Here is a 71,899-nt window from a genome sequence, read left to right on the forward strand (position 1 = left end):
TGACGACTGACTGATGGAAAGTCAAGTCAGATCCGCAAAAAACCAGGGACATGCGAGGCTGGCAAACATCCATATTATTATTTTTTTAAAATGTTTTATTTATAAAAACGTATTTTTTATTAATTAATTAAATATTTAAAAAATAATTTTAATTAATAAAATGTATTTAAATTAATTAAAAAAATCAATTTTTTTTAAAAGTTGTTTTTCAAATGCAATTAAATGGCTCAAAAATCATTTTAATTAATAAAATATATTTTAAAAAAATTAAAATTATTTTTTAAAACACAATTAAGTGCATATAAACAAAGTTTAGTCACACAAACACTACTAAGTCTAATTAAGATAATAATCAGTTGGCAGATTATCTTTAAACGGAGTCACGACCTTCAACATCTTCGTAATATCATCCATACCATCACCAGGATTAAGATAATTCGACTTATGAGCTAAAATCCACACACACATAGATAGCTTAGTGTACGAAGACCCTTCATACAAAGGTGTATTACTTTCACTCAACAATCGGTAAAATCTCTGCGCCTTCTCATTCGGGGTTGTTCCTCTTCATCATCTTCAACATCATCACCGTAAGACAATTCCACCCCTAAAACGCCCGCAACCATATCATCCATCATGTTGAATTGTTCTGTGTTGACATCTTCATTGTATTCCACATTTGTTTCCACATTTGTTCCACCATGGCTAGTAGAAGCTTGTGCATTGTCTCGTACCCCAAAATTCTGAAAAATTTCACCATTATATGTCCAAACCCAATAATTAGGCATAAAACCAACTCTTTTTAAGTGTTTCTTCACATCTCCAGGATCAGTAATTATATGTCTGCACCTACATTTTAGACACGAACATCTAACTCCTCCCTCATATCTACAAATTTCTTGCGCCCATGCCCATGAAATAAATCCGTCAACTCCTTCCACAAATTGCGGTTTTAGTCCTGTTCTTTCCGGAAACGTCCTATCATACATCCAACTACGATAATATTGATAATACTTCATCTTCTGCACGTTCACCAACTTCATTGACATATCATATTCCACGTCAAAAAATGATTACCCAATCGAGGAAACTAGCTTTATGCGCAAATAAATAATTTTACACTCAAACAATAAAATAAATTTTTACGCGCATACCAATTAATTTAATTTACGCCCAATCTATAACTAACAATTTTACGCGCAAACATTTAATATTATGCACAAACATCAAATAACTATTAATTATACGTGCAAACATATAATAATTATTTCCAATAAAAGGGCTTATTAGTAATAACTATTAATTATACGTGCAAACATATAATAATTATTTCCAATAAAAGGGCTTATTATTTCCAATCAGCTTTATTTATGTTTTGAAAAAATAACTTTATTTTTATCATATTCTTAAAACAGATTTTAATTTTTATTATCTAAAAAGATTTAAAATTTAAACTTTGTATTTATTTATTTTTATATAAACCGATTTTAATTTGTTAAAAAAACAGCTTTATATTACATTGTTTTCTACTATTTTTAAACAATAGGCATTACTGTATATATTACATTATTTTTTTTTAAATATTGTATAAATATATACACAGATTTTAACTTGTTAAAAAAACAGCTTTATTTATTTTTTGAAAAAATAGCTTTATTTTTATAATATTCTTAAAACAGATTTTAATTTTTATTATATAAAAATATTTAAAATTTAAACGTTGTATTTTTTTTATATAAACCGATTTTAATTTATTAAAAAACAGCTTTATATTACATTGTTTTCTACTATTTTTAAACAATAGGCACTACTATATATATTACATTATTTTTTAAAAAATATTGTATAAATATATACACAGATTTTAACTTGTTAAAAAAACTGCTTTATTTATTTTTTGAAAAAACAGCTTTATTTTTATTATATTCTTATAACAGATTTTAATTTTTATTATATAACATTGTTACATTGTTACATTGTTGTTTTGCTGGGTTAGGTTTATGTCCCCCCAGTTCTTTTGTAATTTTTCCTTTTTTTTAATAATATTTATGAGCACTTGACAAAAGATTAGAGTACCAACTTAGTTGGAAACTACTCTTTTTTTATGTCATTTTGCTCTTGCCTTATCAAAAAAAAAAAAACAACAATAAACCTTTTTATTACATTCTTTTTTTTATATATATTTTTATTTATAAACCAGTTTTTAAAATTGAATAAATAAAATAAATTTTAATAACAGATTATGATTGAAATATTCGAATATATCACAAAACATGCATATATGAAAAAACATGCATATATCACAAAACAAACATGCATATATTCAGCATCAATTTCTGGACAATTAAGATTGAAATATTCGAATAAAATAAACCAAAATTCAAGCATAATATGAAAAAACGAAAAAAATCATAATTAAATTATTTTTCTTCAGAATTTCAGAATAAAAAAAAAACATCATTTCATTGGACAGTTAGCATATTTTAGAACATATCATCAACATGTATCTCATTTATGGAGTTATGTGGAAAAAAATCACTAACTTGTTGAAGCTTGACAATAGCAGATCTGCAATGCAATCCAAAAACAACAGGAGTTGAGCACTAGCTAACCACAGGAGGAGGCAGATAAGTAACACAGCTGCAAATAACATACAAAATAAATAACATTAATAATTAGTAAAAATTAATATCATGATAAAAAATATAACAAGTGAAGTATTTTTTACCAAATAAAAGAAGTTTGATGAATTTGTTGTGTGAAAGTGTTGTGTTTTATGTGAAGAAATTTTCTAAGTGTTGGGCAAACTATCCAAACCGGTGCATACATTCTTATATAGGAAAGAAAATAAGCCAGGGCTTTTCCCACGGCCATGCCACTCGCAGAGTTGGTCAAATCCTAGCTTAGGTAGGTGCAGAATAGCCTCAGAACGTTCCAAAAAAGCCAGGGCTTCCTGCAATGACCGACGGGTTATGCCCCTTGCATGCTGGCACGTGTTTCCTTTGGCAGTGTCTCATCAATAGTCAACACAACAGAGATTCTCGTCTTTTTTGTAGATCGACGGGCTCTCCCTGGCTTTATCCGTCGGTTTTGAGCTGACATGCAACAACTTTTGACCTGCCAAGCCTGCAGCAAGCTACTTTTGAATTTTCAAAATGGTGCCTTGCAATATGCAACGGAATAAGTGAGGGCCTACCCTTGTGTTATATGCCACGGGTTTTCCTTGGCATTTTCCTTGGGAAATTTCCCAGGGGTTACAAACCCCTGTCAAAATCCCTGGCAAAGAGTAATGTTTCTTGTAGTGCTATTCATTGTTGTTAGGATACGATCTTGCTATCTCAGAACCCTAATTTGTTTGCGTTTTGATTTTTGTTGCTTTGAATGAATAGTTTATGTGATTGTTGTTAGCTCTATTGAGAACTAGTAACAAACCCGTGCTGACGCACGTTTGTTATTTGTAAAAGATCATTAAATTTTAATAAGCGTTTTGATATAATTGAGTTCTATGTCAATGTAAAGTAAATGTCGAATTATTTGTGTATTACATATTTAATGATATAATGAAGCAAAATTGCATTGATTAAGTAATTTAAACTTTTTTGAATTAGTAGAAGACACTTGATATTAATTAAAATGTAGAAAAGATAATTGAGATGCAATGCTAATGCATTGGTACAATTTTAGGAATAAATAGTTGTAAATATACTAATAGAAAATAACCCATATAGTCCTATTTTATAAAAAATACATGACAAACATAACAATTATTGACAGAAAATTAAATCTGACAGTGCATCTTGGTAGGAATTCATTGATTCGGGAGAAGTTATTTCACTTTGGCCCAATTTGTGTAGTTAATTTGCTATCACTATTGACAATGATGTTAGAAATTTTGGTTTTCTCCATTGTCTCCACATAATATGAGGCTGTCACATATGGTGCTTTAGAAATTTTGCAAAGTCACACTTGTAATAACCATTATTCGTAATTAATTTTACAAAAAACAAATAAATTAAATTTTGTAAAATGACCATTATGCACATGAAATTAAGGAGATCATGAGTTTTAATAAGGAGGATTATGAAATTTTGATAGATTTTGATTTTTATATATTGTTAGTAGAAGTAGATGTTAGTATATTTGTATCAGTGACGACTTCACCCGTGTATAATAATAATTTTTAAAGTTGACAAATACTAATTTTTTTAAAGTTAACACGTGAAATTAATAAGATAATGAGTTTTAATAAGGACAGTTATGAAATTTTGTTGGACTTTGATTTTTATATATTATTATTATTGTCAGTAGAAGTAGATGTTAGTTGATTTGTATCAGTGACGACTTCGCCTGTGTATAAAAGTAATTATTAGTAGAAGTAGATGTTAGTAGATTTGTATCATACACATTCTGTAATATCCCGCGTATTAGGAACTAATGTAATATCTGAGAACGATACAAATGTACACGTTTAAGGAAATGGTATATTGGTCAATTGAGTCTACGGACTATATAAAGGAAATTGGTCCAAAATCTTCATTCTTCATTCAAGTTTCTCTCTCTAGGTTACAAACTTTTTTCTTGCTCTCCCTTCTCTCTCTAGGAACCGATCCATTCCCTCAATCTTTTTCTTAAGTTGTTCAAAATATTAAGAGCAAGTGATCAAGTGAATCATGGGTGTATAGGAGCAAGCATCTTCAACCTTTTTACCTTCTCAATCAAGAGTAGTGGTCTAGGGTTTTGAAGTAGGAGGACTTGTAACCAACTTCAACACTTCAAGTGAGTTCTTAGATAGATTTCTATCCTATTGGGGTGTATGTTTATGATAGCCATGCTTGATTTGAGTTAGATATTTTATGTAAGTTTTCTTTTATGATTAGAACAAGAAAACATGTTTGTTTAAAGTGTTTTGTATGTGATGCCTTGCAATTCCCTTATCTGTTTTGAGCACTGGATGGTTAGGGCTGATGACAGGTTCAAGCAAGAGGATTACAGTTTCAAATTCTGCAGAAAGCACTAATGAACCACGCTAATAACTTAATCCACGCGATTAGTGAAAATCTGCAGAAATTGGCAGAGAAGTACGCTAATAGCGTGGCTGAGGCGTAGCAAATTCCCAGTTTCGCTATTAGCGTGGCTTGCTGGAAGCATGCCCTTTCCTGCATTTTCTAAACAACCTTTTCTCTTCTACTTTTGCCACTTGATTTGTTCTTAATGGAGCAACATCAAACATTTGTTTTTTACACTTAAACTTCTTTAAACAATCAAAGAATTTCCCCCTTGCTTGAACAAGAAACATGGAACCCTAAACATCAATAACTTTTGTATGTAGAGAAATGGGAAGATACAAGGAGCTTAGAAACTTTAAACAATGGGGTGAAACCCTAGGATAGAGATTATCTTCTATATGAAACCCTTAATCTCAATAGTTATCAAGAACTCTAGGAGAAGCATTACTAGAGATATGAATAGGAATGTATCAAGTATTTTATGAACACTTATGTATGATATGTTGCGAAGAATAATTTCTACGCTTATGAACAAGCATGAATATGTATGCATATGAACATGATAATACAAGATGTAGGTGTTCGTGTCCCTTGATATCCACGTTAGGGGGATACAAGGGGTTCTCGACCTAAGGGGAACGATTCAAGCCGTAAGGGACCCGCACGACACCGAGGGAGTCCGATGTACGTACATCGGTCATGTATGGGATAGTTCTCGGGGTTACTCCACCCGGGGCTCTCCGTAAAACGAACCAAGATAATGTTGTTTGATTCACGCTAACATAATGACTTAAAGAATATGACCATGCATGATTATGATTATATTAGACACGAACAAGTATTGGAATAGAACATGAATGAATGTTATGCCGAAGACGAACTTAGGTTCCCTATTCGTCTGGTATAGGTTGTGTCATGAATTAAGTGTAGGCTTCGGTTCACTTAACGTATCTTAGCAAAGCGGTATTAGGATCCCTTCACCGCCATGACACGTATGATATTAGTAAGCCTATAACATGATATGAAGATTCTAAGACGGATTCTAGTGTGCACATCCGTCTAGACAAGAATGCCCACACACGTATAATCAACCGGCATGTTGTATTCTAGACACGTGGTAACCGTAGGTTTTCCCCAAGTTATCACCAGCCTAGGGCTAGGAAGAACTCATTGAGGCATTATGTCTCATCCAACTCCTTATTTGTTCAGGTTCACAGGTATCACAAGGTAAAGGTAAAGAAAAGGTCGTGGAATGATCGTGTTCGCTTGGAGCTATCATGGTGTAGATTAAGGATGCATATGTTACATTATGAGTCGTGATATTTTATATATATGTTGTCTTGTACTACGTTGTGACAATACTTGGTCCAATAATGTAACATAAGAACTTTGGAACGTTGATGTATTTAGACTCAAGACTTGACGTTGTAATATTATTGTATAATTAATGTATCCAATATCAATATTAGCACTCCTTTGAATATTCTAGATATTTTCAAATATGGGTGTTACAATTGGTATCAGAGCAGGTCTATCCATATTGTGCCTTGGGTCATTAATAATACAATTCAAGTAGTCGTTCTTTTTGGTGTTTAGGATATTTGTTCTCATTGTTATATTGGTTAAAATTGATCACTTTGACTTAAATATGACAGTTAGAGCGAAAATGTCTGGAGCCCGAAGGGGACGAGGCCGGCCAAGAGGTAATCCGTATGTGGAGGAGAATGTTAATCCTGATGCTCAGATGTGCGCACAGTTGATGCAACAAAACCAACAGATGATGCATATGATGCAGCAGCAGATACAGCAGAACGCTCAGACTCAGCAGCAGTGGGCTGCGAATATGCAGCAAGGTCCAGGTGTTTGTCATCAGCCCCCTCCACCACCTCCAGTTATGGGAAATCCAATCTTTCGAGAATTCAATCGGAACCATCCCTCAGAGTTCGATGGTAGCAGTGAGCCACCTGAAGCTAAGAGGTGGATCAAGCAGATGGAAAAGATTTTTCTGATGGTTCACTGTACCGAGGAAGATAAGGTGGTTTTTGCAACAAATCAATTCCGAGGTGCAGCGCTTGATTGGTGGGAAACTGCTCGGCGTAGAATGGAGAATAATGGGTTGGAGTTGAACTGGGAGAATTTCAAGCATGTGATGAAGGAGAAGTACCTTCCTTTGTCATACAAGGTCAGGAAGGAGCAAGAATTTCTCCATCTGAGGCAAGGTCATATGTCGGTGACAGATTTTACAAAAAAGTTTGAGGAATTATCTTATTACTCTACTCACAATGAGTATGCGGGTAATGAGATGTGGAAGGTCAATCAATATAAGCATGCTTTGAGGGGAGAACTTTATGTTGTAGTAAGTCAGCAAAGGGTAACAGATTATCATGAGTTGGTGCATAACAGCTTGGAGGCTGAAAGAGGTTTTGATAAGGCAGCTAGAGAAGGTTATGGGGCAAGTGGAAGAAACAGAGGTAACTTTGTTGACAAGTATCATGAGAAGCTGAAACCTACGGGTTCTCCAACTAGAGGAAAGTACACAGGTCCACCTAAAACTTATCCAACTTGCAGGAAGTGTGGCAAGGCACATCAAAGAGAATGTAGATCAGGTTCTGGTAATTGTTTTGCATGCGGTCAGTCAGGACACTATGTGGCTGATTGTCCAACAAGAGGAAATAAAGGCAAGGGAGTGAGTACTACTATGAGTAAAGGTAGAGTGTATTCTCTTGATGGTAAGAAGGCGCAGGCAAATGAAGACTTGATTTATGGTACGTGTTTTCTTGGTCAGAATCCTGTTAATGTTTTATTTGATTGTGGTGCATCATGTTCTTTCATTTCATTTCAATGTGTTGAAGCTCTTCAGTTGTCTGTTTCATTATTAAATCCCCCTATGAAAGTAACCACGACCACCGATGGAAGTATTGTAGCGAATTATGTTTGTGAAAATTGTCCCATCATCGTATCTAGTAAGACGTACTATATAGATTTAGTATGTCTTCCGATGAAGCAACTTGATGTTATATTAGGTATGGACTGGTTGTCGGCCAATCATGTGTATATAGGGTGTGCAGAAAAGAGTATTTACATGCCAACTAGTAATACGGTGGAAGGAGTAGCCTTGTCAGAATTGATTAAGCACACGTATCAGATGGCTCAGTTTATTTGTGCTCAGGATAGGGGATTTTATGTTATGCTTACTGTGACTTCGGAGTCTGATTTGAGTCCAAGTGATATTCCTATTGTAAATGAGTATCTAGATATTTTTCCTGCGGATATCACTAACTTGCCACCGGAAAGAGAAATTGAGTTTTCAATTGATTTGATTCCGGGAGCCGAACCAGTGTCAGTAGCACCTTATAGAATGTCTCCCCTAGAACTCAAGGAATTGAAGACTCAGTTGGAGGAGCTTATTCAGAAGCATTTCATCAGGCCTAGTGTGTCTTCATGGGGTGCACTGGTTTTGTTGGTCAAGAAGAAAGATGGCAGCATGCGGCTGTGTATTGATTATCGTCAGCTGAACAAGGTGACTATCAAGAATAAGTATCCTTTGCCAAGGATTGATGATTTACTTGATCAACTTAAGGGGGCATCTGTGTTCTCAAAAATTGATCTCAGGCCAGGATACCATCAGATTCGTATCAAATCCTCAGATGTGTCCAAAACGGCTTTCAGAACGCGTTACGAACACTATGAATTTTTGGTAATGCCTTTTGGTGTATCCAATGCTCCAGCAGTTTTTATGGATTACATGAATCGGACTTTTCAGCCTTATTTAGATCAATTTGTCATTATTTTCATTGATGACATATTGATTTATTCTAAGAATCCGCAAGAGCATGCACAACATTTAAGAATAGTGTTGGAAATTCTTCGAGAAAAACAATTATATGCAAAGTTTAGCAAGTGTGAGTTTTGGTTGTCAGAGGTCAAGTTTCTTGGTCATGTAATTTCTCAAGGAGGAGTGGCAGTTGATCAGTCAAAAGTCGAAGCTGTTCAAAATTGGACAAGACCAAAGAATGTTTCGGAAGTTTGTAGGTTTTTGGGATTAGCCGGATATTACCGACGTTTTATCATGAAGTTTCTCAGATTGCTCTACCCTTAACCCGACTCATGAGGAAAGATATGCCATTCGTGTGGGATGAAGAATGTGCGAAGAGTTTTAGAACTCTGAAGAAGAAGTTGACTCAAGCCCCAGTCTTAACCATACCCGACCCGGAGAAAACGTATGTTGTGTTTTGTGATGCATCGTCTAAAGTACTTGGTGGTGTACTTATTCAAGAAAATAATGTGATAGCTTATGCATCTAGGCAACTCAAAACGCATGAAGAAAATTATCTTACTCATGATTTAGAGTTGGCAGCCATAATTTTTGTTTTGAAGATATGGAGGCATCATTTGTACAGAGCACATTTTGAGTTGTTTAGTGACCACAAGAGTCTAAAGTACTTGTTTGATCAAAGGGATTTGAACATGAGGCAACGACGTTGGATGGAGTATCTGAAAGACTTCGACTTTGATTTGAAATATCATCCGGGAAAGGCCAATGTTGTAGCGGATGCTTTGAGTCGTAAAGCCATAGCTCAAGCCGAAGTGTTGATGCACACTTGTAACATGTATGAGAAGGTTCGAGACCTTAATCTTGGAGTCACAGAAGATGATGATGGTATTTGGTTGCACAGGTTGGAAGTTTCATGTGATTTGCGGTCAAGAATCATTCAGGCTCAGATTGTTGACTCAGAACTTCAGAAAAGAAGTGTTCACCCAGAATTCTCTATGGCTTCAAATGGAGCAGTGTTGTTTGAAGGAAGGTTATGTGTTCCAAATGATCAAGAGCTTAAAAGATTGATTTTGGAGGAAGCACACAAGAGTAGTTTTTCAATTCACCCTGGTGCTACCAAGATGTATCAAGATTTGAGGAAGGAGTACTGGTGGCCTGGCATGAAAACAGATATTGCAGAATTTGTAGCGAGGTGTATTGTTTGTCAACAAGTCAAAATAGAACATCAGAGACCAGCTGGTATGCTACAATCATTAGAGATTCCTCAGTGGAAATGGGAACACATTACTATGGACTTTCCCGGAGGATTACCTCGTACTCAGAAATGTCATGATTCGATATGGGTGATTGTAGATAGATTAACCAAGTCAGCTCATTTCTTTCCAGTTAAATCTACCTACAAAGCATCGCAGTATGCCGAGTTATTTATTTCAGAAATTGTCAAGTTACATGGAGTGCCGGTGAGCATTGTGTCAGACAGAGATCCTATCTTCACTTCACATTTTTGGAAGGCTTTTCAAAGGGCCTTAGGGACTCATTTGAAGTTGAGCACGTCGCATCACCCGTAGACAGATGGACAGTCAGAGAGGACTATCCAAACTTTAGAAGATATGTTACGTGCTTGTGTTTTGGAAGATGGAGGGAGTTGGAACCATCACTTACCTTTGATAGAATTTTCCTACAACAATAGCTATCACTCAAGTATTGGGATGGCACCATATGAAGCGTTGTATGGTAGGAAATGTAGAACCCCGTTGTGTTGGGCCGTGGTTGGAGATAAGAGCATCATTGGACCCGAGATCATTCAAGAAACGACTTTGAAGATTAAGTCAATACAATAGAAGATGCGTATAGCTCAGAGTCGTCAGAAAAGTTATGCGGACAATAGACGGAGACCTTTAGAATTTGAAGAAGGTGATCATGTGTTTTTGAAGGTTACACCTAAGCTGGGCTTGAGAGGTGTTTTTAGAACCAATAAGTTGTGTCCTAGGTATATAGGACCGTTTATGATACTCAAACGTATTGGACCAGTAGCTTACCATTTAGCTTTACCTCCAACGGGATTGCATGATGTGTTTCATGTATGTCAATTGAAGAAGTTTATTCCGGATCCTTTACAACCAATTGAATTAGACTCTATTGAGTTAAGATTAGATTTGACGTTCCAGCCGGAACCAGAAAGAATAGTTGATCGTGATGTCAAGTCTCTTAGGAACAAGGAGATTCCTATAGTGAAAGTGGTTTGGAAGGGGTCGCCAGACGGAGAAGCTACCTGGGAACTTGAATCAGAGATGCTTAACCAGTATCCGCATCTGTTTTCAGGTATATTCTAAATTTCGAGGACGAATTTTTTTTAAGGGGGGTAGAATGTAATATCCCGCGTATTAGGAACTAACGTAATATCTGAGAACGATACAAATGTACACGTTTAAGGAAAGGGTATATTGGTCAATTGAGTCTAAGGACTATATAAAGGAAATTGGTCCAAAATCTTCATTATTCATTCAAGTTTCTCTCTCTAGGTTACAAACTTTTTTCTTGCTCTCTCTTCTCTCTCTAGGAACCGATCCATTCCCTCAATCTTTTGCTTAAGTTGTTCAAAATATTAAGAGCAAGTGATCAAGTGAATCATGGGTGTATAGGAGAAAGCATCTTCAACCTTTTTACCTTCTCAATCAAGAGTAGTGGTCTAGGGTTTTGAAGTAGGAGGACTTGTAACCAACTTCAACACTTCAAGTGAGTTCTTAGATATATTTCTATCCTATTAGGGTGTATGTTTATGATAGCCATGCTTGATTTGAGTCAGATGTTTTATGTAAGTTTTCTTTTATGATTAGAACAAGAAAACATGTTTGTTTAAAGTGTTTTGTATGTGATACCTTGCAATTCCCTTATCTGTTATGAACACTGGATGGTTAGGGCTGATGACAGGTTCAAGCAAGAGGATTACAGTTTCGAATTCAGCAGAAAGCATTGATGAACCACGCTAATAGCTTAATCCACGCTATTAGCGAAAATCTGCAGAAATTGGCAGAGAAGTACGCTAATAGCGTGGCTGGGGCGTAACAAATTCCCAGTTTCGCTATTAGCGTGGCTTGCTGGAAGCATGCCCTTTCCTGCATTTTCTAAACAACCTTTTCTCTTCTACTTTTGCCACTTGATTTGTTCTTAATGGAGCAACATCAAACATTTGTTTTTTACACTTAAACTTCTTTAAACAATCAAAGAATTTCCTCCTTGCATGAACAAGAAACATGGAACCCTAAACATCAATAACTTTTCTATGTACAGAAATGGGAAGATACAAGGAGCTTACAAACTTTAAACAATGGGGTGAAACCCTAGGATAGAGATTATCTTCTATATGAAACCTTTAATCTCAATAGTTATCAAGAACTCTAGGAGAAGCATTACTAGAGATATGAATAGGAATGTATCAAGTATTTTATGAACACTTATGTATGATATGTTGCGAAGAATAATTTCTATGCTTATGAACAAGCATGAATATGTATGCATATGAACATGATAATACAAGATGTAGGTGTTTGTGTCCCTTGATATCCATGTTAGGGGGATACAAGGGGTTCTCGACCTAAGGGGAACGATTCAAGCCGTTAGGGACCCGCACGACACCGAGGGAGTCCGATGTACGTACATCGGTCATGTATGGGATAGTTCTCGGGGTTACTCCACCCGGGGCTCTCCGTAAAACGAACCAAGATAATCTTGTTTGATTCACGCTAACATAATGACTTAACGAATATGACCATGCATGATTATGATTATGTTAGACATGAACAAGTATTGGAATAGAACATAAATGAATGTTATGCCGAAGATGAACTTAGGTTCCCTATTCGTCCGATATAGGTTGTGTCATGAATTAAGTGTAGGCTTCGGTGCACTTAACGTATCTTAGCAAAGCGGTATTAGGATCCCTTCACCGCCATGACACATATGATATTAGTATGCCTATAACATGATATGAAGATTCTAAGACGGATTCTAGTGTGCACATCCGTCTAGACAAGAATGCCCACACACGTATAATCAACCGGCAGGTTGTATTCTAGACACGTGGTAACCGTAGGTTTTCCCCAAGTTATCACCAGCCTAGGGCTAGGAAGAACTCACTGAGGCATTATGTCTCATCCAACTCCTTATTTGTTCAGGTTCACAGGTATCACAAGGTAAAGGTAAAGAAAAGGTCGTGGAATGATCGTGTTCGCTTGGAGCTATCATGGTGTAGATTAAGGATGCATATGTTACATTATGAGTCGTGATATTTTATATATATGTTGTCTTGTACTACGTTGTGACAATACTTGGTCCAATAATGTAACATAAGAACTTTGGAACGTTGATGTATTTAGACTCAAGACTTGACGTTGTAATATTATTGTATAATTAATGTATCCAATATCAATATTAGCACTCCTTTGAATATTCTAGATATTTTCAAATATGGGTGTTACACATTCACTTTTCTTATATATTTATTTTCTTTATAATAGTAATTGTTGAGTTCCTTTAAAAAAACAGTACTTCCTAAAGTGAAAATTACATTTACAAACATACACAAATTCATAATCAAATTCTTATTGGTTGTTTTCTCATCATTTATTTACCCATGTGTTTCTTTGATGTTTGTGGGGGAGACAAGAACATTGTTCGTCTATTCTGCAGAAAAATATTTCCATGATCAAAAAATGAAGTTGAAAATGCCAAATACAAAGGATTATAGAAGGAAAAAAAGGTGTTGTAAGTATCTATATCTAAGAATAGAAATATTTATTGATTTGTTTTTTTTACACAAGAAAGCGTGTGTATCAAACAAAGTAGAAATATTTCAGAACATGATATTTATGTAGATTTTTTTTCTTGTACTATCTTTCTTTCAAAACAACAAGTATTTATAAATTTAATGGAAGTGAAAAATAAAAATTTTAAAGGTCAACTATTTCTCTTTTCACTACATCAAGTATTTCTGTGTTAAAAAAAAAACAGCAAGTATTTCTCTTCATTTACTTACCCGGATTTTTTGTTATTCTTTTTGTAGTTTGGTGGAGACATTAGAAGATCATTCAACAATCCTGCAAAATAACATCTTCAGTAGAGATATTGAAGAAAAAAGTTGAGATGAGACAAAAGCTAAACAATAAAGATGAGACGAAGAAAAAATGTAGATGATAATAAGAGAGGACAAGGAAGATGAGACAAGGAAGATGAGACAATAAGAGAGTTTTGAATGATAAATATAAAGTGAATTTGAAATTTGAAATTGAGAATTTGGCTCCAAAGATAGGCAAAGGCTACGGTGGGAGACCTCTTTAGGTCTCCTACCGTAGGAGACTTGACTATTTTTTTTTGTTTGGTTGCTAAATAAATAGGAGTCATTGGATTAATCCAAGGATTTATTGATAAAAAGAGAAAAACATAGTTTTAAAAACCGGACCGGTGATCGACTCGGTAAGGGTACTGGGTCATTGAGTCATTGGTCGAACCATTGGGTCATTGGTCAAACCGCATGACTGAACCGGATTGAATCGGATGACTCGGTTATATGACTCGGTGTCTTTATAATTTTTTTTTACACTAAATAAAAACATATTTTTATAATATAAATAAAAATATCTTCATAGATGCCCCTTGAATTCCACTGCATATTTTGTTTTTGAGATATAGTACTTATTCAAATCTTTCAAAAAAAAAAGTACTTATTCAAATAAATATTAAAAAAATATTTCACTTCACATCTACAATACAAATAAAAAACAAGTGTGTTAAAAAAATAGTTGTAATCAAGAAAAATATTTATGATTGTTTTTATAAGTAAAATGTTTATGAAATTATTTTATATTGTATAATTATTTTTTGATTCAAGTATAATTCTTTTTAATGACGAATTATATTTGAGGTCACAATTTAAATGATTTATATATGTATTTCTATTGCAAGGTATGTTTATTAGTGTATGCGTTTACCCAGACCCATCCTTGCTGCAGCTACCATCTCAAAAAATGGGTGGTTTTCCGTTAGGTTCAACAAAGATATGTTTATATATAATTTATTTGAAGTAATTGGTATGCATAAGGTTCTTAGTGGTGCAATGGTAAGGTGTTTCTTCTGTAGGCTAGCTGTCATGGGTTTAACACCCACCCATGCCATTTTTTTCAAAAATTTATTTAATTAAAATTATGCTGCACATCAAACCGGTCCGGTTTTCAAAACCCACTGGTTCACCGGTTTAGACCGAGTCAAACCGGTTCATACCGGTTCGAATGCATGGCCGATCTGTTAGTTGACTCAAACTGGCCACCCCACTGGTTCCCGGTCGGACCGGTTCAACTGGCCGGTCCGGTCCGGTTTTTAAAACTATGGAGAAAAGCATTGCAATTGGATGAGAGAGAAAGAGAAAAGCATTGCAATTGGATGTGAGAGAAACGTATATGCAGATCATTTTCTTCCATTTTCCTGGGTTTTATTCAGCTACTATTTTATTTTGAGCTTTTTTATGTGATGAATTTAGTCGAGAGTTCTTATTACACACTGCTGTAGGTTCATTTTAATTTTGGAAATATCCACAACTTTGTCAACAAAAATTGTATTTTTACAGTAGAAGAAAATAAATTGGTGTAAATTCTGGAATCAATCACAGGAGAAGCAAAAACCGTAAGAAAAATGGAATCAATCAATAATCACCGTTGTTATACAAATTCAAATTCTTGAAACAACATCTGATCCATTTTCCCTATCAGCAAAAATTGTAAAAACTGTCTACGGCGGTGTCTACACCACCGACGCTTCTACTGTCTACGACGTTGCTGCTCTCTCTCTCTTGCTTCTCAGTCAAACTGTTCTTAACGCCATCACTAGATGTCTTTGCTGTGGTTGCAAGGAAGGCCAATCAATGAATGGAAAAGGTATGAGAAGGAAATGAAGAAAAATTTGCAGAAGAGAAAGAAAGCCAACAGTACAAGAACGATACTATGTGGCAAGGAACATGTGTTGTTTAAAAGAGACTTTTAATCTCGATCATTTAATTCTGATCTAAGGGTCAATCAGCATTCCTATTATTCTCACATAAAAAAAATCATATTAGTTGTTAAAAAAAAAGGTCTCCTACGGTAGGAGACCTAAGAAGGTCTCCCACCCTAAACGGCGCCCCAAATATATGTATGAGTTGAGAATAGTGAAACATTTGATTTATTGGGTTCCGCGTCAACCAAAATCTGTCATATAGTTGGCATGTAATGGAAATGACTTTTTAAAGACCAAATAAACTAAACTAAATGCTTTTAGTAGCTACATGACATCATCATAATTAATTGTGGTCATTTAGTTCAATAAAGTAATATTTAGACAAGTTTTACCCCTAAAAGTGTGATTTGGCAAATAACCAGCATGGGTTAAAATTTGGTTTTCCACAACATCTTCTCTTCTTATATTAAGAGAGATAAACATTTTGAGAGCAAAAAAATTGTTCACTGCAAGTTTCAGAAAGCTAAAGAAGAATTCTTTATACAAATGTGAAGTGTTTGCCAAATCATCTTGCAATCTCAGAAACTCACGGAGAGAATAAACATTTTGAGTGCAAAAAACATGTTGTGTGCAAATCAGCCCTGGTACCCACATAACACAAACCGTAACGTTTATTCGAATAAAACTAACAGAAAGGGCTAAATGTAGTAACGGTGAGAAACTTAAGGGACTGAAATAAATCAATTTTTAGTTAGAGGATCAATCTGATACCAATTAAATAGTTAGAGGACCAAAAAGGTAATTTAGCCAAGATTTTTGTAACATCCCGCTTTTCAGCAATAAGAATTTTACCCATCAGATGTATAAGAGGTTAAGTGATGACGAATGCTAAGTACGACGGAAGATATTATTATGTCAAGTCAGTTAAATACGGGTTGAGCCATCAGTGACTGAGAATATTTATCGGACGATATCAATTAAACATGGGTTTAAGTATCAGTGTCAGGCTAAAGAACGAGTAAGACGAAGGGGACTTTGGTATTTTGCACCAAGGAGGTATATAAGGGTGTTTGGTCCCAAAATGTTCATAACTTCTTCTTTTTTCTCTCTCTAAACATCAAGAGCAAAATTCTCTCCTCCTTCTCTCTAGGGTTTCGCCCTCCATCTCTCTCTATGGATCCATCTTCTCTTGGCAAGAATCTTAGTTGTGCAAGGTCAAGTGGGAATTGGTGGTGGTGTAAGAAGATGGTAGCTTGGTGGTGTAATAGCGAAATTCTCTGACTTGGCCAACTTCCTTTTGGCTTGTTGGCCCATTTTAGGGCCGGTGGTGCAATCCGAAGCCTTTCTTTCATCGATTTACAACTTGATAACCCCAAAAATCCATGCACATAACATCAAACAATTTTTGAAATGGAAATTAATGCAAAATTAACATATACGTCAAGAATGGTATAAGAGAGTTTAAGCCGAGTTACTCGGGTAGCAATGAATTAAGAAAGGGAATGAATGTAGAGCCTCGACATAGTTTGTCGAGAACTAGAATGTTAAGCTAGAATCCTATGTAAGCTAAGACGCGAAGTATATTCTCTTTGCACATGATTAAGAAAGATTATGCAAGCATGTTAAGCCGTGAATTGATAGTAAATCTCTTCACTATGATAAGAATGACCAAGAAGGTAGTTTACCGCTAATCGGATCGACCCGGATCCGAGGTAAATGAGAAGCATGTATAGGTTTAACTTTACATGAATGATTAAGGCTATGACTTTAATGAATGATGTAGGTGTCACGTCTCTTGTGGTCCACGCAAGGTTGGGATCACAAGGGGTACGTTCTCTCATGGGAACGGGATAAGCTCTGCAAGGGGGGCCTGCATGTCACTGAGTAAGCAAGATGTAGGTGTCGTGAGAACGGGATAAGCTCCGCAAGGGGGGCCTGCACGTCACTGAGGGAGTCCGATGTGCCTTAGCTAGGTTTTCATCGGTTATGTAAGGGATTGTACTCGGGGTTACTCCACCCGGGACACTCCGTAAAATGAACCAAGATAATGATGTTTGTTCAACACTAACATAATGAATGAATATGACTATGTATGATTATGTTTATGATTATGATTATGATATGTTAGCCATGAAAAAGTCGAGCAATAGAGCAAGATATGAATGATATACCGATGACGATCTTAGGTTTCCCTAATCGTCCGGTTTAGGACCGTGTCATGAATATGTTTTGTTTAGACCTCGATGCATTAGCGAATCTTGGCATAGCGGTCTTAGGTTCCCTTAAACGGCCATGACACGTATGATGTTAGTAAAGACCTATGACAAGTAAGATGAACCTATGACGGATCTAGTATGCACGACCGTCTAGGAAAGCATGACTACACATGTATAATCAACCGCCAGGTTGTATTGTAGACACGTGGTGACCGTAGGTTTCCCCCGATGTTACCCATAGCCTAGGATTAAGTTGAACTCACTGAGACATTATGTCTCATCCCAATCCTTATTTGTTTCAGATAAGCAGGATGGTTTTGTAAGCTTGTAGCCGGATGGATATTTCAGCAAATGCTCGTTCGTATAACTGTAGGATGTCTTGGATTCAAGGATATTTTCATTATGTATGGACGAGATGTTTTTTTTTGTTGTAGAACGAACGTGATTTGTTGTATATAATATTCATTCGAACTTTTATTGTTGTAAATTTTAATGTATCTAGTACTGAGTATAACACACATGCTAAACTTCCTAGGTACGTTTAGTATGGGTGTTACATTTGGTATCAGAGTAGGTCGATTCAGATCATGTCATGGGTCATTAAGTTACAACTAAGGTAGGGGGACCATTGGGTTTCGGGTAAATGTTCTAGTTGTTGTTGTTAGTTGAGCCTGATCAACTCAATTTAACACTCGACGGCTAGAACAGATGCCTGAGAGCTGAATAGGACCCAGGAGGAACGAAGTATGTGATGAAGACGAACTGAGAAGTATGGAACTTGGAGTAAGTAATGATAAGGAGTTAACCGTGCCAGAAGGTGGCCGGTGAATTCAGCAGTTGAAGTTGTTTCCGTCAGGAACGAAGTATTGTTAAGAGTAAGATGGAATACCCCGACCACGATGGACAAGGTTTTAACGTTTGGATTGTTGGGTGAGTCGGTAGAGTAATGAGATGAGTTATTTGTGACGGAAGACGTTAAGATTATATGTTAAGAGTTAGAACGACAAAGGCATTAATTTCCGATGTATTGGGAATTGTATCGATTGATGTTAATGCGTGCCATGCAAATGTTATGGATTGTTTCATGATGTTAGGAATGATTGATGTGCATCGTTTAGTTGAGAAATAAGATTTCTATGCAAAATATGTTTTCTGGAAAACTGAGCTGAAAAAGCTCGCCAATAGCGAAAATTTCGCTAATAGCGAAATTGCTCCAGAAGTATTCGCTGATAGCGAACCTGGGGCGAAATTTTCAGTTTTTCTGAAAACTGCTAGTTCGTCTCTAGGGTCAGTAGTAGTTTTCACAAACTTTTACGCAATAAAAACCCTTTATAACATCAAGTATTGAATGCACATTACATTCTAAAGTTTCCAAAGGAAAAAGGCATCGACAACCGTTAACGGAATCGAATCGGTATAAGGTAACTTTGGAAGTTAATGTGTCAAGAGTTAGGAAGGAGCTTAGACCAAGAGTTTAGAGGTTTCGGTATATGGAATGTACGTTACGGACGTGAAGACATGAAGTAAGAAGTTAAAGTGGTGAAGAGTTATGTGAAATCACAAGATTCCCAGATTTTGTGGAGTTATGAGTAATCCTCGTACCTATGTTTTGCTAAATTGATTTGCTAAGGCTCGTCATGATGTTGAATCATAAAGTTTACATGGTTTTAGAAAGGTATACACATATGGGTGATTGGAGTTGACGATCTTGAAATTTAAATAGAATTATGTAGGTACCGGTCGGTCATGACTCGCGTAGAGTAAACTAAATTCACTTGGAGAAAGATTTGATGGCACGGTTGTGTTATCAACTCGTTCCGTGAATTTTATGGTAACGACTAGGACCCAGGTTCAATATGTTTTATATATATGATGAAGAAACATCAACGCCAATGACCCGTGTGTTAATTTATGAAGTTTTCTTAAAGAGAGAAATTAACGAGCAAGCATTGGTTTGATTACACAAAACATAGTATGCGAGAATACGAAGATACAAGGTTAGATGTTCAAGAAAGGCATGTACGAGTACATGATGAGTCTACCATGGGAATCAGAGTGGCGCAACGGAAGTTAATCGGTAAAGTATAATGGATGTGTTTTCACCTAAGTAAGATATGAAAGTTTGGAGTCGCTACAAATGAAGTATTCGGGTTGCTTAATTGATGATGTCGAATACATGCAAGAATTGTTAGACGGTTAGAAAGAGTATGTGCTATAACAAGAAAAATACATGTAAGATTCGGAAGATTCCTTTTTTTTTGTGACTCAAAGTAATGATCCAATCATCAAGTGTGATAACCGGTATTCGAAGAAGGAGTGCCATACGGGAGAAGGTAACAACATTTGAGCGTTACCCGAATATGATGTTCTGAAGATTTAAGTTCAGTGTTCTTGGGACAAAGGAACGAGATATTGTCATGTGGGTCAAGGATCCTACACGATTTATGTTATGCAGAAATGTGTGTCCCAGAGATATACATATAAGTTAAGAAGGAATAAGAAAGAATTTACTTTTGAAGTTTAAGGAATTTTATCGCGAAAGGAGATACGAATCTTGAGATACGCACGATGAGATTCATACCCTCATGTGCCATGCATGTTACGTGATAACGATACTTGGTAGAATAATGTCAAACCATGATTTTATAACTTTTAAAGTTAAAATGGGTAGTAAGGGACTTGGAAACGAAGTTAGTTTAAAAAAATGAAATCTTTATATTCTGAAACCAATGACACACGTCGTAAGCGAGTAAGCTCACTTAAGACGTGCGGACTTCAGGACCAACTCGTCATAGGAGAGCTTGGGACGAGTTGTAAACCTTTTTCAAAAATATAGTGACTCGTCTTGTGGTTCTACAGTACCGTTATGGGTTTGGTTTTGCAATGTTCTTTTAAAAAGTCATGCATCTATTCGTTCCAAGGACACGAATACCAATGTTTAGAAGATTTCTCAAAGCAAAATGTTAGAACAAGTATCGTTATTATCTAACAAGATGTGACACTTGAGAGTATGTAAGACACCATGGAAGATAAGGTTTGATGAAGTAACACAACAATGTTTGCTTAAAGATTGTATGGAATGTACAAATTTTTGCTATGAATGTTCAAGTGCAAGCGGTCTAAGACAGAAGTTTCAAGAGCATGTGAACTAAAAGACTGGTTAATGGATGTCAAGCGTATCTGTGTGTTTGATTTCGCTTCTCTTGGACAAGTTGTATGAACTACCCATGAATTCGGGTGCAATGAGATCGAAAGATTTCTTAAGACTCTGAAGAGAGATAAGAGATTCGTAGAATCGTTAAGATAAGTAATGTAAGTAAGAGGCATGAGTCTCAAGGTATAATAAGGAAGATTATGTATAAACTATGTGTATGCATGATAAGATGTCTTAGATGCAATCGAGCACTGTAGGGCAAACATGGGATCCGGTAAGACCCCAGTTAAAAGGCAAATCCTAAGTGTTCCAGTTAATGGTAAGTTACTTATATGAATGGTTAATGCTGAACGGATAAGATATGGATCCGAAGTGATCTCTAAATTTCGAGGACAAATTTTTTTTTTAAGGGAGGTAGAGTGTAACATCCCGCTTTTCAGCAATAAGAATTTTACCCATCAGATGTATCAGAGGTTAAGTGATGACGAATGCTAAGTACAACGGAAGATATTATTATGTAAAGTCAGTTAAATACGAGTTGAGTCATCAATGACGGATAATATTTATCAGACGATATCAGTTAAACATGGGTTTAAGTATTAGTGTCAGGCTAAAGAATGAGTAAGACGAAGGGCACTTTGGTATTTTGCACCAAGGAGGTATATAAGGGTGTTTGGTCCAAAAATCTTCATAACTTCTTCTTGTTTCGCTCTCTAAACATCAAGAGCAAAATTCTCTCCTCCTTCTCTCTAGGGTTTCGCCCTCCATCTCTCTCTATGGATCCATCTTCTTCTCTTGGCAAGAATCTTAGTTGTGTAAGGTCAAGTGGGAATTGGTGGTGGTGTAAGAAGATGGTAGCTTGGAGATGAATTCTTGGGAAATCAAGCAAGCTAGGGTTTGGGACTTTAAGCATGGAAATCAAGGAATTATGTTGTGTTAGCTTGATGATTATTAAGGTGAGTTCTTAGATAGCTTACCTTTCCTTTGGGTTGTGCAATTTTGGCAAGAAAACATGCTTTTAGTTGAATTTAACTTAGTGAGATTTTTGGTACCCCTAAAGCAATTTTTGTTGAGTATATGTTAAAATTGCCATGAAATATGTTTATTAAAGTCTATATATGTTGCTGGATGTGTATGGTGCATTCCAGGATCGAATTGGATGAGTTTTGGGTCAAAATTGTCAAATTTGCACCGCAGACCTGAAGAAACTCGCTATTAGTGAAATAATTTCGCTAATAGTGAAATTACCCAGATGAAAGTCGCTATTAGCTCAATTTTCGCTAATAGCTAAATTTCCAGAACCTGCCCAGAAAAAGTTAGCTAATAGCGAAATTCTCTGACTTGGCCAACTTCCTTTTGGCTTGTTGGCCCATTTTAGGGCCGGTGGTGCAATCTGAAGCCTTTCTTTCATCGATTTACAACTTGATAACCCCAAAACAACATCTAATCCATGCACATAACATCAAACAATTCTTGAAATGGGAATCATGGCAAAATTAACATATACATCAAGAATGGTATAAGAGAGTTTAAGCCGAGTTACTCGGGTAGCAATGAATTAAGAAAGGGAATGAATGTAGAGCCTCGACATAGTTTGTCGAGAACTAGAATGTTAAGCTAGAATCCTATGTAAGTTAAGACGCGAAGTATATTCTCTTTGCACATGATTAAGAAAGATTATGCAAGCATGTTAAGCCGTGAATTGATAGTAAATCTCTTCACTATGATAAGAATGACCAAGAAGGTAGTTTACCGCTAATCGGATCGACCCGGATCCGAGGTAAATGAGAAGCATGTATAGGTTTAACCTTACATGAATGATTAAGACTATGAATTTAATGAATGATGTAGGTGTCATGTCTCTTGTGGTCCACGCAAGGTTGGGATCACAAGGGGTACGATCTCTCATGGGAACGGGATAAGCTCTGCAAGGGGGCCCGCATGTCACTGAGTAAGCAAGATGTAGGTGTCGTGAGAACGGGATAAGCTCCGCAAGGGGGGCCTGCACGTCACTGAGGGAGTCCGATGTGCCTTAGCTAGGTTTTCATCGGTTATGTAAGGGATTGTACTCGGGGTTACTCCACCCGGGACACTATAAAATGAACCAAGATAATGATGTTTGTTCAACGCTAACATAATGAATGAGTATGATTATGATTATGTTTATGATTATGATATGTAAGCCATGTACAAGTCGAGCAATAGAGCAAGATATGAATGATATACCGATGACGATCTTAGGTTTCCCTAATCGTCCGGTATAGGACCGTGTCATGAATATGTTTTGTTTAGGCCTCGATGCATTAGCGAATCTTGGCATAGCGGTCTCAGGTTCCCTTAAACTGCCATGAAACGTATGATGTTAGTAAAGACCTATGACAAGTAAGATGAACCTATGATGGATCTAGTATGCACGACCGTCTAGGAAAGCATGACCACACACGTAAAATCAATCGCCAGGTTGTATTGTAGACACGTGGTGACCGTAGGTTTCCCCCGAGGTTACCCATAGCCTAGGATTAGGTAGAACTCACTGAGACATTATGTCTCATCCCAATCCTTATTTGTTTTAGATAAGCAGGATGGTTTTGCAAGCTTGTAGCCGGATGGATATTTCAGCAAATGCTCGTTCGTCTGCAGGATGTCTTGGATTCAAGGATATTTTCATTATGTATGGACGAGATGTATTGTTTTGTTGTAGAACAAACGTGATTTGTTGTATATAATATTCATTTGAACTTTTATTGTTGTAAATTTTAATGTATCTAGTATTGAGTATAACGCACATGCTAAACATCCTAGGTACGTTTAGTATGGGTGTTACAATTTTAGCTTAAATCGCAATCCAAACTTTAAAGAAACAAAAATAATACCTTTTTTTAAGTTCTTATGTCATTAAACTCATAATTGAAAAACTAATTACAAAGTAAGACAAAAGAAACCTTAAATGCAAACCCTCAATTTGAAGCACAAAGTTGAGATAGGGCTTACCTTTAAACCAGTTGTTGCCCACGAGACTGAGTGACATGATAATGCCAAAGCATGTGATGGTGTGAGATGTAGACCGTATGAAAAGCTTGACAAAGTCAGATAGAAAACCCACTTACTCAAATGTCGAATAAGAGAGAATTGTCAATAACTAGACACTTCGACTACAAAGAGACTGACGCGGTGAGAGGGAAGACAAGCGAGAAAGAACAAGTGATATTTTTTCATCTTTATTCTTTTGTTTTTTTAGCGGGGAGAGAAGATTATTTTAGAGTAATGATATATGTACATCCATTTAGTACAACTTTGTTGACAACTTTAATTTGTTCTCTTCTTATTGGTCCAAAACAATAGAGAGAGAAAAAGGAAGAGAGAGAATAAGAATATAATGTGAGTATGAGAGAGAAAGCTGTCAAAAAGTCTAACTTATTCCTGATCCTAGTTAACATTCCTAATAGCACTGCCAACCCTAATTCTACTGTTTTTGGGCGCCAATCATTCATGGCCATTGGATCAAATCATCCTTTGATCTCATCCCATCCTTTGATCTAATCTGACTGGAGACTTTCATTTTCCCATGCACGTTAAATTCCATTGGTTATGGCTTTCCCCCTTTCATGATTGCATTAAATGTTATTGTTTCCCAAGCTTTTGTGTTATACCAATACATAATTCAAATTCAATGTGTATCATTCTCCAAAGTATTCATCTTCAATTCATTCTCTTATTCCAACCGACCCATGCCACTTTGTTTGTTCCCTTTTCATCTCCTAGATTCATGTTCAACCTTTCTCTCTCTCATCCGCTCTCTCTGCCGATGAATCATAACCAAACATGAAGAAAATTCCAATTTCTCCCATGTCTTTCCACTTTCACTGTTGTCTTTTCTCCTCCCACTCCCCTTCACCAATGCTCTCGATTCCAACATCACCTTCGCCGTTGTCGACTTCCCTGCCACCGTCTGTGGCATCGTATCAGCCAGAAAAACAAAATGAACTGCACAATTTTTCCACCAGAAACCTGCCACTCCAGATAAAGAGAGAGAAGCCATCGAAATTTGCAATTTCAACTGGAAGATCCCGTCGTTGCTCTCTCCCTTCATCAACAAAGCTTCTCCCATTGCAGAATCTCAAACATCCATTATGATCAATGCTCTGTTCCATCGCTGTTCATATTTGCTAATTTTGCAAAGTTTCTCTCAAGGTAATAGCTTTTCCCTTTCTATGAATTGAATTGTGTTTTGAGTCTAATCACTCTCCACCTCTAAGATGATTTTGAGATTGATGGTGCTTGGCGCTGATTGCTTTTGTAACCATATTGCCAACCAGTATTGATTTGAACGAAAATTAGTATCAAACCAATGATTTGAAACTCTCCTTTTATATGATTTATTTTAAGCCACTTTTAGAACCTATGTTTGATTTATTACGTGCTCTGAATAATGTTTTCATGTGGTTATTGATCACTGTCTTATGCCTCCATACATCTTTCTATCCAAGAGATTGTTTTAAATATGAATTTTGAAATGTAAAGAATTGTTTGAGAAACTACTATTATATAAATTGAATTTACTGTCCAATTTCTATCAATTTATTTTTTCTCTCACTAAATTTGCAAAGATGTCTGGAGTTTATTTGGTAATTAGGCAAGCTTGATGGAGCATTATCCATGAATTCTTTTAAAAAAAAAGACTGCCTTTGTCATCGTATTGGCTAGAGCTTCCTTGCTTCCTTCCCAACCGTTTAATGTCTAATTTTGCCACTTATCGAAAGCTATTGCAAGAACTGTGAGATTGAGAGTGATAGTGACGAATCCAAACAAGAGGAAGTTGAAGATATGCACAATCATAACTTTCTGGAGTATGTCCTCTATCTGTTTATATTTCTCAGCCCCTTTATGCATATATTTATCATTTTCTTTTAGTTTGCGATTTTGAAATATATTTTTGGTTAGTAATTCTTCTGTTTGAGGTCTGTACTCATTTAAAATAACTCTTCACAATGTTAATAAAAAATGTTAAGGTGTAATATTTTTCCTTATTCTAATAGAAATATTTGAATGATATGTAGATGCATTTGTTGTTGTAGATTTTCTTTTGTTTTAACACACTGTAAATCATGGTGTATGTGAGTAGCACTTTCAATTAACGATTTATAATGAAAATTAGCATGCATTGATCTTCATAGACTATAGTTATCTATCTTTTGTCTGACATGTTTGTTTAAGCCATCGACAAAAAATATAAAAGAATGGAAGTAACCAATAACCATTTTGCATTCAGCCAAAGTGTATCAATTTGAATATCAGGTTTGTGATGAATATAGTCTATGAAGATCAATGCATGCTAAGCCATGTAAATTGTGATTGGCATACTCAGGCTTATAGTGTTGAATATCCAATACATGTAATTATCATACTCATCCATTAATGGTAGTAAGCGCATAATTCCAATAACCCACATAAGAAGCATAATTAATTATTTGATTCATATCATTATATGAGAACCTCCTATAAATATCATTCTTACTAACATCGAAATTCATTTGTATCAGATTATATTCATATCATCGTATATATCGGTTGAGTTTGTGAATTTAGGGTCACAACCAGCAATTACGTTTCAGCAAATGAATAATTTTGGCGTCAACATGGCTCTGTCGATTAGCGATTTAAGAGGTTTGTACGGTTTAAACATTCTGGTTTCATATATATTATGTATTTGATGTGATCAATCTAACTCAAAATGTCTCTCTTTGTTTTTCATGATATGAAAGAATGGGAGTAACCAATAACCATTTTGCATTCACCCATGTAAATTGTGATTGAATATCAGTCTCTGATGAAAATAGTCTATGAAGTTCAATGCATGCTAAGCCATGTAAATTGTGATTAGCACCCATTCAAGCCACTGCCACTTTCGATAGAGACATCTTTATCAACTCACCCAAACTTAGATTCAGAACATATCCGGTTGAATTTGATCCTACCAACGTAAGTGCTTTTTTAAACTCATTCTTTTCATTACTGTGTCTTGATCTAAATATTATGGTTTAAAAATGTGCAATTTTGTTGTAGGGAAATTACTGCCTTCCTGGTCTGTTAATTGAGGATTTTGGTTCTAAACTCCAACCTTATATCCCGTTGATTGATACAAAATTTCATAAATTTGAAGCAATTGTTGTCAAATAGACTTGCAATGAAGAAGATGACGGTTAGTCCAACAATGAAGAAACAACTTTGCTAAATAAGATTCCTCTATTGGTAAGTTTGACAAGGCTAGCATCGCATTAACCGGTATTGAAGACACTCCAAGTTACAAATCTGGAACAAAATGATCAGCTGAGAATGTGCAATCTGTCAGCATGCTCAACATTGAAAATGGGGAAGCTTTTATACCAAACATGCGAAGATAGCGTGTGTTAAAAAGAATTCAACTGAATGAGGTACCTAATTGTTTAGTGTATTGCATTATGTGTTGAGTTATCTTTTCTTCAAATTTTGTCAACTGTCATGTGATGTAAATTGTAATGGTGTATTTTTGTCAACTGTCATGTGATGTAAATTGTAATCGGTCTATCCAAATTATTGAGAGTCAAGCATATTATGTTTTTTTTGAAGCTATGCAATTGGATAAATATTTTGTGAGATGTTGCTCAGATATGAATATGCTCATAGTTCCTAACTAAATATTTTTTATTTTGAGACAAATAATAACTGTTTGATAGTCAATTCTTTTCACCAATTTTCTTTTCTTTATCAGCAGCATTATCTTCACCTTTCATTCATGTTACTCATGTGTTTCTATAGCGCAAGATAACACAAACAATAATCTAATCATTGAAAGTGTTACTCATGTGTTTCTATGCTTTTTTGCTTGATAAAAATAGTTAGACGCCATTTAATGAACACAAAACAAGATCAAGTATTTTTTTTTTTTAAGGAAAAAATCAAGTAAATTTTAAAAACAGAAGAAATAATATCAATCCAATGTTCCAGAACTGGAAAAAAACAATATCAAGACTAAGATGGAATATTCGCCAACTCAAATAGTCAGAAGATTTTTTTTCTTTTTCTGATAGTTCTTAAATTTAATTATTATATGTTACTACTTTTGAAATAATTTATATGTTGCTTATCATTTTCAAAAATCACTTATTCAATATTGGTTGATTTGAATCTACTAATTTACAGCAGTATAATTAGCACACTAGACCCGTGTATCGAAAGTATTAATTTACTAATGATCAAAAGATTTCCTTATTATGATATCATGCCGGTTTCCGTCAAGCTTTTTTTTTTTTGTGGTCAGAATTTGTTTCACGCTACTTCTGCATCAATCAGACCTTCAATGGTCTTGGTCTTTTATATTGTTTCCATAACACATACGTATTTTTATTGGCTGAAAATGTAAGCGTAAAGGCTTTGAGAAGTATCAATTCTGATGCCGCAACCGCACCTGAAGTTACTAACCATATGTTTTGTGGTCCTAACTTAATTTAAATTTCAAGCAGAACCAATGGGGATTGTATCCTCACCACTTCAAATGTAGTTTATAAAGAGATATTCCAAAATGTTTGAACAACTGTTGTATGTCCTAAATTGATAGTTTCTGTCGAATTGTTTTTCCATTGTTTATGATCCGGGCGGTAGCACGGGTAAAAGTTCTAGTTGTAATAAAGTGGTTGTACAAATATCATTTCTCATTATTTTAAGTTAAATAGGCTACATTAGAGGGTGCATATTATTAGGTGTTACCGGATGTGGGGTGTTTAAATATCGGAATTGTTTTGGATTTGTACTTGGGTCCTCCTCCTCCATTTGGTTGTAGCGACAGTGTAGGACTGCTCTCCTGTTTCTTTTATTGATGAGTTTGGCTATTTTTCCTTGCTAGTGCATAGATGATGTACATTTTGTTTGAAATGTCATGTGCTAGAGTTTGAGCTCAATCGGTGAAAACGAATCTGTTAGATTGATTGAACATCTAAATGCGTGCGAATTTGTTAGATTGAACATCTGAATGCGTGCGAGTTCAAACTGGAGACTTTGCATTTGTGTTTCTGATTTTCTGTGATGTTTACAATTTTGTCTATAGACCAAAAAAAGATATTTGGCCATTAAGAAAGAAAATAAAAATACTTTATCTCCATTTGACTTCATTCTATGTATATTAACTGTGACATGTAGAAGGGTTTGCGGCGTAATATGGCCACTAGCCCACTACACTACAGATTTCAATAGTACACAAAAATTTCATATAATAACATGAATATATATGTTAAGAAATTCTAACGACCGATCTACCAATCCATATTCTTCTACTTTCTCTTTGTAATAAAATGAAAGAGAGAGATGTCTCTTCACTTGGTTATAGAGGTCGAGTCTAGTTAACATTTTGGTTCCACACATACCATAAATCATATAAAGACCAAGAGTATGCACCACACTCCTTTTTTTTTTTTTTTTTTTTCTTTCTTTCTTTTTCAAGCAGTCTAGTGATCGGAGCTCACATATATTAAATGTGAAGAAGTGAGATGTCCGTGTTCGAACCTCTACCCATATATTATGCAATATCCTTACCAACTGAGTTAAGCTCACATGACTCACCGCCTTCCTTCTACCAGACTTCCAACATATGAATGATCATATAGAAATAATTTTTTTTTTTTTTTTGACAAAATATAGAAATAAAATTATAAAGCCAGTGTAACTAATCATTGTTGACTTCAAATATCCCTTCCTTATCCATTATTGATAAGAGCTTCTCATTTAGAATTTCGGATTCTAATCTTTGTGTTTTATCTACCTGCAAAAAACCCAAAAGGAACTATCAATTAATATAATGAGTATAAAGTACTCCGCATCTCTCCCCTGGAGTACTGGCACATAAATATATAGAAATTTTAGAGATCATTTTGTCATCGATAATTATTTCCAATATTTTTCTTTTAAAAAAATATTTTTTAATGTACGTCAAAAAAAAAAGTTTTTTAATTTTTCTTCTCGTGTGATTAATCATTTGAATAATGGGTTCATGCTCTTGGCCCAACAAATAAATGTCAAGTGACTAGTCAAGTGCGTTGGAATCCTCTACCGGAAGGCTTTATTAAAATCAATGTGGACGGATCTTCTCTTGATAATCCTGGTAATGCAGGTTTTGGAGGTCTTTTGAGAAACAATAGGGGGAATTGGATTCATGGTTTTTCTGGATCTTGTGCAGAGCTACGAATTTATTGGCCGAACTTTCAGCTATTTGAAAGGGTCTTCAGTTGGCGTGGGATTTTGATTACAGATCTATCATCATGGAATCTGACTCTCAGACTGCTTTCAGGCACGGATCCACTTGTAGTGGATTGGAGGCAACTGCCCCCACTAATTTCTCCGCGTTATTTGTTAAATTTTTGATATTTTAGTTATTGTCTCCTCTTAAAATAATAGATTGCCCCTATTAAATGAAATTTTATACTATTAAAAGAGTTTTTTTCGTAAACATTATAAAATCAAATGTGTAAATGCATTTGAGATGAAATTATAAATGATATTTACCATACTTTTTAAATATAAAGACATGTAAATAACAACTTTAATTTGTAGATGTTAAGGAGACATTAATATTTCTAATATATAATATTATAATCTCAAGTATTTTGCCAATCGATAATGATGTTATTATCTTATCACGTTGTATTGCTAAAAATAATTATATAATTATCTATCGTATAAAATTTTGCCCCCGTAAGTCAAAATTTCTGGATCCGTCACTGACTGCTTTGGATCTTATTGTTGATACTAAACAAAATGATTTTCATCCTCATGCAACTTTGCTTTCTCTCATTAGGAAGCTTTCTTCTCTTCCATGGGTGGTCTCATTTAGTCATACTTTGAGAGAAGAGAATAAATGTGCTGACTGGTTGGCTAAATTTGGTGCAACTAATACTGACTCCTTGAAGATGTGGAATTCTCCTCCTCCTCAATTGGATAACATCCTGCTTGCGAATACCTCTGGGGTGTTTAGGCAGCGGATCGGCTAGTTTTTTTTGGCTTGAATGCTCTTTTGGTCCCCTAACTATATATTTGGTATCGCTTTGGTCCCTTAACTAAAAAAAAAATTGTTTTGGTATTTTATCTTTATCTCCGTTACCTGTTTTAGTCCCTTCCGTTAAATAAATTCAAAAAAACGTTAGGGTTCATGATCTTCATCATCAACAACACCCCAACCCAGATTTTGGGACCAAAACGATACCAAATAAATACTTAAAAGACAAAAAGAACATTTAGGTTTTTTTTTATCATCTTCTTCATCTTCATCAAAACTCATATTCATCAATTAAATCCAGAAAAAAAACACAGAATTCATCATCATCTGCAGATTGAATGCTTGAGAAACAAAGTTGCAAAAAAGAGACATATACGTAACCTACCCCCCATTCCATCTCTCTCTCCCCATCTTCATTTTCGTTTCCCCCCAAACCTCATCCACAGTACCGAAAAAACTGCAGCAATAGAAAAAAAGAACAGCTGCACAGAGATGGAGAGGTTCACAGTTAAAAGCTTTATGCTTTTAGATCCAAAAATGGGTTGGTTTTTTTGAAGCATTGATGAACCTGTGTTGTTGTTGTTATTGATTGTTTTTTTTGAAGAATGTTATTGATTGTTATTGTTGGGTTGTTGTTATTGTTGCTGGATTGTTGTTGTTGTAAGTTGTTATTGCTGGTGATGAATGATGAAGGAAGATGAAGATGATAAAAAAAAAACTTAAATGTTCTTTTGGTCCCTTAAGTATTTATTTAGTATCGTTTTGGTCCCAAAATCTGGGTTGGTGTGTTGTTGATGATGAAGATCATGAACCCTAACGTTTTTTTGAATTTATTTAACGGAAGGGACCAAAACAGGTAACGGAGATAAAGATAAAATACCAAAACAATCTTTTTTTTAGTTAAGGGACCAAAGCGATACCAAATATATAGTTAAGGGACCAAAAGAGCATTTAAGCCTTTTTTTTTCTTTTTTTCTTGTCTTTTAATTTCCTCTTCATCAAAAAAAATCATTTGTATAATGGGTTGAGTGTTTTCATACTTTCCTACATTTTTGTTTCATTGTTTATTACTTAAACATATTTTGTCATTGTAATATTTATAGGCACAAAAAATAGCCAATGCATTGGTCATAGATAAATATTTTCAATATTTTTTCTTTTAAAATATAGTTTTTTTCAATAATTTCATAATTATTTGTATGATGAGTTAAAATAATAAAAGATCGTTTTCATACTTTTTTTTACATTTTTGTGTCATTAATTCTTAAATAAATGTATTTTTTGAAGATAATATTCTTAAAATAATTTAATGATTACAAATTTTTTTAATATAATTCTAATCGTATTTCACAATTTAATATTTTCATAATCAATTTTAGAATTAAGATACAAAAACTATAAAATATAAATTTATCACTGCATATTTATCAAACTAGTCTTATAATTTTAAAAAATATGTATATATAATTTTCTTAAAAGAAGACAAGTATAAAATATAAATTTATCACTGCATATTTATCAAACTAGTCTTGTAATTTTAAAAAATATTTATATATAATTTTCTTAAAAGAAGACTTTACTCAACAATATTGGACAAACTATTTTGAAAATAAACTAATTCCTGTAAAATTAACACACCTGGAAATGCAAATTATAGAAGACCCTCCCTCCAAAGGTCTGAGATGAAGAAAGATTAAGAAGCAAAAGGCCATCATTTTCCAAACATATCAAGATCTCAGAAAGTGGAATCTTGTGGACAGTGTAACATGATATCTGAATGGTAATTTCACTATCATTGAGCCTACTTGTTGAAACTACAAAACCAGAGTTGTAACTATGCTTCTTCCTTTGGGATTCTTTGCTTAGAATAACCTCTTCTACTTGGGGAGAAAGTCTCAATAAGACCTCTTCTTTTCTCTTAACTAGTCCTTCCACCTGTTTCTGTAATTCTGGTATGTATTTTAGGACTCTTGAAATTGTTGCTGGAATGCTCAATTTCTTCTGCAACATATATGTATAAATTAATACTAAGACAATAGTATTAAAAAGAGATACAAATTAACAAAATCATAAAGAAGGGTTTAATTAAGTAACCATTTGATCTGAAACAGGAAGAAGTGAACGAAGTGATGAATACAAATTATTGATCTTCTTGCGGCGATCGCGTTCACTAGCATTATGGACAAGCTTCTTAACCATGCCAAGGTCACTGCTTGTGGATTGTGAGGGATCTTTTGAATTAATTTCTGCCTCAACTTGATCATGAAAATTAAATAATTGATCAGCAGTGTCTTTGTAGAATGAACTCTGATGCTGGTTATGGGTTATTGGCTCCTCAAAGGGCCATCCAATTGTTGAAAACATGGGAGGAGATATCGTTAACATAATGTTGATGGAGTAGTTGAAAACAGTTTTTTTTAGACTGGAGTAGTTGAAAACTGTTGATTATGTAGTTTTCTATCCAACATTTATATATAGGGTTAATTATGTTTTTGGTCCCTACAAAATTGCGACCTTGTAAATTTAGTCCTTACTTAATTTTAATAGCATTTTTAATCCCTACAAAAAAAATTTACTTATAATTTTAGTCCCTGCTAAAATAAATTTTGTTTAATTATCCTTAAACTCTTAAATTTTTTATCGATTCTTTTTATACAAGTTTAGAACACTATGAAAGGTTCATTTACTAAAATATATAATTTTTTAACATGAAATAAATTAAATATGAATTCTTTAAAACGACAAAAGTTTAAGATATAAGTAACAAAAATATGGACGTAGAAATCAAATTTTTGCGATATTTTTTTTCGGAGGACCTTTTAATAATGTTCTTAACACGCCTGTAAAAAATTGTTGAGAAACTTAAGAGTTTAAGCATAAATTAAACAAATTTGGATTGAGTAAGGACTAATATTGAGTGCAGAATTTTTTTGTAGGGATTAAAAATGCTATTAAAATTAAGTAAGGACTAAACTTACAAGGTCGCAATTTTATAGGGATCAAAAACATAATTAACCCTTATATATATATAACCTTTTTTCTGAACAAATTAATATATAACCTAACCATCATGCTATGCACCCTCTACGCAAGCATCCTATATTTTATTTTTAGGAAGGAAAAAAAAAAGTATATTTTTGGTCCCAACAAAATATAGTATTTCACTTTTTTAATGTTTATAAATTGGTTCCTTAATTTTAAGGACATCTAATTTATCAATTAGCACGAAATAAATCTTTAAATGACATGAAATCTACACGGCGGTTGAATCATGTATGTGTCAACCGAAAGATAAGTAACATCTAATAACATTAGTCAATAGGGATAAGTTTAGTTTCAAATTAAGAAAATCTTAATTAGAGAATTAAGATTCTCATCAAAGTTTGCTTTTAACTAGAGCTAACAAATTAACCGCTGGATAGTTTAGTTATAACAAAATTTATATTCAACTACTACATTGTGTGGTACAAACACTACACAACGTGGGGCAAGAGAGTTCTAATCCTGTTGGAAGAGGTGTCCAATATTTAATAGTGTCTAGAATAATAAATACGAGCGTTATAATAGGTACTGGATACATTAACTATACAATACAGAGCGACATAAGTCGGAAATTCGATTACAAGAGTCTACTCCAGTCATACGTTACATTATTTTCGCAAAGATTGTCGTATGAAACTTGGTTACAAAATTCATTACAACAAAACAAATAATATAACATATGCATCACTAGAAAGTCTTAAAATCAGTTCCATGATAGCACGATCAATCCAAAGCCTTCTCCTTACCTTTGGCACTCGAAACCTGTGAACCTGAACAAATGAAAGAATGGGATGTGACATAACGTCTCAGTGAGTTCTATCTACTTCCTAGGCTAGTGATAACTTTGGGGACATTTTGTGGTTATCACGTGTCTACATTACAACCAATTGGTTGATTATACGTGTATGACTTCTATGCATACCTACACGACCGTGCGGGGTACTAGGTCGCTCCTTTAATCTATACTTGTAAGTATCCTTTCATTATTTGCTTGCCATAATCATTTCATACATATCATAAAAGTGTCTAACAAACAATTATCCGAGTTCGTTTTACGGATTGTTTCGGGTGGAGTAACCCCAAATACAAATCCCATACATAGCCGAGAGTACCTAGCTAAGGCATCTCGGACTCCCTCAGTGCCGTGTGGGGCCCCCCTTGCAGAGCTTATCCCATTCCCATAAGGAAACCCCTCGCATCCCCCTTGCAGAGCTTATCCCATTATCATGATCTTATTACATCTAAGTTTGTGCTTCTTACATGTTTTCCCAACCATTAGGTCGAGGCTCTAATCTTTTCTTGCTTACTAGTTTCTTACTCGTTTACGTCTATAAATGTCTTTCATATGCCAACTCTTGCTAAATTTATGTGACGATGCTCGTGCATTTTGTTTATCAGTCGTACAGTATTATGAGTATTATCTAACTTGGCATTTAGAGGATTTTTGCTTATGTTGAAACAATATAAAATTCTGTGAAGGAAAAACCCAAACGACACTAGCAAACCATGAGAAAAGTTTTGAAAAAAAATGTTGTGCAGAAGTTGCACGCTTAAGCGTGCTGTAAGAAACCCAAGGTGGTAAGCTAGCTAAAGAACTCACCTTGAAGAGTTTTGAAGTTGGTTCCGAGTTGCTATACTGCAAAACCCTATCAATCACTAATTCTATCAAAGAGAAAACAAGTTGAAGTAGCTTGATCCTATATGTACATCACTTGCACAAATTCTTGCCAAAAGGAATTGACATGAAAATTGAGTGTTGAGGGAGAGAGGAAGCTGAGTTCCTATAGAGAGATGAGAGCTCCAAAAAAAATTGTAACCCTAGTGTGAGAAAGTTGGAAAATAAATGAAGGTTTTGGGGTTTAAAATCCTTATATACCCCTTCAAGCCCAATGTTTAAGGTGAAGGTGAGAAAAACACAAGAAGGGGGGTTGAATTGTGTTTTGAAAAATTCTTCGTTTCTCCTAAACTGAACACACTGGTCAGAAGCTAAGTGAAACAGCTTCTGAAGTGATAATCAGAGTCTGAACGCAGCGGATAAAAAACAAAGAGAGAGAAGAAGAAAGACACAAAGCAATTATACTGGTTCCTTCCACAATCCGGAAGTAATCCCGTCCCCCTTGCACTTCCAAGGAGATTTCACTAGAATGTAATACTTATTACAATTGCTCAAGCACACAGCAAGAGACTTCCTTTGCTCAAGCACACTTTGCAAGAGTCTTCCTATGCTCAAGAACACAATCAAGAGACTTCTATGCTCAAGCAAAACTGCAAGAGACTTCTAAACAAACAAGATTACAAAGAAAAATGTTTGAGGTTGAACACTTGATATACAATCAGAGGTGCTCACAATACAAAAAAGATAAGACTCTAAGACTTAAGAATTTCTAAGATGAAACTTGAAGAAACAGAAATTCTAAGTGAATGCAGAAAATTTCAGCAGAGGTTTGGCACTTGTAAAAATTTTGAGAGTCTTTCGTTCAGCATTACCAAATCTCTAAGTCTTCACTCCTTTATATAGAGGTGTGAAAGAGACGTTGTGAAATTGCCAGCACATCAAAAGAGTCGTTGTTGAAGCTTGATCTTTCACCGATGATCTTTTGCCTGATTTGGTTGTTGTCCTATGAAGAACCAATTTCAAATCCATTCCAGTTGAGAGGGAACAATTCTGCAGGCTTCGTTGTACATTCAGAGCTGTTATTTTGTCTTGTAGCAGAGACAAAAAACAGAGTAGTGGAGAAGGTGGTTGTACAGTTCGTACAAAGTACAATGTCAACGCTTTTGTTCCTTTTGCAAGTAAATTCCTTCAAACACTTTTGAGATGACCGTTGCAAAATTTCACTATTCTTCTGCTATCTTTAGATGAATTTTGATCCATGAAACAACTCTTGAATCCTTGAAAATTGCAAATCCAATTGAGCTTCAGCTTCTGGTGAAACAACTTCTGATAAGGCAGCTTCTGACGAGACAGCTTCTGATGACGTGGCACTTCAGGACCTCTAGTATTCAGGAGCACTCGTCTTCAGGAGCACTCGTCTTCAGGAGCACTTTGTCTTCAGGTGCCTTCAGGAGCTTTTAAGCTTCAAATTTCTTGTTGATTCCTTTGCTCTTTATTTGCTCATTCAGAACCTTTGTATAATTTAAATTTTTGTCTATGGTCCTGTACACTTGAACAAATATTAACAATTCCAATTGTCAATTTTTTAATTCCTTGTTATCATCAAAACTCTAAAGGTTCATTGTTAAACTCATTTTGTTCCAACAATCTCCCCCTTTTTGATGATGACAAACAATAGTATTTAAAAACTTGATCAATTGTTGTTAATCTAATTAACAAGTTGACTTTGAGGTTCTGAGGTTTGTAAGCTCAGAGTCTGAGGTTTGTAAGCTCTAACTCCCCCTGAGTCTGATAGTCTTTAAGGTGAGGTTTGTAAGCTCCCCCTAAGTTTTATCCAGGTTAATTAAATTCATTGAGCGTGCAATAATATCAGAGCTTTAAAATCAAATAATTGAGAAGTAGATTATAGATAAGAAGAATGGTTCAATTAATTTTATTTGAAATTTGATACTCCTTCTTTCGTTCATAGCTTATACCTTTCAGGTAAAAATGATAGAAGTTTTTCAAAATAATTTTCAAATATCATTAATGGGGCTCAGAGCCTTTAAATACTATCACATATAGTCCCCCTTTTGTCATTAACAAAAAGAAATAAAAAAAAATATAGAATAAAAGGTTTAGAGCAACATATAAACATATAGTTAAAGCATATAAACCATCTTCTCAAAGTAAAATAAATTAACAAGAGACAAATGATAATCAGAAGCAAACACTATTTCAGAAACAAATGATAAAACAAGATATATCAGAAGCATAAAGAAAACAGGCAAGCTTAAGGTGTGCAACTAACGGTTGGGCTTGCTTTGGTTCTCTAAGACCTTCTTCAGTAGCTCATTTGTTTCTGCAAGCTTCTGGTCCATCTCTGCCTTGAGCTTTTCTTATCTGAGTCTAGCTTTTTCCAGCTTAGCATTTGTTTCAGCTTTGAACTCTAACAACATTAACTTCTGTTCATACAGCTCTTTTTCCAGTTCCTTATTCTTTTCTTCTAACACCTTATTCTTCTGAACTAGAGCCAGATCAGGTGCAGCGTTGCTTAAATTGACCTTAGAAAGGAATGACAGATCCAGGTCCTTAAGGTGAATAAATGTAGGAAGAAAATCTGTAGGATCTCTTCCTCTTATGCTCAGTGGATTTTTCACCCAGGTTCCAAGAACCTGTATATCATCAAGACTTTCTGCAACACCATTCAGCCAGTCTTCCAGCTTCTGCTTAGCTTGCTCTTGAGCTTCAATGCAGGAATCATGCAGTGCTGAAATGACATTAAGAACTCTTTCCTTCAGCCTCCTCCACTGCTTTTGATAGCTAACTTTGTGACCCAAGTCACTTCTCCCTTCTATTAGCTTGATTAACTCAGAAGCAATGTCTGCACACACACCTTTTAACACATGAGGATCTAGGAATCTGGTGGGTGGAGAAGAAAAACAAACCCTAAACCAGAACTTTATATTGGACCTACTTTCTAAAGAAAAGTTTCTCTTAAGCGTATCAAAGCTTCTCTCGAAGTCATTGAGTGTGTTCCTTTAGCAACCACGCCTATTCTCATGGTTAATTGCTATTAGAATCCTTGAAGAACAAAACTTTATGTGTCTCAAGGTTTGCTAGACTATTCTCATGTTTCGCAATGCTTGTCTAATTTCACTTGTTCCAATATCAAAGCTCTGCGTTTGCTTTAAGAATTGATATTTGTGATGATGAATTAACAAATACTAACCCTCCGCGTTCGCTTTATGAATTTGGTATTTGTTAATTCATTATAAAAACGGTGAAATTAGATTAGAAAGTAGATTTATTTAAAATTAGGGTTCAAGGCTTGGTTTGATTATGATTATGTCATTAGACTTATCCAACAATCCCAAGACAAGAAAAGTATACTCACTCATGTTCAGTGTAGACATAGAAGAGAAGAAGAAGAAGAAGAAGAAGAAGAAGAAGAAGAAGAAGAACATAAAATAAAGGTTGATCTTTTATTAAAGAAAACAATTGCCACTTATTATTTCCAAGAACAAAAGATGAATATACAAGTTTGGTGGCTGCTCTATTTATAGTCTAACAATGACTTAAGCCCTAAGAAATAAATCACTAAAGTGTTGCACAAGAAACCATGGACTTTAGGTCAGAAATAAACTAAAATAAGCAGCTTGTCGAAGAAGCAAAAGCAGCAAAAGGCAAATTGGAGGCGAGTCAAGCTTCTATTGGTTGGCTTCATATTTTTGCATCAAATCTTCATATTTTGGTAAAGGATCTTCAAATTCTTTGCACAAGATATTTTTGTACGAGATCTCATATTTTTGGCATGAATCCTTGCACAATATATTTTTGCATGAGATCTTCATATTTTTGGCATGAATAAGCTCCAATTCTCCTTTCTTTTGCTCCAAGACTAAATCTTTTGAATATTCTATCCTGAAATATAATAACTTGCAATTGAAGTAAAATAATTCTAGAAGGAAATAAAAACATATTAAATTTAATTAAAATAAACTTAAATATTAAATAAAAGACACTAATTAATGACTCATTATTGACTCATCATAAACTTACATCGGTTATAAATGTTCTGAAACGACTCTCTAAGGCTAAAACCATTTAAGCATAAATGGAAAGGTTATATATGTAATGCAAAGAAATAAAATTATATAAGGATTACCAACAATAAAAGAAAGGAAATTTGTCAGAAGGAAATCCATCTTAGCTTTTATTAAAAAGGAAAAATATAGAAAATAAAATGATGGCTTGCCTCCCATTCAATATTTCTTTTCAGTCACTAGCCTGACAAAATATGTTGCTTCATACTCAGCATCTATTGTACTTCTCGAGCCTGACAGATATGTCTAACTTGTTCTTGGGAGCCCCTGTCCTTCAAGCTCCTTGTCTTCCTCCCAATCCTCTGGGTAATCATTCAAGTATATTTTGTTCTTTATTGCTTGAATTGTTACCTTTAAGTTTCATCTTTCCTTGGCTCATTGATGGGAATATAAAGATTTCAAATTCTCTTCCACTTAGTATAGTTATTTCCCTTTTATCGACATCAATTGTCGCCCTTGCAGTGACTAGAAATTGCCTTCACAACAATATTGGTGTAAAACATTATATTCTCGATCAGCTCCTTGATTTCTTTTGTTGTTTTGGTTTTTATTGTTCTTCCATCTGAGGCATCCAGTAACATCCGAGTCGGTGTTTTCAATTCTGTTGTAAAGTACAATATTTGGTCCATATCTAAGTGTTTATGTCCAGGACATTTCTTCAGTAGTATTTTGAACCTCTCCCACATTTCATATAACGTTTCCTCTTCATGCTGATTGAAACTAGTGATTTCTTTTCTTAATGTTGAATATTTAGTTGTGGGGAAGTACCTATTCAAGAATTTTCGTTTGAGCTAATCCCAGGTTGTGATCGTTCCTCTTGGTAAGGCATCGAGCCAGTCCTTTGCTCGTCCTGTTACAGAATACCTAAACCACCGAAGCCTTTTGTCAGATTCTGATATCCCTGTGGGATTGATGGTACTGCATATGTCGGGAAAATGCGTCAAGTGAGCATTACAGTCTTACAACTCTCTGCATGCAAATTGATTAGTTTTCAAATTTACTAGCACACTATTTTGTATATCGAACACCACTGGATTTACTGGTTGGAACCCAAGGGATATTTCTCCCAAGTTATCCAGCCTCCATAATCTCCTAGCGTTATGCTAGGGTTCTCATTTCCCATTATTGATCCTTCATAGGAATAATATTGAATCAGGATTGTCTCCTTTGCTCTGTCCTACCTTTTGCAAGTCTAGTCCCTTTTCGCCTTGCTCGCTCTGTCTTGTCTATGTCTAGATCTAGCGGGCATATTCCTATCTTGGTTTTACGCATGTGCTAAACAGATTTTTAGTAGGATAGACTCAAACAAACAGTTATCAGTAAGTAATTTAAATTTCATAGTCAAAAACATCAACAATCCCCTGCAACTGCGCCAAAAACTTGTTGGTCGGATTTAGGCATGTGCACAAAATCGTTTACCAAGTAATAAAGTGATAAGTAGAGTATCGTATCTATATGCATTGTCATTTCAACTAAACAATTTACATTACTTATTTGGGAACAATAAAAATAAATAAAGATATAAGGGTTTAGAATTTTGCAATTTAATATATTTGCAACAGAGCAAAATTTACCTATTTTGATTGTAGAATGCTAGTTGCGATTAGGATTCAACTCCTCTTTATTTATTTGTTGGAATAACGTAACAACCAAGTTTATTTCAATATTTAACTATGAATTATTCACGTGACGAGTTTATTGGGATTTACTACCTATTAACTGTCGAGTTGCACGTGTTGATCACTGTGTTACGTGTGGGGTCCGTGTGGGGTCTTACTCTCTCAAAAATATGAATTCTTTCCCTTCAGTTGTCAGTTGCAACCATTACACCAGAATGCCTACGGGTTTCGGTGCTTAAAGAGACATGTACATTTACTCTGTTGGTTTTGTATGAATATTTAAACTAATTTATGTGCATGATGTCATCGAATTGATCAAGATTCAAGACCCTTTTTTTTTAAAAAAAGAAAAGAAAAATACTATATAATTGTTAGAGACATACACAGTACACATGGCAACACACATGTGAGAAGAGTTGACAATACAATTAATGTTATTTGAATAATCATTTGTATGATAATTTATCGGATAATGATAAATTAAAAAAAATATTAAATATTGATACAAAAACCAAAACAATTAAAAAAGAAAATAATAACATAAAGTGAATATACTTCAAACGTATTGCACGAGCCGATGCATGGCATACACGAGCTCTTACAGTACTGGCATCAAATCTCCACGTACCTTCCTATTAATTAAGGCTGGGTGATGGAAGCATTTAGAATATACAATTCATGATGCGTGACTTATAGTAGCATTAGCATATGTTGAGTATGACATGATGATCATAAAAATATATATTTAAATTTGTGGTTAAAAAATACGATGTTTTTCCTTGAAATATATCTGAAGTTCAATAGTATAGTAAATGTGAGAGACATTATTGAGTATTCAACGAATGATGACTTGTGTTGATCAAATCCAGTTGAGGAATATATATGTACAAAGTCAATGCATGGTTAGTTGCAACAGAAAGCCAAATTAATAGACTATGGTTAACTAACTCTAACTAACCAATATCATTACAAAAAGTTTATTAATGTTGACATACTTTTAACCCGTCTAGGAAAAGAGTTGGTGTTTGTTTGTGAGTTTGAAGGGAAAGAGAAGAAAAGATTTTGAAAAAAATTGAAGGAGTAAGTGAAAGAAATAAATGGCACTGAGGGGGAAGATTTTAGGGGCTTATTTTTCTTTATAATTCAAAATATTAATCATTTTAGGGAATTTCAAAATTGTATTGGAGGAGGGTTTTTTGGGGATTTTGGAGGGTTTACATGAATTATTCAAATCTAATCTGTGTAGCTATAATATTCTTAAAATTAAAAATATATTAATCATAAGCATTAGATTACCATTCTCTAAAAAATTAGTCTTTCAAAAAATGTGAATTTTTTTTACCGCTTTCCGCTATATTTTTAATCCTCCAAAGTATTTCTTTACCTTCTCTTCCTAACTCTTAAACAAAACCTTGGAGTTAGGATAAAAGCTGCTACGAGTAAAAATTAATTTTGTCGTGAAAAACTTGTTATTGTTGAAGTATGGTGTGATGCTAAAAACTTTGATCTAGCATCATCCAAGGCAAGTTAATGGTACCTAAGTTGGTACGTTTGCTTTCGGTTTGTTTCACTAGTTAATAATTAATTACTTCCTGGTTAGACATATATAATTATCAGCTAGGAATATTAATAATAGGTCATGTCACTACCTAAGTGTCTAAATCAGGGTTATGCTTCAGAAGAGACAAATCTTACGCACGACAGTAAAATTAAATAGCGAACATAAAATAACTTAATAAAGACTTTAAATTAAATAAATATCCAACAAATAAAATAGAGGTTCATCTTAGAACCTTGACCTAAAAAGATTTAGTTATCCATGGTAAATAAAAACAAATTACAAAAGAAATAAAACATACTCTAGAGAAACTTGGAGTGCGGAGAGAGAAACTCCTCCCTGAGAGCTCTTAGCTAGTGCTTTCCTTCCTCTTGAACCGCTTCGTTCTGGATGAGAAATTGCGAATGAGGAAAACGATATTTATAAGAAAAGTTTGCACTTGATTTTGGTCTAAAAATGGGGGCTTTCTTCACAAAAAAGTCACAAAACAACGCCTAGTACCATGCGTCAGGCGCATGTGAGTGCTCGGCTAGGCTCTAGTCGCCCCAATCCATGCTCCAGGCGCCCTAGTTGCACGTTTCTGGGCGCCTGGCGCCTCCTTCTGTGAACTAGGCGCATGTGAGTGTCTTCCGGTGCTGAAAACGCATGTTTCTTTGCCTTTTTAGGTGTTTGCTTCAATGTAAAATGTCTTTGAACTTGACATAATTTCTTCCTTTGTAAAGTCTTCTGAGGCCTCTTGAATCTTCATTTTTCATGTACCCAAGGACTTCACAAATCTTCGGATGCTTTGCCAATATGCATGATATTTATTTGTGAATTACATAAAAAAAACATCCTAAAATTATGTTGCTTTATATCGAAGTTTTATTTTACTTATAAAAAATAAAAATATTATATAATTCTTAGAGACATACACATGGCACACACATGTGAGAAGAGTTGACAATATAGTTAGTGTTATTTGAACAACTATTTGCATGACTACTAATGGGACAACCATAAATATTCAAAGAAAATTAGATATTGATATGAAAACTAAAACAATAAAGAGAGAAAGTAGTAACATAATATGAATATGAGAGAACTTATTGTCAAAAGAGTTGTTATAAATTAGTTGTACAAATATTATTTCTCAATGCAATATACACATCAAACGTATTGCTCGAGCCTATGCATGGCATACACGAGCTCTTACTGTACTGGCATCTAATCTTCACGTACCTTTTATTAATTAAGGCTGGGTGATGGAAGCATTCAGAGTATACGATTCATGATGCGTGACGTACAGGAGCATATGTGTTGTATATTGCATAATGTAATAAAAATATTCAAATTGGTGGTAGTAAAGAAATACGATTTTTCCTTTAATAATTCAAGTTCAATTTAGTAACTGTAAGACATTGAGCTTTCAACGAATGATGATGACTTGTGCTAATCAGCATCCAAATTTTAGATAATAAAATTATGTTTAGAACTATAAATAATTTAAAGCAATTGTTGATTGTGATAAGACCCTTTTAAAAAAAGAAAAAAATACTATATAATTGTTATCGGACAATCATAAATTAAAAAATATTAAATATTGATACGAAAACCAAAATATTGATACGAAAACCAAAACAATAAAGAAAGAAAATAATAACATAATGTGAATATACTTCAAACGGATTGCACGAGCCGATGCATGGCATACGCGAGCTCTTATAGTACTGGCAGGCCCGGCCTTGATCGAGGGAGTCCAAGGTGCTCTACCAGGCTGGGCCTCCAAATGTTACCGGACCTCAAACAAAAAATTAAGTCTAATACCCACCCCCCATTTAAATAAAAAATATATGTTACTTCTTTTTCTTTCTTCAGCATACGTTTGAATTTTTTTTTAGACTCTAGTTCTCTTTTCTGTACATAAATATGATACTATCAAACCACCTCAATCTGTAAAATCACTTAATCAGTCAATTTGGAAAGTAATTTCATTGAAAGAATCACAACAATCATTTTTTTCTGCATAAACCATTTGTTTTCCCTTCCCACAACGAAAGAGTGACAAATCCAAATGACACTGTTAGGTAAATTTCACTTCTCTTTCACTTAATTTTTTATTTATTTTGTTTCATGTTTAGAAGTTCTTATTCTGATTTTTTTAATAAAGTTTAGCTACACAAAAAAATTACGTTTTTATTTTACTAGGGACCTATTTAAAAAGAGAGTCGAACCTCCTATTTCATAGGGACGGCCCTGAATACTGACATCGAATCTCCACGTACCTTCCTATTAATTAAGGCTGGGTGATGGAAGCATTCAGAATATACGATTCATGATGCGTGACTTATAGTAGAATATGTTGAATATGACATTATGATGATCATAAATTCATAATAAAAATATCTATTGAAAATTTGTGGTTAAGAAATACTATTTTTTTTCTTTGCAATATATCTGAAGTTCAATAATATAGTAAATGTGAGAGACATTGAGCATTCAACGGATTTTGACTTGTGCTGATCATAATCCGATTGAGGAATATGTGCAAAGTCAATACATGGTCAGTTGTAACAGAAAATCAAGTTAATAGATTATGACTAACTAACTCTAACTAACCAATCATTACAAAAAATTTAATGTTGACATACTTTTAACCCCATGCATCTAGGTAATGAGTTGGTGTTTTTCCCTCCCAACTTGGAAAGAAGAAAATAGATAGAATCACTACAAGAAACTAGTGATTTAGAGTCAGAATAAGTGGACGCTACGAATGAAAATTAAATTGATCGTGAAAAGTTTGTTATTGTTAAAGTATAGTATGATGCTAAAAACATTGAGCCAAGGATTAGCATCCATCCAACGCTACTTAGCAGTACCTAAGTTGGACGCTAAGATTTAAGTTATATTTGATCCAAGACGGTGACACTAAATCAAGGTCAATTAATTGTTGACATTGGATTTTTTATTTTTTGTATTTTTGAACGGTAAAATTTAGTAATAATCAAATCTCTGTTCAAAACAAACAATGAGCGGTAAGACATAAACAACAAAACAAAAGACGACGTATATAGGCGATCATCCAAAAGAAAACTCATAAAAACATCAATATAGACTCCATCTAACTGAGGGTCACCATCAACACCAGTAAGAACAAATAACCACCAAAATCAAAGTCAGCTCCTAAATTAAAGCCAAACCCTCATTTAATTGGCAAAACCAAACTTGAGCAAAACCACAAACGACACTGCGAATGGCCATAGACACGAATTTCAAATTGTTGTCACTTGCCACTCAAGTCAAAACTCCTCCAAAAAACATCAAACCAATCAAAACCATGTAAACAAAACCCCATCCTCTCATCACCACATCTAAGTCCAATTAAGCACCCAAAAATGTCTTGCTCCACCAGTCATTCAGATTCCACCACCACTCGACCTTCGGTCCGCTAGAGAAGACACCTTACACACCCAAAAGCTTGAATTCAAAAAACAGACTCACGATCTTGAATCAAAAGTTATCGGCCCAGCATACTCGAAATCACTAAGGCACTACTCAGTTTCTGGTCCACCAGACAAGACACCATAACTAGTCTAAAAAACATGAAACTAGAAACTAACTATCAATCTAGAAGTAACAATGATCGACTCAACAAAATCCATGAAAACAAATTCCTAAAGAAGTCAACAATTGAAGCGGTAACGTAAACATAACAAGCTCAGAAAAGAAGAGTGTTGTAACATTCCTAATATTTAGACACTGCATTAGCATCTGGGAGTCTTACAACTAGTCATTGGCTATTATAGGAATCTCTATTTTGGTAGATGTGGGATCATTGTATTGTGAAGCATGTCATGTAAACTTTCTACTTATAAATTGCATCTGATGAAGTTGGGCTATTGCACATATATACCACTGTAGTGAAATCATTTGGTTGAGAAGTTTATTAAAATGTTTACAAGTCGATTATTCACCCACACTTCTATATCGTGAAAATCAGAATGCTTTTCATATCCCAGCAAATCTCATTTTTCATGAGAGAACTAAATACAATGATATGAATTGCTATTTAATACGCGAACACTTGCAACCATAAGTGATATCAAAGTTATGTAATCACAATCGCCTTACTCCAACTTGAGAGGGAGTAATAGTGTAGGAGCTTCCCAAAAAAGGATTTATTATGCAACAAATTCAGTTTTTCATTTAAATCTCACTTGGATATTAAGAAGTTAATTTGATATAATGATAGAGTTTTTTTTTTTTTTTTTTTTTTTTTTTTGTCTTAGGTGAAGTCGTAAATCACTGAAAATAAAGTCACACACAACTGTGAGGTCCCAAATTCGAACCCGAGCCACCATGTCCGGCCTTGCAATTTCGGCATTTGCCAATTAAACTAGGACTTCTAGACTAGATAATGATAGATAGTTATCACTCATCTTTTAGTTTTCTTATCTCTTTGCAAATTGCTGGTGCAGTGTATTTGAGAGGGACATTTTACCTTTGGCAATTGAACTCAACAAGATCAATATATACACCAATATTTTTAAATATTTTATCTTAATTAGATTTCAATAAATGTACATTAGTTGTGACATACACATAAGAGAATGCAGTGTCAATTTGGCCAACTACACACATATATCAATATACACACAAATTTTCATACATCATCATAAAATTGAAATATTTTAATTATATTGAAACAACCGATCCACGCATATCCATTTAGTTTCCTACACCCTAGCTCATATTTTCCTACTTTCTCTTTGTAAATAAAATGAAAGAGAGAGAGATGTGGACACTAGGTTAATTACTCCGTTGCAAAACTACAATCCATGCTTCCAACATTTGCAATTGTATAGGCCAAAGCCCATATTAAAGAAATGTAACATTTTTATTGTTTTAAAAACTCTCCTTCCTTCTCCATTATTGATAAGAGCTTCTCATTTAGAATATGATATTCTAATCTCCGTGCTTTATCCACCTGCAGAAAACACATAAGTGCTTTAAGGAAAATGTTTGTTGTACCTCTTATATGAGTCTATACATCTTGAGAAAAAGTTAACTTTTAAATTATTTTTTTTTTATTTTTTCCCAACTAATCAACTATTTGTAAAATAAAATATAGTTTTCATAATTTCTTATATTTTTAGTTCCTTATTTCTTACATGTTTTTAAAATAATATTCTTAAAATAATTGAATGATAAAAAAAATAATTAAATATGCATCTAAGAGTATTTCTAAATTTAATATGTGAAAATAATTTTATAATAAATATAATAAAGTAACATCATAATTATGTATGATGCTTCAAAAAAAACAAATCATAATTATATATGATCAAAATAGTTTTTTCTTTCATAAATATATGAAATAGTTATTAAGCTTATTTTATAATTTAAAAAAATATTCAATAAAGAGTTCACTCAATAATAAATGACAAAATATTTAAAAAGTAAACAAGCCTAGTGAAATTAACACACCTGGAAATGCAAATTATAGAAGACTCTCCCTCCAAAGGTCTGAGATGAAGAAAGATTAAGAAGCAAAAGGCCATCATTTTCCAAACATATCAAGATCTCAGAAAGTGGAATCTTGTGGACAGTGTAACATGATATCTGAATGGTAATTTCACTATCATTGAGCCTACTACTTGAAACTACAAAACCAGAGTTGTAACTATGCTTCTTCCTTTGGGATTCTTTGCTTAGAATAACCTCTTCTTCTTGAGGAGAAAGTCTCAATAAGATCTCATCCTTTCTCTTACTTAGTCCTTCAACTTGTTTCTGTAATTCTGGTATGTATTTTTGAACTCTTGAAATTGTTGCTGGAATGTTCAATTTCTTCTGAAACATTTATGTATAAATTAATACTAACACAATAGTTCTAACAAGAGGTATGCAAATTCCAAAAACGGCATCACAATTAGACAATTGCAACCATTATTGACAGTTAGAAACGGCATCACAATTACCATTTGATCTGAAACAGGAAGAAGTGAACGAAGTGAGGAATACAAATTATTGATCTTCTTGCGGCGATCGCGTTCACTAGCATTATGAACAAGCTTCTTAACCATGCCAAGGTCACTGCTTGTGGATTGTGAGGGCTCTGTTGAATTAATTTCTGCCTCAAATTGATGCTGAAAATGAAATAATTGATCAGTAATGTCCTTGTAGAATGGATTTTGATGCTGGTTATGGCTTATTGGCTCTTCAAAGGGCCATCCAATTTTTGAAAACATAGGAGGAGATATCGCTAACATAATGTTGATGGAGTAGTTGGAAACAGTTGATTATGATGTTTTATATACAACATTAATTATATATAACCTAACCATCATGCTATGCACCTCTACGCAAGCATCCTATATTTTATTGTTAGGAAGAAAAAAAAAAGATAAATATATTTTTGGTTCCAAGGAAATATAGTATTTCACTTTTTTAGTATTTATAAATTGGTTCCTTAATTTTAAGGACATCTGAAATCAGTTGCCACGAAATAACTCTTCAACTGACATGATATCCACACGATAGTTGAATCATTTGTGTCAATCAAAAGATAAATAAAATCTGATAAAAAATAAGTCGACAAATTAACCTGTTGGATCATTTAGTTATGAGCAATGTTTCATGAACATCCTTTTTCCATACCAACTAATTTATCACCCCCATGTGGCACTAAGGATATTTAAGTAATTTCATCACACCACTCCCTTTTTCATCTTCCTCCATCTGCTCTCTTTTGTAATCCCAGAGGGAAGACCAAGCCTCCGCCATCACCACAAACGCCACTGTCTCGCCTCCGCCATCACCATCGGCGACCTCAAGTTTCAACCGCCGACGGCGCCACACCGACGACCTCACTTTTTTTTTTAGTTTTCTTTCCTTTTCCTTCTTTCCCACCCACAAGATTCCTTCCCCATTCTCTCTTTCTACTCTGAGCTCTCTCTCGTCGGATTCTCTCGCCGGATCTAAACCCATTAAAATGACGGCGGTTTAGTGGAGTTATCGGATTTATGTTGGAAGTTGACGATGATGATGGAGGTATAGGTGATGGCGGTTAGGACAGATCTGAGCAAATCCAGTGCTAGGAAGAACGGCGGTGGTGAGTGCCAGGATGGGTGATGGTGGTGTTGGGGAACAGGGCCGACCCATAACCCGTCGAGGCAGAGCTAGACGACCGAGTCTCAAAATTTTAGGGGCCCATAATGTATTTTTTTTTGTATACCAACCCCAAAAATATTCATTATATACTATCATAGTTAAAACAATTCAATTAAGTTGTAGTGGTCTAGCAGTCTGTAGTAGTGTTTGTAGGCGCTTGGTCTTGGGTTCAAGATGCTAGTGGCTCATTTTTTTGATTTTAGTCATTTTTTTTAAATTATGTTTTTAGTGTGTATTTTTTTAGTCCTTTTTTAAAATTATGTTTCTACTGTTTGTTTTATATATGGCCAATTTATAAATTTAAAATGGGGCCTTCGAATCGTTTAAGACCACCCGGGTGGGGCGGCAGTGTTGGCGGCGGTGGTCGGTCAGAAAAGACAGGGTGAAGGAAGGGAGACGGAAGAGAGAAGAGAGGGTCACAGACAAAATTTAGTTTGTGTGTTCGTGTGTGGGGCCACTTAGCCACATGTCAATTTTGTGTGTGGTGGTCTAAGATGTGTATGCCATCTATGTATGTCAATGTATCAGGATTCTTTTAGTTATAAGAAAATCATTATTCAACTACTGCATTGTGTAATACAAACACTATACACAATGTGGTGAAACAAAGCTCCTAATCCAGTTGGAAGAGGTGTCCAATACATATAGTGTTTAAAAGTGCAATATTTTGTAAGAAAAATGTTTTTTAACATTAGTCCATTAAAATTGATATCGAAGAGAATTAAATATAAGAGTTTAAAAAGTACACTTCAAAATCACAAGTCATTACTAGTGAATCAATTAAAGTGGGTGTGTAGGAAAAATTATTATTAAAGGACATGGTCCTTTTCTTCATATAGATATTCAAATTTCAAAGACATTATTATAACTGGGATGACTATGATAAGCCATTAAATTATTGTGTCACTTGAGAATTAGTTAAAATGCGCATGCAAATGTTCTTGTGTGTATAATAGGGAAGATGACATGGACAAAGAACGTGACATGGATAAAGAAGTGAATAAAAAACAAAATTACACGTTCCATAATTATTTATTAATTTTGTTCATGGGTTGCTTGTTGAAAAAAAAAATGAGTCATGGGATGCAATTTCAACAAGGTAAAAATAATTCGATATAAGGATTTTCTTCTGACCTATGTGCACACTAACAATGTTCTTCTTAAATACATTTTACTTTGGAAAGAGCTAACTTGTACACTTAAGACACAAGATGGTAAGTTATTTGAGAGTTTTTCTTCCATATTATTTTCTTAAGAATTGAGACAGAATTTCCCCAACTTGTATTGTCTTCAAAACCTTTTTGAGTTTCATCATTCTTCATTATGTTACTTCCATAAATTTCAAGAGATGTTTTGGTTTACTGAATTACATGATTTATCAATATGAAGACACAAAACACCTAGGAAGTAGGGGTGAGAATAGGTTAGGCCGAGCTAGGCTTTGGATGGCCTAAGCCTAGCCTACCAAATTTTTTTAAGGCTTAAGCCAGGCTTATGACCTGTCGTAGGCTTACTTTTTAGGCTTGAGTTTGCCCTTCTGAAAGTCTGTTACGACCTACTAGCCTGTTACAACTTGCTAGCCTATTTCAAAGTCTATATCATATGAACATCTTTAAATAAGTAATGTGATCTAAGTTTAAATAGACTAGCAACAAACTAATAGATCAATTAGATTAAACTATCTTTTGATAATTAACATGAGTTTTTACGAAATTTGACTATATCATTGAAAAAGTTAACAAATTTATATTTTAATTCAAAGTACAAAATATAATATAATAATAAATAATATTATTCATATTTAGTTAAATAGGCCGGCCTAATAGGCTTAAGAGGTTTTTTGAATGGTATGACATTTTAAGATAAATAGGCTTCTAAAAAAGCCTAGGTCTTCTCTATTTAAGAAAAAAGTTTGGCATGTCGTAGGCTAGGTCGTAAACCCCTGTAGCTCGGCCAGGCCTATTCTCCTCCCTACTAGGAAGTTACTAGTTTATGGACGAAATATAATTACAATGATTCAACTAAAAACAATACAAAATATCTCTCAAACCAAGAGCAATTCCTCTAAAACATCTCTAAATGACTACAAATACTAAATAAATTAATGACTGGAAAACATAGATATAAAGTATCATCATAGGAGCTGTCATCGCCCTCTTAAAATCAGCAACCAAGAAAGCCTTTTTTTTTTTTTTTCAACGGCAAAATATTATTTGCCACATGCCCATACAAGAAGCACTAATAAGCAAAGGATAACAAAGCAAAACATCAACAAATACAACATTCAACCCACAAAGGGATAATCAAAATCCAAAAACAGCAGCAATGCAGCAGGATTTCTGCAGAAAACAGCAACTAAGCAGCAGGATTTCAGCAGAAAACCATGAAAGACCAAAAAAGCCATCTTAACCGGAAGAAACCTTGAATCAACTCATGACCTTGAATGAAAACAACATTCAAGCGATGAAGGAAAGTCGGGACACCGCAAACAAAAACAACGAGGTTTCCATAAAAAAAAAAAAAAACCTTGAGAAGATTTGGTTTGCAATACTTGCGACAATCCTAAGAACGAGACTTGCAACATGATTGGTATGAGGAATGAGCAAAAAATTTCTATGGTGAGATAGAAGAAAAATGAGGGAGAATGACAATTCAAACAGTAATTGAGTATGTTGTCTAAATTTCTTGTTAATCTCCACTTTTCTGATGTGTTAGCTTGAAATCTTGTTTTTTCTCAGTTCGTGAAATAATTCTTACTAAAAAATGTACAACTTCAGTAGGAAGTCATGGTAATGTTAACAGAAAACTATGGCACCATCCTTCAAGGGAAGCTCCCTCAAAAGAAGGGTGATCTTAGGTGTTTTACAATACTCCCTCCGTCTCACAATAAGTGTCCGGTCTTACATGGTTATTAAGAAAATGATTGGTACTGTTGATTTTAATGGTAAACTATGTTTAATTTACTAAAACACACACATCAATCATAGTCAGTGAAGTAGTTAGATTATTGAAATGAAATAAAAAAGGGTACATTAGTGGAAAATAATAATAAATGTTGTATTGATATTATAAAAGGGACAAATAATTTAAGATAAAGAAAATTAATAAAAGAAACATCTATTGTGAGACGGAGAGAATAACATGTCTCATCACAAAATTGTTCATTTATAAAGTTGTATGTTGTTTGGGATCCAATATCACCCTGATTGCTTTGTCTACGTTGAAGAAGTTAGTATGAGTGGAACTTAAGCCATAAAAAATAACTCTTGCATTTGCATATGGGGCTCTTAAGTATCTTTTTGGAAAGTAAAAAATGCGCTAGTTCATATTGATAATGTTTTTTTTTGTCCTGTTTGATATGTTGAAGTTATGTAGATGTATAACTGTACCTTGTATTGATTTGAAACTAAGTTTGAAGATGCTTTTTGAAATTAGCAACATCTTAAGTGTTGTGTGGCGTACTAGCAGAATTTGGTTAATATAAAAATAGTGAGAAAAAAAAAATTGTAGACTAAACCAAGAAAAACCAATTAACACAAAAAAAAAAATTATAGAAAAACAAGGGAAAACAAATAAAAAATTTGGTTTCTTCAAACAAAAGAAGAAGAAATTAAATAGTTATCGAGTAACCATGTTGTTCTAGCAAAGAATTGGAAGGTTGGCCATGTATAATTCACAAGGATCGATAGAATATATCTTACTCCACTTTTTGTTTAGTCCAGTTTTCTTAAATATATCACACCTTAACCTAATTCATGTTATAACGACTTAAAAGACCTTTGAAGTGTGTAGATTAATATTGAATATGAATGACTATTTAATGTCTCTTCAAGCTTATGGTAAAATACCATTTTTGTGAATATTATGTCCATACAATTTGATAGTCTAAACATATGATAAATCAAATTCATTTGCATAATTTATAAGTAGTTTGTTCAAATGTTTCTAATTTATGTGTATGATGTCTTGGAATTGATCAAGACCATTTTTTATAAAAATAAAAATGAAAAATACTATATATAATTGTTAGAGACATACACAGTACACATGGCACACACATGTGAGAAGAGTCGACAATTTATTTAGTGTTATTTAAACAGTCATTTACATGACAATTTATATCGGACAATCATAAATATACAAAAAAAAAAAATTAAATATTTAAACCAAAATCAAAGCAATAAAAAGAGAAAGTAATAACACAATATAAATATGAGAGAAAAATTGTCAGAAAAATTCTTATAAATTGATTGTACAAATTATTAGGAAACCAAAGAGAATGAGTAGAGACTGGTTTGGAACTGACAGTGCCTGAATCATTGAGCAAATCCAAACAATACTTCCTTTGACACAATGAAATACCCAGTTTTGAATGAGAAACTTCAATCCCTAAAAAATACTTTAGCTTCCCTAAGTCTTTGATTTTGAATAAAGAATCCAAAACTGACTTGATATGATCAAATTCACTAAGAGAGTTTCCTGCAAGAATAATATCATCAACATAAACCAGAAGGATGGTGAATGATGATGATGTTTTCTTGACAAACAGGGAATGGTCAGAAGCTGCTTGGGAGTAGTCTTGAGCTAAAAGGGTAGAGGTTAATCTTTCATACCACTTTCTACTGGCCTGCTTCAAACCATACAAAGACTTTTGTAACTTGCACACTTGATTTGGCTTATCAGTCTTAATACCAGGAGGAATCTGCATGTAAACGTCTTCCTGAAGCTCTCCATGAAGAAAGGCATTGTTAACATCAAGTTGATGTAAATGCCAACTATGAATGGAGGACAAAGCAATCACAAGTCTGACAGTGGTTAGCTTGGCAACTGGAGAATAGGTATCAAAATAATCTAAGCCTTCAACTTGATTATATCCCTTTGCAACCAATCTTGCCTTATATCTCTCAATAGTGCCATCAACATGATATTTAACCTTATAAATCCATCTGCATCCAATTGGTTTAACATTGGGTGGTAAATCCACAAGCTTCCAAGTGCCAGTTTTCTCAAGAGCCTGAAGTTCAACTTGCATAGCATGCTTCCAACAATCATATTTACTTGCTTCAGCATATGTGGTAGGCTCAGGATGAGAATGCAAAGACATAACAAAAGAAGAATGATTAGTAGATAGTTTATGATGTGAAAGGTAATTAGAAATAGGATATGTTGATGCATGAATATTATTGCAGATGTAATCATTAAGATAAGATGGTGTAGTGGTGTTTCTGGTGGAATGTCCATGGATGACAGGTGGTTCAATATCTTCAATAATGGGAGGTTGGGATGAAGGGATGGAAGGAACAATAGGAGGGACAATATCATCAATAATGGGAGGTTGAGTAGAGGAGGGAGGAGGTGCAATAACATCTGAAGATGGAAAATGAGAGAAATACTCCCAATCAGGAGAAGTAGAGGATGGAGAATGAGGATAGGGTAGATAATTTTCATGAAAACTAACATGTCTAGACACAAAAAGCTCTCTTGATTGAAGATCATAGAGAGCAAAACCCTTATATCCAGACTTATATCCTAAGAAAAGAGACTTCCTGGCTCTAGGTTAGAGTTTGGTTCTGTGAGAATGCAAGGTTGAAGCATAACACAAGCAACCAAAAACTTTGAAAAGGGCAATGTCAGGAAGTTTATTGTAAAGAAGAAAATAGGGAGAATGATTTTGAAGTAAAGGTGTGGGTACTCTATTTATGAGAAAAACAGCATGATGAATGGCATAGGACCAAAATGAAGGAGGAAGTTTTGACTGATAAAGCAAAGCTCTACCAACATTAAGGATGTGTTGGTGCTTTCTTTCAACTCTACCATTTTGTTGGGGAGTTTCAACACAAGACATTTGGTGGACAATACCATGTAAGGCATAAAAGGAAGGTAACATGAATTCTGGGCCATTATCAGTTCTGAGGAATTTAGGTGTAGTATGAAAATGAGTTTGAATCATTGTAATGAAATTCTTAACATGTGAGGACACTTCAGCTTTGGTTTTCATAAGTATAACCCAGAGGAATCTGCTATGGTCATCTAAGATAGTAAGAAAGTATCTATGATCATGAACTGAAGTAATTGAAAGAGGATCTCAAATGTCTAGATGAAGAAGTTCAAAATTAGCATCAACATATGAAGAACTAGAAGTAAAAGGCAAATGTTTGTGCTTGGCAAAGTGACAAAGATCACAAGCATCTTTATTATTATTATTAAGAGTAATAGCAGGATACAAATTGGACATTACATGAAGTCTCTGATGAGACAAATGACCAAGTCTAAAATGCCATAGGGCATGATTAGGTACATGGTGAGTAACATTATTACAAGTAGGGTTTAAAACTGCATTACAAGAAGACTGAGACAGATTAAAGGACTCAAAATTAGAAGTTTTGCATGATGGATAAAATTTGTATAAGCCATCTATCTGCTCAGCGAAACCAATCATCTTCAAAGATTGTTGGTCCTGTATAAGACATTTTTCAAGGGAAAAATGAAAGAAACAAGTTAAAGATTCACAACATTTAGCAACAGATATAAGATTGAGAGTGAAATGGGGTGAATAAAGAACATGACTCGGATGAAACTTTGAATTAAAAGAGACATTACCAGCAAAATGAGCTAACACAGAGTTACCATTGGGTAAAGAAACATAAACAGGTTTGATTCTATAAAAGGAACTAAAAAGGGCAATGTCACAGCAAATATGTTCATTAGCACCAAAATCAATTAGCCAAAATGAAGGTTTCCTTGTTAAAGAAGAAACAGAGGCAGATATACCTGCAGGAGGATCAGGAGTGGAAATGCTGGTAGATGCAATGTGATTTGAGGTAGCCTGAGGAGAAGGAGATGCTGAAACAACCAAATTTGATTGTTGTAACATGGATACAAGTTGAGCTAATTGCTCTTGAGAGAAACCAGTAGAAGAAGAGCTTGCAGAGGCACCCAAACCAGAAGAAGACATTGCACCATTTTCAGAGTCTTCTTGAGAAGCAGCATTCACTCTTGGAGAAGGTTTGTTAACATTTGGATAACCATGTTTCATGTAACAAAAATCCACAGTGTGATTTGTACGGTTGCAGAAAGTGCAAAATCTAGTAGGTTTATTTGAAGAGAAACCTTTGCCACATCCTTGAGGTTTTCTATTGTCAGCAGCATTGATTTGAATGGAAGTGTCTTCAGAAACACTTAAGGAAGGAATAGAAGCATGATTACTCTCTTCCTGAACAACCAAGGAATAAACTTTGTTCAAGGAAGGAAGAGGATCAAGAAGAAGGATTTGAGTTCTCACAACTGAGAATTGATCATTCAATCCTGTAATAAACTGCATAATCTGGTCCTCATTTCTGTGAACCTTTGCAACTCTAGATGCAGCACAACGACAAGGATGAATGCATGAGCAATTAGGAATAGGTCTTTGTGAGGACAATTCTTCCCATAAAGCCTTCATTTCAGTAAAATAATCCAAAACGGATTTTGATCCTTGCTTCAAGTTATTGATGTTAGAACGCAAATTTGCAATGCGAATACGATCAATTTTAGAGAATCTTTCCTTCAAATCAAGCCAAACCTCAATAGCAGAATCACAAAAAACGATAGTTTGTGCAATTGACTCAGAAACTGAATTGATAAGCCACGATTGCACCAAATGATTGCACCGTTCCCATGCTGCACGATTCAAATCGTCTTCATCAGGCATAGGGATGGATCCATTGATAAATCCAAGCTTGTTCTTCGTTCCCAAAGAACGTTCAACAGTGCGACTCCAAGCAATATAGTTGGAACCATTGCGCTTAGGAGTAATGGCAAGTGAATTAGGACCTTCACTAGGATGAACAAAGTACACTGATTCAGTATCAGGTTGATTATTGCGTGGCGCCATGGATGCAGCTCAAGATGAACAAAAAACAGAGTATAACAGATTCAGAAATGAATGTTGAGAAAATTCAACAAAAAATTGTGATTGAAGAAAATCAATCAATCCAAGAAGAAATCAAGAACAAGAATGAAGAATTAAAGCGTGAAATCAAGAAGATTTGCACACAAAATCAGAGAAATTGATCCAAAGAAAGATCAATGGAAGAAGAAGATGCAACGGAAAAACGGTTACAAACCGTTATGGATCGTAACAAACCCTTTTTCTTTGAAAGGGCTCATGATACCATATTAGGAAACCAAAGAGAATGAACAAAATGATTCTTATTAATTGTATTGAAAGCTTACAACATGTATTTATAGTTGTATGAGTATGTATACTAAGCTATCATGCACATGCATTAGAGGAATGAAACCCTAGAACACTGTTGCTTGCGCAGCAAGTAACAACTGTCTAAGTGATATTACTATCAATAATATCACGATGTAATACAAATATTATTTATCAATGCAATATACTTCAAACGTATTGCACGAGCCGATGCATGGCATACACGAGCTCTTACAGTACTGGCATTTAATCTCCACGTACCTTCCTATTAATTAAGGCCGGGTGATGGAAGCATTTAGAATATACAATTCATGATGCGTGACTTATAGTAGCATTAGCATATGTTGAGTACGACATGATGATCATAAAAATATGGGTCTTGTTAACGAGTGCCCCCGGGGCACTCTTTAAGCATCCCAAATTTAGAAATTATTCTTTCAAAAAGTCAACTATTACAATTTCCAATGCATTCATTACATAACTTTTCATATAAAACTTACCATTTAAAGTGCTTAAAGAGTGCCCCGGGGGCACTCGTTAACATTTCCCTAAAAATATATATTTAAATTTGTGGTTAAGAAATACTAGTTTTTTCCTTGCAATATATCTGAAGTTCAATAATATAGTAAATGTGAGAGACATTGAGCATTCAACAGACGATGACTTGTGCTGATCAGAATCCAATTGAGGAATATGTGTAAAGTCAATACATGGTTAGTTGTAACAGAAAATCAAGTTAATAGACTATGACTAACTAACCAATCATTACAAAAAGTTTAATGTTGACATACTCTTAACTCCCATCTAGGTCATGAGTTGGTGTTTTTCCCTCCCAACTTGGAAAGAACAAAATAGATAGAATCACTACAGGAAACTAGTGATTTAGAGTCAGAATAAGTGGACGCTACGAATGAAAAATAAATTGGTCGCGAAAAGTTTGTGATAAAGTATTTGTTCGATGCTAAAAACTTTGAGCCAAGGATTAGTATCCATCCAACACTACTTAGAGTTACCTAAGTTGGACGCTAACATTGAAGTTATACTTGATCCAAGACGGTGACACTAAATCAAGGTCATTTAATTGTTGACATTGGATTTTCTTTTTGCATTTTTGAACGGTAAAATTTAGTAATAATCAAATCTCTGTTCAAAACAAACAATGAGCAGTAAGACATAAACAACAAAACAAAAGACGACGTATATAGGTGATCACCCAAAAGAAAACTCATAAAAACATCAATATAGACTCCACCTAAGTGAGGGTCACCATCAACACCATAAGAACAAATAACCACCAAAATCAAAGTCAGCTCCTAAATTAAAGTCAAACCCTCATTAATTGCCGAAACCAAACTTGAGCAAAACCACAAACGACACTGCGAATGGCCATAGACACGAATTTCAAATTGTTGTCACCTGCCACTCACATCAAAACTCCTCCAAAAAGCATCAAACTAACCAAAACCATGTAAACAAAACCCCATCCTCTCATCACCACATCTAAGTCCAATTAAGCACTCAATAATTTCTTGCTCCACCAGTCATTCAGATTCCACCACCACTCGACCTTCGGTCCGCTAGAGAAGACACCTTACACACCGAAAAACTTGAGTTCAAAGGTGCGTGCGGTAGCGTAAACATAACAAGCTCGGAAAAGAAGAGTGTCGTAACACTCCTAATATTTAGATACTGCATTAGCATCTGGGAGTCTTACAACTAGTCATAGGCTGTTATATGAATCTTTATTTTGGTAGATGTGGGATCATTGTATTGTGAAGCATGTCATGTAAACTTTCTACTTATAAATTGCATCTGATGAAGTTGGGCTATTGCACATACCACTGTAGTGAAATCATTTGGTTGAGAAGTTTGTTAAAATATTTACAAGTCGATTATTCACCCACACTTCTATATCGTGAAAATCAGAATGCTTTTCATATCCCAGCAAATCTCATTTTTCATGAGAGAACTATATACAATGATATGAATTGCTATTTAATACGCGAACACTTGCAACCATAAGTGATATCAAAGTTATGTAATCACAATCGCCTTACTCCAACTTGAGAGGGAGTAATAGTGTAGGAGCTTCCCAAAAAGGGATTTCTTATGCAACAAATTCTGTTTTTCATTTAAATCTCACTTGGATATTAACAAGTTTGATATAATGATAGAGTTTTTTTTTTTTTTTTGTCTTAAATGAAGTGGTAAACCACTGAAAATAAAGTAACACACAACTGTGAGGTCCCAAGTTCGAACCCGAGTCACCATGTTCGGCCTTGCAATTTCGGCATTTGCCAGTTAAACTAGGACTTCTAGACTATATAATGATAGATGGTTATCACTCATCTTTTAGTTTTCTTATCTCTTTCCAAATTGCTGGTGCAGTGTATCTGAGAGGGACATTTTACCTTTGGCAATTGAACTCAATATGATCAATATATACACCATATTTTAAAGACTTTATCTCAATTAGATTTCAATAAATGTACATTAGTTGTGACATACACAGAAGAGAATGCAGTGTCAATTTGGCCAACTACACACATATATCAATATACACACAAATTTTCATACATCATCAAAAAATTGAAATATTTTAATTATATTGAAACAACCGATCCACGCATATCCATTTAGTTTCCTACACCCTAGCTCATATTTTCCTACTTTCTCTTTGTAAATAAAATGAAAGAGAGAGAGATGTGGACATTTGGTTAATTACTCCGTTGCAAAACTACAATCCATGCTTCCAACATTTGCAATTGTATAGGCCAAAGGCTATATCAAAGTAATGCAACATTTTTATTGTTTTAAAAACTCCCCTTCCTTCTCCATTATTGATAAGAGCTTTTCATTTAGAATATGAGATTCTAATCTCTGTGTTTTATCCACATGCTGTAAACACAAAGAGCTTTTAATTAAGGAAAATGTTTGTTGTACCTCTTATATGACTCTACATCTTGAGAAAAAGTTAACTTTTAAATTATTTTTTTATTTTTTCCCAAGTAATCAATTATTTTGTATAATAAAATAGTTTCCATAATTTCTTTTTTTTTAGTTCCTTACTTCTTACATGTTATTAACATAATATTCTTAAATTAATTATGTTATTGACATAATATTCTTAAAATAATTTAATGATAAAAAAATTAAAATATGCATCTAAGAGTATTTCTAAATTTAACATTTGTGAAAATAATTGGGTTAATTATGTTTCTAGTCCCTATAAAATAGCGATCTTGTAAGTTTAGTCCCTACTTAATTTTAATAGCATTTTTAGTCCCTATAAAAAAAATTTACTTATAATTTTAGTCCCTGCTAAAACAAAATTTGATTAATTATCCTTAAACTCTTAAATTTTTGAACGATTTTTTTTGAGACAAGATTAGAACACTATGAAAGGTTCGTTTACTAAAATTTAGAATTTTCTGACATGAAATGAATTAAATATGAATTTTTTAAAACGACAAAAGTTAAAGATAAAAAGTAATAAAATCTGGATGTAGAAATCAAATTTTGCGATAATTTTTTGCGGACGAACTTTTAGTAATGTTCTAAACATGTCTGCAAAAAATTGTTCAAAAATTTAAGAGTTTAAGCATAAATTAAACAAATTTGAATTGAGTAGGGACTAATACTCAGTGCAGAAAAACAAAATTAGGGACTAAAAATGCTATTAAAATTAAGTAAGGACTAAACTTACAAGGTCGCTATTTTATAGGGACTACAAACATAATTAACTCAAAATAATTTTATATTGAATAAAATAAAGTAACATCATAATTATACATGATGCTTCAAAAAACCAAATCATAATTATATATGATCAAAATAGTTTTTTTCTTTCAAAAATATATGATCACATTAGTTATTAAGCTTATTTAATAATTCAATAAAAATATTAAAAAAAGACTTCACCAATTCATAAATGACGAAATATTGTAAAAATAAATAAGCATAGTGAAATTAACACACCTGGAAATGCAAATTATAGAAGACTCTCCCTCCAAAGGTCTGAGATGAAGAAAGATTAAGAAGCAAAAGGCCATCATTTTCCAAACATATCAAGATCTCAGAAAGTGGAATCTTGTGGACAGTGTAACATGATATCTGAATGGTAATTTCACTATCATTGAGCCTACTTGTTGAAACTACAAAACCAGAGTTGTAACTATGTTTCTTCCTTTGAGATTCTTTGTTCATGATCACCTCATCTACTTGTGGAGAAAGTCTCAATAAGATCTCTTCTTTTCTCTTAATTAGTCCTTCAACCTGTTTCTGTAATTCTGGTATGTATTTTAGGACTCTTGAAATTGTTGCTGGAATGCTCAATTTCTTCTGCAACATATATGTATATATAAATTAATACTAAGACAATAGTTTTAAAAAGAGATACAAATTAACAAAATCATAAAGAAGGGTTTAATTAAGTAACCATTTGATCTGAAACAGGAAGAAGTGAACGAAGTGATGAATACAAATTATTGATCTTCTTGCGGCGATCGCGTTCACTAGCATTATGGACAAGCTTCTTAACCATGCCAAGGTCACTGCTTGTGGATTGTGAGGGATCTTTTGAATTAATTTCTGCCTCAACTTGATCATGAAAATTAAATAATTGATCAGCAGTGTCTTTGTAGAATGAACTCTGATGCTGGTTATGGGTTATTGGCTCCTCAAAGGGCCATCCAATTGTTGAAAACATGGGAGGAGATATCGTTAACATAATGTTGATGGAGTAGTTGAAAACAGTTTTTTTTAGACCGGAGTAGTTGAAAACTGTTGATTATGTAGTTTTCTATCCAACATTTATATATAGGGTTAATTATGTTTTTGGTCCCTACAAAATTGCGACCTTATAAATTTAGTCCTTACTTAATTTTAATAGCATTTTTAATCCCTACAAAAAAAATTTACTTATAATTTTAGTCCCTGCTAAAATAAATTTTGTTTAATTATCCTTAAACTCTTAAATTTTTTATCGATTCTTTTTATACAAGTTTAGAACACTATGAAAGGTTCATTTACTAAAATATATAATTTTTTAACATGAAATAAATTAAATATGAATTCTTTAAAACGACAAAAGTTTAAGATATAAGTAACAAAAATATGGACGTAGAAATCAAATTTTTGCGATATTTTTTTTCGGAGGATCCTTTTAATAATGTTCTTAACACGCCTGTAAAAAATTGTTGAGAAACTTAAGAGTTTAAGCATAAATTAAACAAATTTGGATTGAGTAAGGACTAATATTGAGTGCAGAATTTTTTTGTAGGGATTAAAAATGCTATTAAAATTAAGTAAGGACTAAACTTACAAGGTCGCAATTTTGTAGGGATCAAAAACATAATTAACCCTTATATATATAACCTTTTTTCTGAACAAATTAATATATAACCTAACCATCATGCTATGCACCCTCTACGCAAGCATCCTATATTTTATTGTTAGGAAGGAAAAAAAAAAGTATATTTTTGGTCCCAACAAAATATAGTATTTCACTTTTTTAATGTTTATAAATTGGTTCCTTAATTTTAAGGACATCTAATTTATCAATTAGCACGAAATAAATCTTTAAATGTCATGAAATCTACACGGCGGTTGAATCATGTATGTGTCAACCGAAAGATAAGTAACATCTAATAACATTAGTCAATAGGGATAAGTTTAGTTTCAAATTAAGAAAATCTTAATTAGAGAATTAAGATTCTCATCAAAGTTTGCTTTTAACTAGAGCTAACAAATTAACCGCTGGATAGTTTAGTTATAACAAAATTTATATTCAACTACTACATTGTGTGGTACAAACACTACACAACGTGGCGCAAGAGAGTTCTAATCCTGTTGGAAGAGGTGTCCAATATTTAATAGTGTCTAGAATAATAAATACGAGCGTTATAATAGGTACTGGATACATTAACTATACAATACAGAGCGACATAAGTCGGAAATTCGATTACAAGAGTCTACTCCAGTCATACGTTACATTATTTTCGCAAAGATTGTCGTATGAAACTTGGTTACAAAATTCATTACAACAAAACAAATAATATAACATATGCATCACTAGAAAGTCTTAAAATCGGTTCCATGATAGCACGATCAATCCAAAGCCTTCTCCTTACCTTTGGCACTCGAAACCTGTGAACCTGAACAAATGAAAGAATGGGATGTGACATAACGTCTCAGTGAGTTCTATCTACTTCCTAGGCTAGTGATAACTTTGGGGACATTTTGTGGTTATCACGTGTCTACATTACAACCGATTGGTTGATTATACGTGTATGACTTCTATGCATACCTACACGACCGTGCGGGGTACTAGGTCGCTCCTTTAATCTATACTTGTAAGTATCCTTTCATTATTTGCTTGCCATAATCATTTCATACATATCATAAAATTGTGTAACAAACAATTATCCGAGTTCGTTTTACGGATTGTTCCGGTGGAGTAACCCCAAATACAAATCCCATACATAGCCGAGAGTACCTAGCTAAGGCATCTCGGACTCCCTCAGTGCCGTGTGGGGCCCTCCTTGCAGAGCTTATCCCATTCCCATAAGGAAACCCCTCGCATCCCCCTGATGTGGATGACGAGAGTCGCGACACCTACAACATTTCATTCATATGCAAGCATTATCATGATCTTATTACATCTAAGTTTGTGCTTCTTACATGTTTTCCCAACCATTAGGTCGAGGCTCTAATCTTTTCTTGCTTACTAGTTTCTTACTCGTTTACGTCTATAAATGTCTTTCATATGCCAACTCTTGCTAAATTTATGTGACGATGCTCGTGCATTTTGTTTATCAGTCGTACAGTATTATGAGTATTATCTAACTTGGCATTTAGAGGATTTTTGCTTATGTTGAAACAATATAAAATTCTGTGAAGGAAAAACCCAAACGACACTAGCAAACCAAGAGAAAAGTTTTGAAAAAAAATGTTGTGCAGAAGTTGCACGCTTAAGCGTGCTGTAAGAAACCCAAGGTGGTAAGCTAGCTAAAGAACTCACCTTGAAGAGTTTTGAAGTTGGTTCCGAGTTGCTATACTACAAAACCCTATCAATCACTACTTCTATCAAAGAGAAAACAAGTTGAAGTAACTTGATCCTATATGTACATCACTTGCACAAATTCTTGCCAAAAGGAATGGACATGAAAATTGAGTGTTGAGGGAGAGAGGAAGCTGAGTTCCTATAGAGAGATGAGAGCTCCAAAAAAAATTGTAACCCTAGTGTGAGAAAGTTGGAAAATAAATGAAGGTTTTGGGGTTTAAAATCCTTATATACCCCTTCAAGCCCAATGTCTAAGGTGAAGGTGAGAAAAACACAAGAAGGGGGGTTGAATTGTGTTTTGAAAAATTCTTCGTTTCTCCTAAACTGAACACACTGGTCAGAAGCTAAGTGAAACAGTTTCTGAAGTGATAATCAGAGTCTGAACGCAGCGGATAAAAAACAAAGAGAGAGAAGAAGAAAGACACAAAGCAATTATACTGGTTCCTTCCACAATCCGGAAGTAATCCCGTCCCCCTTGCACTTCCAAGGAGATTTCACTAGAATGTAATACTTATTACAATTACTCAAGCACACAGCAAGAGACTTCCTTTGCTCAAGCACACTTTGCAAGAGTCTTCCTATGCTCAAGAACACAATCAAGAGACTTCCATGCTCAAGCAAAACTGCAAGAGACTTCTAAACAAACAAGATTACAAAGAAAAATGTTTGAGGTTGAACACTTGATATACAATCAGAGGTGCTCACAATACAAAAAAGATAAGACTCTAAGACTTAAGAATTTCTAAGATGAAACTTGAAGAAACAGAAATTCTAAGTGAATGCAGAACAATTTCAGCAGAGGTTTGGCACTTGTAAAAATTTTGAGAGTCTTTCGTTCAGCATTACCAAATCTCTAAGTCTTCACTCCATTATATAGAGGTGTGAAAGAGACGTTGTGAAATTGCCAGCACATCAAAAGAGTCGTTGTTGAAGCTTGATCTTTCACCGATGATCTTTTGCCTGATTTGGTTGTTGTCCTATGAAGAACCAATTTCAAATCCATTCCAGTTGAGAGGGAACAATTCTGCAGGCTTCGTTGTACATTCAGAGCTGTTATTTTGTCTTGTAGCAGAGACACAAAACAGAGTAGTGGAGAAGGTGGTTGTACAGTTTGTACAAAGTACAATGTCAACGCTTTTGTTCCTTTTGCAAGTAAATTCCTTCAAACACTTTTGAAATGACCGTTGCAAAATTCCACTATTCTTCTGTTGTCTTTAGATGAATTTTGATCCATGAAACAACTCTTGAATCCTTGAAAATTACAAATCCAATTGAGCTTCAGCTTCTGGTGAAACAACTTCTGATAAGGCAGCTTCTGACGAGGCAGCTTCTGATGACGTGGCACTTTAGGACCTCTAGTATTCAGGAGCACTCGTCTTCAGGAGCACTCGTCTTCAGGAGCACTTTGTCTTCAGGTGCCTTCAGGAGCTTTTAAGCTTCAAATTTCTTGTTGATTCCTTTGCTCTTTATTTGCTCATTCAGAACCTTTGTATAATTTAAATTTTTGTCTATGGTCCTGTACACTTGAACAAATATTAACAATTCCAATTGTCAATTTTTTAATTCCTTGTTATCATCAAAACTCTAAAGGTTCATTGTTAAACTCATTTTGTTCCAACAATCTCCCGCTTTTTGATGATGACAAACAATAGTATTTAAAAACTTGATCAATTGTTGTTAATCTAATTAACAAGTTGACTTTGAGGTTCTGAGGTTTGTAAGCTCAGAGTCTGAGGTTTGTAAGCTCTAACTCCCCCTGAGTCTGATAGTCTTTAAGGTGAGGTTTGTAAGCTCCCCCTAAGTTCTATCCAGGTTAATTAAATTCATTGAGCGTGCAATAATATCAGAGCTTTAAAATCAAATAATTGAGAAGTAGATTATAGATAAGAAGAATGGTTCAATTAATTTTATTTGAAATTTGATACTCCTTCTTTCATTCATAGCTTATACCTTTCAGATAAAAATGATAGAAGTTTTTCAAAATAATTTTCAAATATCATTAATGGGGCTCAGAGCCTTTAAATACTATCACATATAGTCCCCCTTTTGTCATTAACAAAAAGAAATAAAAAAAAATATAGAATAAAAGGTTTAGAGCAACATATAAACATATAGTTAAAGCATATAAACCATCTTCTCAAAGTAAAATAAATTAACCAGAGCATAAAAACCAAACTGATTAACAGAGCAAATAAAATAACATGAAAAATATTCAAAAAGTTCAGAGACAAATGATAATCAGAAGCAAACACTATTTCAGAAACAAATGATAAAACAAGATATATCAGAAGCATAAAGAAAACAGGCAAGCTTAAGGTGTGCAACTAAGGGTTGGGCTTGCTTTGGTTCTCTAAGACCTTCTTCAGTAGCTCATTTGTTTCTGCAAGGTTCTGGTCCATCTCTGCCTTGAGCTTTTCTTATCTGAGTCTAGCTTCTTCCAGCTTAGCATTTGTTTCAGCTTTGAACTCTAACAACATTAACTTCTGTTCATACAGCTCTTTTTCCAGTTCCTTATTCTTTTCTTCTAACACCTTATTCTTCTGAACTAGAGCTAGATCAGGTGCAGCGTTGCTTAAATTGACCTTAGAAAGGAATGACAGATCCAGGTCCTTAAGGTGAATAAATGTAGGAAGAAAATCTGTAGGATCTCTTCCTCTTATGCTCAGTGGATTTTTCACCCAGGTTCCAAGAACCTGTATGTTATCAAGACTTTCTACAACACCATTCAGCCAGTCTTCCAGCTTCTGCTTAGCTTGCTCTTGAGCTTCAATGCAGGAATCATGCAGTGCTGAAATGACATTAAGAACTCTTTCCTTCAGCCTCCTCCACTGCTTTTGATAGCTAACTTTGTGACCCAAGTCACTTCTCCCTTCTATTAGCTTGATTAACTCAGCAGCAATGTCTTCACACACACCTTTTAACACATGAGGATCTAGGAATCTGGTGGGTGGAGAAGAAAAACAAACCCTAAACCAGAACTTTATATTGGACCTACTTTCTACAGAAAAATTTCTCTTAAGCGTATCAAAGCTTCTCTCGAAGTCATTGAGTGTGTTCCTTTAGCAACCACGCCTATTCTCATGGTTAATTGCTATTAGAATCCTTGAAGAACAAAACTTTATGTGTCTCAAGGTTTGCTAGACTATTCTCATGTTTCGCAATGCTTGTCTAATTTCACTTGTTCCAATATCAAAGCTCTGCGTTCGCTTTAAGAATTGATATTTGTGATGATGAATTAACAAATACTAACCCTCCGCGTTCGCTTTATGAATTTGGTATTTGTTAATTCATTATAAAAACGGTGAAATTAGATTAGAAAGTAGATTTATTTAAAATTAGGGTTCAAGGCTTGGTTTGATTATGATTATGTCATTAGACTTATCCAACAATCCCAAGACAAGAAAAGTATACTCACTCATGTTCAGTGTAGACATAGAAGAGAAGAAGAAGAAGAAGAACATAAAATAAAGGTTGATCTTTTATTAAAGAAAACAATTGCCACTTATTATTTCCAAGAACAAAAGATGAATATACAAGTTTGGTGGCTGCTCTATTTATAGTCTAACAATGACTTAAGCCCTAAGAAATAAATCACTAAAGTGTTGCACAAGAAACCATGGACTTTAGGTCAGAAATAAACTAAAATAAGCAGCTTGTCGAAGAAGCAAAAGCAGCAAAAGGCAAATTGGAGGCGAGTCAAGCTTCTATTGGTTGGCTTCATATTTTTGCATCAAATCTTCATATTTTGGTAAAGGATCTTCAAATTCTTTGCACAAGATATTTTTGTACGAGATCTCATATTTTTGGCATGAATCCTTGCACAATATATTTTTGCATGAGATCTTCATATTTTTGGCATGAATAAGCTCCAATTCTCCTTTCTTTTGCTCCAAGACTAAATCTTTTGAATATTCTATCCTGAAATATAATAACTTGCAATTGAAGTAAAATAGTTCTAGAAGGAAATAAAAACATATTAAATTTAATTAAAATAAACTTAAATATTAAATAAAAGACACTAATTAATGACTCATTATTGACTCATCATAAACTTACATTGGTTGTAAATGTTCTGAAACGACTCTCTAAGGCTAAAACCATTTAAGCATAAATGGAAAGGTTATATATGTAATGCAAAGAAATAAAATTATATAAGGATTACCAACAATAAAAGAAAGGAAATTTGTCAGAAGGAAATCCATCTTAGCTTTTATTGAAAAGGAAAAATATAGAAAATAAAATGATGGGTTGCCTCCCATTCAATATTTCTTTTCAGTCACTAGCCTGACAAAATATGTTGCTTCATACTCAGCATCTATTGTACTTCTCGAGTCTGACAGATATGTCTAACTTGTTCTTGGGAGCCCCTGTCCTTCAAGCTCCTTGTCTTCCTCCCAATCCTATGGGTAATCATTCAAGTATATTTTGTTCTTTATTGCTTGAATTGTTACCTTTAAGTTTCATCTTTCCTTGACTCATTGATGGGAATATAAAGATTTCAAATTCTCTTCCACTTAGTATAGTTATTTCCCTTTTATCGACATCAATTGTCGCCCTTGCAGTGACTAGAAATTGCCTTCACAACAATATTGGTGTAAAACATTATATTCTCGATCAGCTCCTTGATTTCTTTTGTTGTTTTGGTTTTTATTGTTCTTCCATCTGAGGCATCCAGTAACATCCGAGTCGGTGTTTTCAATTCTGTTGTAAAGTACAATATTTGGTCCATATCTAAGTGTTTATGTCCAGTACATTTCTTCAGTAGTATTTTGAACCTCTCCCACATTTCATATAACGTTTCCTCTTCATGCTGATTGAAACTAGTGATTTCTTTTCTTAATGTTGAATATTTAGTTGTGGGGAAGTACCTATTCAAGAATTTTCGTTTGAGCTAATCCCAGGTTGTGATCGTTCCTCTTGGTAAGGCATCGAGCCAGTCCTTTGCTCGTCCTGTTACAGAATACCTAAACCACCGAAGCCTTTTGTCAGATTCTGATATCCCTGTGGGATTGATGGTACTGCATATGTCGGGAAAATGCGTCAAGTGAGCATTACAGTCTTACAACTCTCTGCATGCAAATTGATTAGTTTTCAAATTTACTAGCACACTATTTTGTATATCGAACACCACTGGATTTGCTGGTTGGAACCCAAGGGATATTTCTTCCAAGTTATCCAGCCTCCATAATCTCCTAGCGTTATGCTAGGGTTCTCATTTCCCATTATTGATCCTTCATAGGAATAATATTGAATCAGGATTGTCTCCTTTGCTCTGTCCTACCTTTTGCAAGTCTAGTCGCTTTTCGCCTTGCTCGCTCTGTCTTGTCTATGTCTAGATCTAGCGGGCATATTCCTATCTTGGTTTTACGCATGTGCTAAACAGATTTTTAGTAGGATAGACTCAAACAAAAAGTTATCAGTAAGTAATTTAAATTTCATAGTCAAAAACATCAACAATCCCCGGCAACTGCGCCAAAAACTTGTTGGTCGGATTTAGGCATGTGCACAAAATCGTTTACCAAGTAATAAAGTGATAAGTAGAGTATCGTATCTATATGCATTGTCATTTCAACTAAACAATTTACATTACTTATTTGGGAACAATAAAAATAAATAAAGATATAAGGGTTTAGAATTTTGCAATTTAATATATTTGCAACAGAGCAAAGTTTACCTATTTTGATTGCAGAATGCTAGTTGCGATTAGGATTCAACTCCTCTTTATTTATTTGTTGGAATAACGTAACAGCCAAGTTTATTTCAATATTTAACTATGAATTATTCACGTGACGAGTTTATTGGGATTTACTACCTATTAACTGTCGAGTTGCACGTGTTGATCACTGTGTTACGTGTGGGGTCCGTGTGGGGTCTTACTCTCTCAAAGATATGAATTCTTTCCCTTCAATTGTAAGTTGCAACCATTACACCAGAATGCCTACGGGTTTCGGTGCTTAAAGAGACATGTACATTTACTCTGTTGGTTTTGTATGAATATTTAAACTAATTTATGTGCATGATGTCATCGAATTGATCAAGATTCAAGACCCTTTTTTTTAAAAAAAAAAAAAAGAAAAATACTATATAATTGTTAGAGACATACACAGTACACATGGCAACACACATGTGAGAAGAGTTGACAATACAATTAATGTTATTTGAATAATCATTTGTATGATAATTTATCGGACAATGATAAATTAAAAAAAATATTAAATATTGATACAAAAACCAAAACAATAAAAAAAGAAAATAATAACATAAAGTGAATATACTTCAAACGTATTGCACGAGCCGATGCATGGCATACACGAGCTCTTACAGTACTGGCATCAAATCTCCACGTACCTTCCTATTAATTAAGGCTGGGTGATGGAAGCATTTAGAATATACAATTCATGATGCGTGACTTATA

At 34.2% G+C, this 71,899-nt stretch overlaps 5 protein-coding genes, 1 long non-coding RNA gene, 1 other non-coding gene and 1 pseudogene across 9 annotated transcripts; 3 read left to right on the forward strand and 5 right to left on the reverse strand.

Moving 5' to 3' along the window:
* Positions 1-336: 336 nt before the first annotated feature.
* On the reverse strand, positions 337-1,019 carry LOC146954615 (uncharacterized; annotated as a pseudogene).
* A 9,606-nt stretch (positions 1,020-10,625) lies between these two features.
* Positions 10,626-11,847, forward strand: LOC146954616 (uncharacterized). The gene is made up of 3 exons (XM_085745314.1): positions 10,626-11,103; positions 11,568-11,596; positions 11,713-11,847. The coding sequence occupies exons 1-3, from the start codon at positions 10,626-10,628 to the stop codon at positions 11,845-11,847; spliced, it is 642 nt and encodes a 213-aa protein (XP_085601440.1).
* Positions 11,848-24,567: 12,720 nt separating this feature from the next.
* LOC146954617 (uncharacterized) lies at positions 24,568-27,787 on the forward strand. Of its 2 annotated transcripts, XR_015014190.1 has the most exons (5): positions 24,711-25,326; positions 25,840-25,982; positions 26,676-26,799; positions 26,898-27,114; positions 27,199-27,787. It is a non-coding gene; the product is annotated as an uncharacterized LOC146954617 (long non-coding RNA). The 2 variants fall into 2 exon arrangements; XR_015014187.1 differs by having other exon boundaries at positions 24,568-25,982.
* A 1,358-nt stretch (positions 27,788-29,145) lies between these two features.
* LOC146954618 (transcription factor ORG2-like) lies at positions 29,146-33,603 on the reverse strand. The gene is made up of 3 exons (XM_085717295.1): positions 33,251-33,603; positions 32,795-33,157; positions 29,146-29,926 (listed from the first exon to the last, which is right to left on the reverse strand). The coding sequence occupies exons 1-3, from the start codon at positions 33,539-33,541 to the stop codon at positions 29,831-29,833; spliced, it is 750 nt and encodes a 249-aa protein (XP_085573421.1). The 5' UTR covers positions 33,542-33,603; the 3' UTR covers positions 29,146-29,830.
* A 6,931-nt stretch (positions 33,604-40,534) lies between these two features.
* On the forward strand, positions 40,535-40,641 carry LOC146954619 (small nucleolar RNA R71). The gene has a single exon (XR_015025237.1). It is a non-coding gene; the product is annotated as a small nucleolar RNA R71 (small nucleolar RNA).
* Positions 40,642-47,676: 7,035 nt separating this feature from the next.
* LOC146954620 (transcription factor ORG2-like) lies at positions 47,677-49,362 on the reverse strand. Its single transcript, XM_085717342.1, has 3 exons — positions 49,033-49,362; positions 48,542-48,904; positions 47,677-48,041 (listed from the first exon to the last, which is right to left on the reverse strand). Exons 1-3 carry the CDS (start codon positions 49,321-49,323, stop codon positions 47,952-47,954), a joined length of 744 nt encoding a protein of 247 aa, XP_085573468.1. The 5' UTR covers positions 49,324-49,362; the 3' UTR covers positions 47,677-47,951.
* A 3,146-nt stretch (positions 49,363-52,508) lies between these two features.
* LOC146954621 (uncharacterized) lies at positions 52,509-58,097 on the reverse strand. The gene is made up of 3 exons (XM_085745327.1): positions 56,825-58,097; positions 54,673-55,753; positions 52,509-52,563 (listed from the first exon to the last, which is right to left on the reverse strand). Exons 1-3 carry the CDS (start codon positions 58,095-58,097, stop codon positions 52,509-52,511), a joined length of 2,409 nt encoding a protein of 802 aa, XP_085601453.1.
* A 2,786-nt stretch (positions 58,098-60,883) lies between these two features.
* On the reverse strand, positions 60,884-63,205 carry LOC146954622 (transcription factor ORG2-like). 2 transcript variants are annotated; one of them, XM_085717311.1, is made up of 3 exons: positions 62,860-63,205; positions 62,400-62,762; positions 60,884-61,301 (listed from the first exon to the last, which is right to left on the reverse strand). In XM_085717311.1, the coding sequence occupies exons 1-3, from the start codon at positions 63,148-63,150 to the stop codon at positions 61,227-61,229; spliced, it is 729 nt and encodes a 242-aa protein (XP_085573437.1). In that variant the 5' UTR covers positions 63,151-63,205; the 3' UTR covers positions 60,884-61,226. The 2 variants fall into 2 exon arrangements, with proteins under 2 accessions (XP_085573437.1, XP_085573430.1); XM_085717304.1 differs by having other exon boundaries at positions 60,884-61,319.
* Between the last annotated feature and the right edge of the window lie 8,694 nt (positions 63,206-71,899).

The sequence above is a fragment of the Medicago sativa genome, chromosome 1 (genome assembly GCF_051527215.1).
Source record: "Medicago sativa cultivar Bolivia chromosome 1, Bolivia_mono, whole genome shotgun sequence".
NCBI lineage: Eukaryota > Viridiplantae > Streptophyta > Magnoliopsida > Fabales > Fabaceae > Medicago > Medicago sativa.

Coding starts and splice junctions, on each gene's coding strand:
- LOC146954616 (XM_085745314.1), top strand. CDS start 10,626: ATGCGTATAGCTCAGAGTCGTCAGAAAAGTTATGCGGACAATAGACGG. Junction 11,104..11,567: donor GTATCCGCATCTGTTTTCAG/GTATATTCTAAA, acceptor TGTTTATGATAG/CCATGCTTGATTTGAGTCAG. Junction 11,597..11,712: donor ATTTGAGTCAGATGTTTTAT/GTAAGTTTTCTT, acceptor GGCTGATGACAG/GTTCAAGCAAGAGGATTACA.
- LOC146954618 (XM_085717295.1), bottom strand. CDS start 33,541: ATGTTAACGATATCTCCTCCCATGTTTTCAACAATTGGATGGCCCTTT. Junction 33,158..33,250: donor TTCCTGTTTCAGATCAAATG/GTTACTTAATTA, acceptor TATATGTTGCAG/AAGAAATTGAGCATTCCAGC. Junction 29,927..32,794: donor TCTATAATTTGCATTTCCAG/GTGTGTTAATTT, acceptor GGTTTTTTGCAG/GTAGATAAAACACAAAGATT.
- LOC146954620 (XM_085717342.1), bottom strand. CDS start 49,323: ATGTTAGCGATATCTCCTCCTATGTTTTCAAAAATTGGATGGCCCTTT. Junction 48,905..49,032: donor TTCCTGTTTCAGATCAAATG/GTAATTGTGATG, acceptor TAAATGTTTCAG/AAGAAATTGAACATTCCAGC. Junction 48,042..48,541: donor TCTATAATTTGCATTTCCAG/GTGTGTTAATTT, acceptor TGTTTTCTGCAG/GTGGATAAAGCACGGAGATT.
- LOC146954621 (XM_085745327.1), bottom strand. CDS start 58,097: ATGGCGCCACGCAATAATCAACCTGATACTGAATCAGTGTACTTTGTT. Junction 55,754..56,824: donor TGTGTTAGCTCATTTTGCTG/GTAATGTCTCTT, acceptor CTCTTTTCTTAG/GATATAAGTCTGGATATAAG. Junction 52,564..54,672: donor AGTGAATTTGATCATATCAA/GTCAGTTTTGGA, acceptor TGTTTTCTGCAG/AAATCCTGCTGCATTGCTGC.
- LOC146954622 (XM_085717304.1), bottom strand. CDS start 63,150: ATGTTAACGATATCTCCTCCCATGTTTTCAACAATTGGATGGCCCTTT. Junction 62,763..62,859: donor TTCCTGTTTCAGATCAAATG/GTTACTTAATTA, acceptor TATATGTTGCAG/AAGAAATTGAGCATTCCAGC. Junction 61,320..62,399: donor TCTATAATTTGCATTTCCAG/GTGTGTTAATTT, acceptor TTGTGTTTACAG/CATGTGGATAAAACACAGAG.